This window comes from Cynocephalus volans, chromosome 10, assembly GCF_027409185.1.
Source record: "Cynocephalus volans isolate mCynVol1 chromosome 10, mCynVol1.pri, whole genome shotgun sequence".
In the NCBI taxonomy this organism is placed as follows: Eukaryota; Metazoa; Chordata; class Mammalia; order Dermoptera; family Cynocephalidae; genus Cynocephalus; species Cynocephalus volans.
In genome coordinates this window covers 60,860,356-60,932,444 of record NC_084469.1, presented here as the reverse complement: position 1 = coordinate 60,932,444, position 72,089 = coordinate 60,860,356, and the positions used below count along the sequence as shown (strand labels likewise).

Sequence of the window (72,089 nt, the reverse complement as noted above, 5' to 3'; positions counted from 1 at the left end):
GAAGAAATGGGGACCAGATTCCTTAAGGGAGGATAGGAGAATTTAGGACAACAAAGGCAAATGCCCAGATATTCTTAAAAAGGGCTTTCTAAAAGGAGAGAGGAACCATCACCTCACCTGAGCCATGGTTTTGAGATTTGCAAGAGATGACCAGTCTTTCCTTTGAGCTCCTCTTTAGAAAAGGGGTAGTTCCTAAGAAGGCAAAGCCAAGACAAAAAAGAAAAAACAAAAAAGCTTCATGAGACCACACATGCTTTAAAGCTCTCTTATGACTTACAACTCAATTAAAATAGCCTCCATTTTCCTCATATTGGTCTTTGTTCACTCTGGATATCCCACATAATAGAGGAGGCAATGAACTAGACAAATCCTGTTTTGTCCCCAAAGCCAGAGATAGAGGTTCTTAGGGCAGCAGGATGGATTTTGGGCAAGCTCCTCTCCCCTCAAACACCACCTTTTCTCTCCTAATCAGCCTATTGTTATTAACTACTTCCAAGCTGCTCTACATTAAGATTGTAATATTTATACTATCACCAGCAATATATGAGAATACCTGTCACCTCATACCCTCAAGAATACTACTGATACAAACTTTCTTTAAAAAATAGGGTCAGAAAGCACCTGCAGGTCTTGAACACAAGCACTGGGTTTAGATGATAAGAAGTCTGACCTGAGGAAGTAACCACTTGAGCTAAAGTCAACTCAGATAAAAACTAACTTTTTTATGGCTGCCTATCTAATAAGTGTAAACTGTGGTTCTAAGTTTTTAGATTTCTTATTATGAGTGAAGATAAGCTTCTTTTCATAAGTCTAAAAAAAACTTAAGTTTCTCGTCTGTGAACAGTCTCGTAACTCATTTCATTTTTCTATTAGGTTATTTTTATCTTCTGGATTGGTATTAGATCTTTTTCAAAGGAAGGTAATTACTCCTTTATCTGTGGTATGTTACAAATAACTTTGTATAGTTTCTCATTTATCTTTTTGTTTTTCCCTTGCAAAAATACAATTTAAAAAATTATTTGGCCATCTAATCTAGTACCACCAGGTTATTCAATAATCTGTATTTCCTCCACTCATCAAACTTGCCATCTTTATCATATCCTTTATATATCTGAGTAGATCTATGCTTTATATTTAGTTCCACTGATCTGTTTAACTAATTGAAAGGATATTACAGTTATTTTTAGTATCTACTATGGCTAACTCCCCCCTGATTGTTTTTCTTTTTCAGAATTTCTGGTTTGTTTGTTTTCTAAGAACTTTAGAAAGTTCAAAAATTTTACTGAAATTTTAATGGAACTGCATGAAATGTTAGGGAGCTTTGACATTTTATTATGTTGTGTCTTCCTGTCCTTTTACTGGTCTTAATTTTTAAAAATGCTTTTTTTTAACACCCCATACAATTAATAGTCGCTTCCTTTGTATCTCATATTTTTGATGACCATTGTAAATTAAATATGTTTTTCCATAGAATTTTCTGATACACACATATACAAAAACCTATTGATTTGTTAATGTTTTTTCCAGGAACCCTCTTGATTTTCTAGCCGTTGTCAGTATTCTTTTTTTTTTTCCCCCTTAACAGTACAACCACCTATAAAGAAATACTGTTCATTTTTAACAGGATGGTAATTTCAAAATCTTTCTGCCTTAGCTGATGTCCCAAAGATGGTGAGTGGAACAAAACTCTAAGTCCCTCATTCTAAAAAAGGGTCTTGTAAAGCTGCTGACTGTGAAGTTCTACTACCATTAATTTAACTCCCACCTCAAGAGCCGGGAGAGGGGAATGTCTCTTTAAAAGAGTAAATTATTTTTAGAACATTGTTTTCCAGGAAGAAGAAAAGTGGATGCTTCTTGGTTCCTCATAACAAACAAGGAGCCCTTCAGACCCTGATGCCACTAGGAACCAAAGCAGCGAGAGAATTCTTGGCAAAAATGTACATGTTAACAGGAGTGGGGAGGGCAAAGTAACTGGGGTTGCTAACTCTCACCTGAGTGCCAGATGAGAATCCCATCGAAGGAGGCTGCCTGGGTTGGCTTGGATCCTATCCAAGAGGACTGACGGGACAAACGGCAAGACCCACAAGAGTGGGTGGACCACTGCATGCCCATAGGAATCACTGAGGAGGCAGCTGGAGAAAATGCTATTCCAATGAGAAGGGAAGTGTATTTGGAGGTTCCCCGGCAGCAGATTCTCTCAGAAGGTAAGAGAGGACTTACACTAAGTTATACTGGTACCACTCACGTTAGCCTCTTCTTGTCCCTGACTTCTGTACTCTTTCCCAGCTCCCATTCCATTCCAGCTGGAGACTACCTATAGGGAATGAAGAGAAGACAAAATAGAGGTTGGGGAATTAGAGAAGAAACCAATTACATACCCTTTCACACTGCAGGCTTCCACTAGGATGGAGAAAGTTTTTGCTTTTAAAACTAGTTTGAAAAGTTTGATTTCTACAGTGAACATTTTATTTAGCCAAATAAATTTAATAAGACTGATCTTGTGTTTAAATGTTCAACAGATTTTTTTTATCCTAAGAGTGTCTGAAGAAATTATTGAACCTCCTGGGAATTCATCCAGCAGAAGGAAAAATAAATTCACCCAAATAGAAATTTGAGAATTGCAGTTATGAGACAAAGTTTTTGTGTGAATGCTCTCAATGGTGTTCCACTCATTTCAATATTAGTCAATATGGGGTTTCCCAATATAAAATCGTATCACCTGAAAATTATTCTACCTCCTCCTCTCCATTTAAAAAATCCCTACATATTTTACTTGTCTAATTGCTACAGAGTCAAATTCTACAGGCATATAAAATGGCCAATATTCAGAGAATCTAAATACGTATCTAACTAGTCAGCAACCAGTTAGTTGCTCAAGCACTCCATCTCAGTCACACAATGAGCCACAATAAAGTCATCATGGATTGTGCACACAAAATACTTCAAAAATTAGACATATTCAGAGTTGTATCACCCACTAGATACATAATCCCATGGGCTCCATGTCATGCACAATCTCACAGAGCTCATAACATACTTCTGCACAAAGTAACAAAATTTGACTCACAATCCTCTCACTGTCGCCTCTCCAAAGTCGCAGTCTCAAACACAAATCGACTCGCACCAAATTTAAAACTTAGACGCAGAGACCCTATCACTTTCATGGACAATCGGCTCCTCAACGTCACATGGAGTATACATTCGCCCCCTCCAACCCCCCCGCAACACACACAAGGACAGGCACAAAAAGCCACACAAACTGAGCGCATGTTGTATGCCAGGCTGCGCTCCGGGCGCTGGGGTTTCCTCGCGGGGACTAAAAACAGATAAAAAAAAATCCTGCCCTTGCCGAGCTCACACCCACCTTGGGCTCCCGATTCTCTTCTCGGGGCTCTCCGGCCCGCGCTCCCGGTTGCTTCCTTTGCCTAGTTTATCGCTCTTCTCCTCGCCTTCTCCGGGGCCCAGACTCTTCGCTTTCCTCCTCGGCCTTCTCGGTCCAGGTTTCCTTTTCCCTCCTTGCTTTCCCCAGTCCAGGTTCCCGCCTCCCTCCTCGACCCTCCCAACAAGTCTCACCATCACCCGCCTCCTCCTCGTCCGGAGTACCCACCAGCCTCACCGTCGCTCGCGGGCCAGCAGTCTGCGCCTGCGTACTCTCGCGCGGACTATACCTCCCAGGTGTCTTCGCGGCGCTCTCCTTGGTGCCACCGGCTACGCACGCCTTCCCGACATCCGGGGTTTTCCGGCCTCGGACTACATTCCCCACAGGATCCCGGGTCGTTTTCGGACTTTGATGTCTGGTTCCCTTTCCAAGCCCTCATAGCTGTCTGGCTCCGAGTGGTGACCCGCCTGGGTGCGGGAGTCGCTCACAGAGAAGAAGCACAGAGCTCTCAGGGATCGGACAGAGCGTGCGGAGCCCGGAGCTCAGACCCGTGCATACTCGTGTACGTGTGTGAGTGTTTGTGGCCGTGACGAGGTGGGGTGTGTGTGTGTGTGTGTGCGGTGATGAGGCCGTGACAGGTGCGTGATTGTGCTCGTGTGTGTGTACCTGCGCGGATAAGGGACCTTTTGGGTGACTGTGGTTGGCTGTGATGTGCGGTGTGTGACATCATCCATCGTATGACAGAGCTGTGTGATGGAAGAGGCTTTTAATTCAGTGACTTTGACTGCAAATCGGGGTGGAACCTCATTTCCGCAGTTCTGGCTTTAATGTTGGAACTGAGGGTCTGTCGAAGATCTCCCAGAGACTATGTCTGTGTCTGTGAAGACTACAGTCGATGCCTATGTTAAACAGAGTCGCCTTGCAATGGAGCATGGCCTGAGTTGTCTTCCTTAGGGCACCCCCGCCCCAGTGCTCAGCCTGGTGTTTAACATAGAGCGGCCATCCGTGGAGTGAGTGCACGCCTAGGTGCGAGTTTTAGAATCGATTATTTCTTGGGATCTGTATCCCCGAGTTCCCTGCCGCTTCCTTTTTTTCTCCAGCTTTATAGCTATATGGACCCCAGCTGTAGAGAAATCGTTATTCATCAAAAGGAGAGTTAGATATTTGAGTGGTAAAGTAAAGATTGCAAATAGAAAAGCACAAGTTTGTTTTTGGAATGAGGCTTTTAGAGTTGAAGTGTCCCTCAGGCAGAGTCCTAGGAAGACAGATGGGAAGAGCATAGGAGTAGGATTCCTTCCTCAGAGGATCTCCCTTGGGCATTGAGGTCAAATTCCATGTTGCAGAACCACATCATTTCCAGAACTGTCTCTCCAGGAAACTGCTGGGAATTTAGAGAAAGTTTCAGTCCTGGATATCAGTGACCTTGGAAAGAGTCTCTTGGTCTTTCTTTTTTTTATCTTTAGCGGATATCACGAAGTTTTAGTAGTACTCTCATCTCCCTTTTACTTCCATCCAAGTATGTATGTGGTAGATGATGAGAGCTTGTGTGGTGGTGAAGAATTTTCTCCCAATTTAGTCAGTCTGGGCTCCAAGAAAGGTCTGGTGCCTCATGATTTCTTATCCCTCTTCTTTCCCCTTCCCCCTCCCTTGAAGTTCTCTAAGAGCCCTAAGGAAAGGGAAACAGCATATTTGAAAACTAAGGTCAGGGTCAGTTTTGTTGTTGTTTTCTTTTTCTTTTTTGTTCTGTTTTTGTTTTTCACATAAAGGAGTATTTGTTGTCCTCCTGAAATGCTAATCATCGATTAGGTTACTATTAGGTAGGGGCTTGTGGTGTGCTTTGACCAATAGAATGTTATGGAAGTGACTTTGTAGAACTTCCAGACAAAGACTTGGGAGGTCTTGCAGCTTTTGCCCTTCCTGCCCTAAGACCACCATGTACGGAAGGCTAGGAGCAGCTTGCTTGAAGACAAAAGATCACTTGGAGAGAGAGGTCTAGCTGACAGCAACAACTGGCAGATATCTCAGTGAGACCATTTTGGACCATCCACCCCACAAAAGCTGACTTGCTATCACATGAATGAGATCAGCAGAACCACTCAGGCAAGCCAAGCCTAAATTGTCACCCCCCAGAATAATGAGTAATTGTTTTTTGTTTTAAACCATAAACTTTTGAAGTGGTTACATAGTGACAGCTGTTTAACTTTCCAGACTTTTTTCTCTTCACTATATTGATATAATTGTATCCTTCAACTTGTTTTGTAAAGTGATTTCTCTACTGGTAGTATATCTTGAGAATATTCCATATCCTTAACTATTTTCTACAACTTTGTTATACTAACAGGAGATCTGAGCCCAGGAAAGTGAGAGGCAACTGATAAGAGAAATCCATTGTGTATAAAATCTCAGGATTCTAGATTTAGGATCTTTAAGGTGGTAATACTGAGTTACTACTCTGAAATGTCTATGAAGAAAGTTGTGCCTCTTCAGCCAGAAATCAAACCACTTCAACACTACACTCTGTGTATCATACACATATCATCTTTTATTATTTTTTCTGCTCTCAAAGAGATTTTTCTCCTTATAAAATTAGTAGGTTCTAAGTCAGAAATTTAGAGAATACAGAAAAGTCTTAAAGCTCACCTGGGAATAGCTTCTTTGAACATTTTATTACAATTCATATCACTTGTTTCTCTTTGAATAAGCACATACATATAGACATTTTTTTTCATTCAAAACAGGGTCACACTACAATACTGTTTGAAATATACCTTTTTTGCCTAACAAAGTATAGTGAACAAATTTTCTTGTCATCAAATTATGAACTGAGTCATAATTTTTTTTTCTTTTTTAAAGATGACCAGTAAGGCGATCTCAACCCTTGGCTTGATGTTGTCAGCACCACGCTCAGCCAGTGAACAAACCGGCCATCCCTATATAGGATCCGAACCCGTGGCCTTGGTGTTATCAGCACCGCACTCTATCGAGTGAGCCATGGGCCGGTCTTGAGTCATAATTTTTTAATGGCTACATTGTTTTATTTGGATATACAAGTTTTTTTCCAAACCTTTTCCCATTATATAAAATGTTTTACTGCATATGCCTCTTTGTGCACATATGTAGTTATATCTTTTGGATATAGCCTCAGATATTTTGTTAAGAATGAGGCTTTCATAGTTAAAACCTGCTTATACATCTTATTCAATTACCCTGCTTAAATTTGCACCAATATATAACATTATAAGAATGTCTATTCTACTAATATAGGGTATCTTCAGTCTTCTAAATCTACCAATACAATGGAAGTTTTGTATGTGTGTTTGTTTAAATGAATAACCCATGCACAGGTTTCAATCAGTGTAATAAAATCTGGGCTTCAGAAGCAAAAATCAGAATTGAAAGAGAACTGGTTTTGTAGTTAGAGAAATGTGGTTTCAAAACAAATATTTGCCACTTATTCTGAACATGGGATTTCTTTTTCTTTGTTTTTAGGAAGACTTTTGTATAATATAGAGCACAAATCTTAAAATCATAACTCAATGATTTTTTTTATAAACCTATGTGACCACCATTAGATAAAGACATAGAGACTTTTCAGCATTCCATAAGGCTCCTTCATGTCTCTTCCCAATCAATACACCTCAAAGTTAATCACTATTTTGATTTCTATCACAATAGATTAGTATTATCTGGTTTTGAACTTTGTATAAATGGAATCATACAGTATATACACTTGTGTCTGGCCTCCTTTGCTGACCATTATATCTATGTTATATATATCTACATATACAAGAATGCGTGTGTGTCTATATGTATAAAATATATATATAAAAAACATTATACTCTAGTACTCTGTAATTTAACATGTTGTGTTATATTGTATGAATATACCATGATTTATTTATCCATTACCCTGTTGATTTGAGGTTTAGCTTGTTTCCAGTTTGGGGCTATTATGAGTAAAGCTGCTATGAACATTCTTGTACCAGTCTTTGGTGTACATATGAAATCAGTTCTGTTTATGTTAACTACCCCAAAATAGTATGTTTAGCGTTAATAGATATTGAAAATAGCTTTGAACGTGACTGTTGCATTTTACACTCCCACCTGCAATGTATGAGAATTCTAGTTGCTCCACATCATTGGTAACATTACTGTCAATCTTTTAAATTCTAGTGGGTGTGAACTAATACACTGTAGATTTAATTTGCATGTCTTTTATGACTAATGATCCTGCAAACATCATTCCTATGAACAATGGAATAATTCCATTACCCACATACCTGCGAATAAACATAACTGAAATGAGAAGTTTTTACAATAAAAAGTTCATACCTTACCATACAATCTAGCATTTGTAGTCTTGGCTATTTATCCTGGAGAAATGAAAACTTGTTTACACAAACACCTGTACATGAAGCAACTTTATTTGTAATAACCAAAAACCAGAAACAAGCCACATGTCTTCAACAGGTGAATGGTTATACAAACTAGGGTACATCTGTACCTCGGAAAAATACTTAGCAAGAAAAAGGACTGAACCATTGAAACACACAAAAACTTGGATGGCTCTCAAGGGAATTATGCTGAGTGGGAAAAAAGCCAATCTCTTAAAGTTATAAGCTGTATGATTCCATTCATATAACATTCTTGAAATGACAAAACTATAGAGATGAACAGATTAGAGGCTGACAGGGATTGGGAAGTGGAGGGGAGGTGGCTGTGGCTATAAGAGGGTAGCACAAGGGATGTGTCTGTGATGGAACTAATGTTTTAAATCATGATGGTAGTGGTGGTGGTCACATTACTACAGATGTGATAAAATTGCATAGAACTAAATATATACAGATACACAAATGGGTGCATGTAAAACAGGTAAAATACAATGTTTTATATATATACTTTTATATATATACATACACACATGCACAGAATAAGTTCTGTGGATTATATCAGGGTCAATGTCCTGATATTAAATTATATATTGCAATATACCATGATATTGTATTACAATTATACAAGGTGTTACCTCTGGGGGAAACTGGGTGGTGAAGGTTACATGGGATCTCTCTGTATTATTTCTTATAATTTCATGTAAATCTACAATGATCTCAAAATAAGAAGTTAAAATATAAGCACATAGCTGGGACAAGCAGTTTGCCATTTGGAAAAAAATAAAATTAGATCCATACCTCACATCATACACAAGAATAAACTCCAAATGCAAAAGGGATTTAAATGTAAAAAGTGAAACCACGTAAGACTTAGAAGAAAGCATTGGTGAATTCCTCTTTAACCTCAGTGTAGGAAAGGGCTTTCCATCTATGTCTCTGAAAACAGATGCAATAAAAGAAAATATTGAAAAATCAGAAATATTGAAAGACTTGATGACATTAAAAAAAACCCACCATAAAATCAAAAGACAACTTACAAATTAGGAGGAAATATTTTTCAAGATACACCACAGATAAAGGGTGAATATTCCTATATTAGTTTGTCAGGGCTGCCATACCAAAATACCATGGACTGTGTGGCTTAACAGAAATTAATTTTCTCACAGTTCTGGAGGCTGAAAGTCTAAGATCGAGATGTTGGCAGGATTGGTTTCTCCTACAACCTCTTCTCCTTGGCCTGTAGATGGTCACTTTCTCTCTGTGTCCTTACGTGGTCTTTTCTGTGTGCATATGCATCCTTCATATGTCTCTCTCTGTATGTCCTAATTTCCCTTTTCTTATAAGGATACCAGTTATATTGGATTAGGGCCTACCCTAACAGCCACATTTTAACTTAATTATCTCTTTAAAGGCCCTATCTGCAAATACAGTCACTAGTGTATTTAGTGACTGCAAATTTAGTGACTGCAAATACTAAAGTACTGGAGGGTTAGGGCTTCAACATATGAATTTTGTAGGAACAAATCAGTCCATTAGAAAACCTCATGGAAAAAATGGGTAAAAGAAATGAACAGACAATTCACAAAAAATATGTAAAAGTGACCCTTAAATGTGTGAAAAGAGAAATGCAAATTAAAATGATACAAAGACAATTTTTTAACCTGTCAGAATGGCAAAAATTAAAAAGTATAACAACATATTCTGTTGGTGAAAAAGGGGATAGTGGGCTGAATGGTGACCCTGCAAAAAAGATATGTCCACATCCTAATCTCCAAAACTGTGAATGTTACTTTATTTGGAAAAAAAGGTCTTCACAGATGAAATTAAGTATCATGAGATAAGGAGTTTGTCCTGGATTGTCTGAATGGGCCCTAAATTCAATGTCAAGTGTCCTTAAAAGAGTGAGGCACAGGGAGATCTGACAGACAGAAGAGGAGGTGGCAGCAATGTGACCATGGAGGTAAAAATTGGAGTGATGGGGCCACAAGTCAAGGAATGCCTATGGCCACCAAAGGAAGAGGCAAAGAATGAAATCTCCCCTAGAGTCTCCAGGGGGAGTCTGGCCCTGCTGACACCTTGATTTTGGAATTCTGGCCTCTAGAATGTGAAACAATAAATTTCTATTGTTTTAAGCCACTAAATTTGTGGTAATTTGTTACAGCAGCTACTGGAACAAATAGACAAGAGATTAGGCAAGTCTCATATATTGCTGGTGGGAATACAAACTGGTGCAGCCCTCATAGCAGGGGATTTGGCAACATAAAAAACTACCTCCGAGTTTATGTTTTGACCCAGCTATTTCACTTTTAGGAATTTACCCTGAAGATACATCTCCAACTATTAAAAAATACTGCCATTAGAATGGATGATGTAGATCACTATCTGTTGACACAGAAAAATGTTCACCAGCGTTAGATGTAGGTTTCAGAACAGGAACATTGAGCTGATTCTATTCCTGAAAGGTAAATCTATGTATAGAAGAAGGGTAAAAGGGATTTATAATGAAATGCTTATAGCAGGCAATTGTTATTTTAGGCTTCTGTGTTTTATGAATTTTAATGCTCAGTATATATCTCTTTTATAAACACAAATTCTTTAAGGCTAATCCCTCCCTCTTTGAAACCAGAGGGAATTATAGAAGGAGCTATGGACACAGCGACACATGGGGTTAATGGTGAGGTATTTTGGGGAACTCAGGCTGAAGGGACCTCAGTTCTTGCCAGTGGCTGCTGAAGAGAAAGCTTCTCAAACAATATATGAAGTTATTATAAAAAAATATATGATGTTTTGACTTCCTATTAGATAAGCATTTATTTGTTTACCTGCAATGGTCTCCCTCTTCTTGGAGCCCCCTACCTCACTATTCTCTCTACCACTGAGGGCAGTCTCCTTTCCTCCAATGAGGAAATCACATCTGACTTAAGCCTGCTATGTTGATGTCAGTCAGGAGAGAGTAATAGAAGGACCAGAGGAAGATAAGGTCCTTAGGTGTCAAGAAAATGAAGCCTCAACAATAAAAATAAAGTTGTTTCCTTCCAATTAGAAAAATGCCAGACCAGTTTTTCGAAAGCTTTCCAGGGATTCACAATGAAGGAAAATATTCCCAGCAGGCAGATTACAAATAACGAAGGAAAATATTCTTAACTGGCAAGACCAGGCTCTGACATCACTTCCTTGTAGTTACATCCCTCTGAGCAGGATTCAGCCACTCACTTACCACCTGGGAGAACTGGATGGTCATCTCTGGAAGTGGTAGTTCTATAAATGACAAAAACATTACAGCTCTACACGGTTTAGACCCACATGTCCCTGAAGGAAATGGGAGGCTGGCTAGACATGACAGCTGGGCAGCATATAGCTTTCTGAGTCTAGCAGGGGTATACTAGTTTTAGTTAATTCCAGAATTTCCTTACAATGAGACTTAAATGGTCATTAAAAAGTAAGTTGTGGAATAGCAGAAAAATATGGAAAAATCCAAAATATACTGACAGTGGCCAAAGCAGGTAATTACACAATATGTACAATGATATCATTTATCAAAATGTACATATATACATACAGATATATGTATTTACATTACATACAGATAGAATGTCAGACATCAGCAATAGAAAGAAAAATATCTAGAGGTATATCTTTAAATGTTAACATTCAAGTATACTTTTATAAACTTACATAAATTTAAACTCAAGTATACTTGCATATGTGCTGCTGAAGCAAGCACAACTTAACTATGCTTGTTAAGCATACTCCCTAATTTTTTACAAGAATCATCTATTGATTTTAGAATATGTTTTAAGGTGTTTTATTAAATGGAAGTTTTTCAAAAAATAGGTGACAGAAAGCTCACTGTTATAGCCTTTAGGTCAGATTTACAGCTCAGCATATTTTAAACACTGCAATGATTTCTCTTATATTCACTTCCAACAAACTATTAGTGTCCTAATATGCCCATGGATATTTATACAACTAGAAAAGAAGGGCTAAGAGGCTCAAACCTTACCTAGAACATGCTGCTTGTTTTATATGCCTTCTTGACAGGATTTATTTTACTTCTGAAATATTAGTCATAATGCCCTGCAACCAGTGAGAGAATGCCCCATTAATTTCCTTTTAGACTCAACATCAGGAAAATCAAAACTGCAGGGCATAAACACAACTAGGGGAGATTCATTCACACCCAGATTTCCTGTGAATTCATGATAATTTGGACATTCGTCATAGTTGGAATTCTTTATTATGAACTCCCATGGATTATCAGCTATACTTTTCCAGAAGTGTTGCTCATGTTCTGCCTTTGACCTACTTTTATTTCCCTATTGAATTGTAAGCAACATAAAGGTAGCAAGTATATCTTATCAATCTGTGTTTCATCTAAGTACTATGTACAAGTTCTTGTATATTGCAAGGCATGCCAGTGTCTTCCCCAGCAATCCCACTTCTAGTACAGTTTGTCTCTTAGGAAGTAATTATAAAAATTAACAAAAAAGTATTACAAGGATGCTCATTTAAGAATTCCTGATAATAATTAGTAAAGGTTTGGGAATAAAGCATGTATTTAATGATGTAATAGAACATTTATAATCGTAATGATTTTGGTACCAAATTTTTTTTTTTAATTTTATTTTGTCGATATACATTGTGGCTGATTATTGCTCCCCATCACCAAAACCTCCCTCCCTTCTCCCTCCCCCCTCCCCCCAACAATGTCCTTTCTGTTTGCTTGTGGTATCAACTTCAAGTAATTGTGGTTGTTATATCTTCTCCCCCCACCCCCGGTTCCAAATTTTTAAGTAGCGATTACTCATTAGGAATGGGTTAGTGAAGCAGACAGAATACAGGTAAGAAGGTGTAGAGTTGGAAAATGGTAGAGACTAATAGTTAAAAACTGAGGGCTTTAGAGTTCAGATTCTGGTTCTATCTCTTAGGACCTCTGTGACATTTCACAAGTTATTTAAGTTCCTGGTGCCTCACTTGCCTCATCAGTTTACTGGGAATGGTACTGATACCTCCCTCATAGGGTTCTTATGAGGGTTAAATGGACTATAAATATAACATACTTAGGATAGTGTATAAGTCTGTATTCTCCAGAGAAATAGAACAAACAGGTTGAGTGTGTGTGTGTGTGTGTGTGTGTGTGTGTGTGTGTGTGTGTGTGTGTGTGTGTGTGTGTATGCGCGCGCGCAGAGAGAGAGAAGAGAAATATTTAGTTTAAGGGACTGGCTCATGATTGTGGAGGTTTAGTACATCCCAAAACTGCAGGACAGGCCAGCAGGCCAAAGAGCTAGGGAAGAGTTGCAGTTAAGTCCAGAAGCAGTCTGCTGACACAATTCTTTCTTGCTCAGGGGAGATTAGTCTTTGTTCCATTAAGGACTTTAACTGATTGGATGAGATCCACCCACATTAAAAAGGGTAATTTGCTTTATTCACAGTCTTCCAATTTAAATGTTAATCTCATCTAAAAAAAAAAAAAAAAAAAAAAAAAAAAACCACCTCCACAGACACATCCAGAATAATGTTTGACCAAATATCTGGGCATCATGGCCCAGCCAAGTTGACACATAAAATTAACCATCACAAGTCCACCCCTGTCAACTTGGCACCCATAAGCATCTCATAAAACCATACTTAATATATGAATAAAGATAGTCACAAGGTCATACTTCTGCTTAACATGATACAACTATCCCGGGTACAACCAAAAAATCACTAGCTCCTTCCCCAGAAGAGGATGCAAAGTGTGGGTGATGTTTACCCTTCTCCTTGATATCCCATAATTTAAAAACTATGATGTAAAATTAACAACACTTAAATACTATGATATAAAGTCAGTATATCTTATGTTACATGATAAAAAGTTAAGAGAGAATAAAATAAAGCTTTGCTATACACACACTTCATAACAAAATAAGGAAGAAATAATTACAGTTTTTGTTTCTGTGACTGGTCATATGGCTGTAGCTAGTATTTATAACTACCTTCTTCCACTACCCATTGCATGTTCCCTTTGCCCTCAGCAAGCACCTCAGCTGGTCATGATTCTTTACACAATGGTGTGACCCAAACCTTCATTCTTGAAGGGTTTGGATGGTAGTTTTGGCAGGAGCATTTTATGTAAGGAAGGCAAATCCATATCCAGAGTGTCTACTCCGGTAAGAAAAAGAATGCTGCCCCTTCCGTGATGGAAGCCATCCAAACCTGCAACCAGGGAATGGTGCCATATTGAGGACTCAAATGCTGTTCTCTGCTGCTGGCAGACTGGGCACTCAGCAGCAGCTGCAATCAGGTTGGCTTTGGTAAGTGGAAGTTCACGTTGCTAAGCCCATGCATAACCTTCATCACTGCCATCAAGACCACTTTGTTCGTAAGCCAACTGGGTGATGCAAGGGGGGCTGGGGAAGAAGTCTGACTGGTATCCACAGAATGGGTCATCCTATCTACCTGATTATTAAAATCCTCTTCTGAGGTTGGCCTTTGGTAAGCATTTGCATAGGACACAAATATCTATACATTTTTCACCAGTTCAGAGAGGTTTATACCTCTTCCCCAGACTTCTTTGTCACCAACTTTCAAATCATGTTCCTTCCAAGTTCCTGATCATCCAGCCAAACCATTTCATGACACAGTGCATGAATTGGTACATAATCACACATCTGGCCATTTCTCCTTCCAACCAAAATGGACAGTCAGGTGCACTGCTTGAAGTTCTGACCACTGGGAGGATTTCCCTTCATCCCTGTCCTGGGATGTCCCTGAAAGGGAATGTTGTGCTGCAGCTGTCCACTTTAGGGTGGTGTCTGCCTATTGTGCAGAACTATCTGTAAACCAGGCTTGAGTTTTCTCTGCCTCTGTCAACTGATCATAGAAAATCCATCAGACCATAGGTTTGGGCTAGGAGAGAGAAGGTCGTGGTAGGAAGGGGGACCATACCCATTTGGGCTACTTCTTCATGTAATTTACTTGTGCCTTCAGGGTCTGCTTAGGCCCAATCACATACTTGTAATATATATCTTCCACTCGATAATGGAGTGCTGCTTTGCATAACCAAGTTAACAGTTTGGTGGGTTAGATAACATCCAGATAATGATGAGCAGCTCAAGTCACATGGTAACTTGGTGGCTGCTATGGTCTGATTATTTGTCCTCTCCAAAGCTTATGTGGAAGCTTGCTCCCCAATGTTATTGGCAGTGTTGAGAGGTAGGGCCTTTGGGAAGTGATTGGATCATTACGGCTATGCCCTTATGAATGAATGAATCCATTCATGGATTAATGGGTTAATGGATGAGTGGGTTATCACAAGGCATAACTTTATAAGGAGAGCAAGTGAGCATATTAATGTGTACTCTTGCCCCCTCACCATGTGATGTTCTGCCCTGCCTTGGGACTCTGCTGCAGAGGGTTCCCACCAGGAAGAAGGCCCTCACCAGAAGTGCTCCTTCAACCTTGGACTTCTCAGCCTCCAAAACTGTAGAAAATAAATTTCTTTTCTTTATAAATTAGTTTCAGGTATTCTGTTTGAAGTGACAGAAAATGGAGTGGCCCATGGTTAAGTGCTCATTCTCTACTAAAGCCCAGTAGCAGGCCAAAAACTATTTCTCAAAAGGAAAGTAGTTATCTGAAGAGGATGGCAGCACTTTGTTCCCAAATCCTAAGGGCCTGCACTGTGATTTACCTATTGGGCCCTACTAAAGGCTCCGAATAGCATTCCTATCTGCCACTCACACTTAGGGCACCATTTGATGTGCTAGATAATATGGCCCAAGTGTCAGAGTAGCTTGTGCAGCAGCCTGGACCTATCACACCACTTTCTCTTGTTCTGTGCCCACTCAAAACCAGCAGCTTTTTGGGGTCACTTGGTAAATGGCCAGTGTAACACACTCAAATGAGAAATCTGTTGCCTCTAAAATTCAGAGGCCCATCAGGTGTTTATGCCTTTTTTTGGTTGTAGGAGGGGCCAGATGCAACAACTTATCCTTCACCTAAGGACTATCTCACCGTGTTTCACACCATTGGATCCCTAGAAATTTCATTAAGGTAGAAGAACCCTGAATTTTTCTCAGATTTATTTCCCACCCTCTGACATACAAATGTCCTTCCAATAAGTACAGAGTAATCGCTCCTTCTTGTCCACTGAGTCTAATCAGCATATTGTCATCAATATAATGGACTAATGTGATATCTTGTGTTAGGGAAAGACAATCAAGACCCCTGTGAACTAAATTGTGACATATGGCTGGAGAGCTGATATACCCCTGAGGAAGCACAGTGAAGGTGTATTACTGGACTTGCCAGTTGAAAGCAAACTGCTTCTGGTTGGCCTTATGGAACAGGTATGGAGAAAAAAAGCATTTGCCAGATCAACAGCCGCATACCAGGTACCAGAGGATGTGTTAATGTGCTCAAGCAACAAAACCACATCTGGTACAGCAACTGCAACTGGAGTCAACCCCTGGTTAAACTGTCATTTTTCAAGATCCAGGTAGTTACTCTGTAACAAAGGTTTTCTTTGAAATCTTCTTTCGTGGTCATTTCATATTCTTCATCACAATAAATTATTACTTCATATTTTAAAAATCATGTTTTAAATTTAAATTAGATTTTTAAAAATTTCCCTCCAAATTTTGAAGTAAAACTGATGCTTCTGGAAGTTTAACCAGACACTGCTTTAGGAGGGATCTTCAGCGTTCTCCTTACTTGCAAGTAATTAAAGTCTTTTCCTCCTAAAAAAAAAAAAAAAAAAAAAGGAAGCTTAACCATTATCCGTCAGAGGTAAGGAAAGTGAGGCTTAGGGTAGGTACCACCTCATACAAACAGCAGCAATATTTCCTCAGACCACACTTAGTGATGGGGTTACCTGTCTCCCAGCAAGGTTAAAAATCTTTACCATGGCGGCCGGCCCGTGGCTCACTTGGGAGGGTGTGGTGCTGATAACACCAAGGCCATGGGTTCGTATCCCATATAGGGATGGCCGGTTGCTCAATGGGTGAGCATGGTGCTGACAACACCAAGCCAAGGGTTAAGATCCCCTTACCGGTCATCTTAAAAAACAAACAAACAAACAAAAAAAGCTTTACCATGGATTTGTCCTTTCTGGCAGATAATATGTACTAGGGTCCAACCCTTCTCAGTCATCTGGTCTGTCACACACAATTAGACACACAAAGTCACTTCACACTGCCTCCGTGCACACATCTAAGGCTCAGGAGGAGCTCGCCCTGTCCGAGAGATCTGTGATTCATCCATCTCAGTCCCTCCTCCTCCCGACCAATTTCCTCTCTCTGGTGCCGAACTCACCTTGCAGACAAGCGCCATAGTCAAACCCCTACGCTAGTCACAGGTCAACCAAGCACAAACGGTCTCACACAAAATGTTACAAGGTCGCTATGCTCGCTGCCACGCTCCCTGCAAATACGCGCAATCACACGGTTTCAAACGCCTCTCACGCTTGTCACATCACATTACATCTCACAATCACTGCACAAGTGGCTGAGCTCGCCGCATGAATCCACGCGGAAGCATAGCACAGCCACTCTCTCAGCCACCGAAACCTTTTCGTACACAAATCTCCTCACGCACGACACCCCCACGTCTCCCTCTCCATCGGAGTCACCTTCGGATACGCGCACGTGCGAACTCACAACAAAACATATCTGCCACCACAACCCTCCGCACCAACCAACAACATTCTCTTAACCTACCGGATGAAGAGGCCACTTACAGGGGGTAGGGGCAGCCACTGCCCCAATTCCGAAATCCGTCTCCAGAAGAATCCGAGGTCCGGAATCCAGAAAAGAACCCCGGAAAGTTCTGGCATCATTCCAGCCCGGAGTGAAACTGCGCAGGAGCAGCCCGAGGCCTGGCGGAAGACTTTCCACGTTCAGCTCCCGTACGCTTTCCACCTCCGGACTACATCTCCCAGGGGACACTGCTGCCCAGAGCTACTTCCGGTAGGGGCGTCGGTTGAAGGGTCTGGCCGCAAGGCAGGTGAGGACGTCCAGGGATGGGCTGGGAAGACAGGGCTGGGCGTGTGGCCTCTCTTGTAATTCGAATCAGAACTTGGACCAGAACCCTTCTTTAGGATGCTGAAGGTGAGGAATGCTGGATCATTAGGGCAGTGGAAGACGGTTCTTGGTAGTTTTAGGCCACTGAGTATGGGAGGGGTGGGTTGTGTTGTGAGCGCGCGCGCGAGACGAGGGTTTATCTTTGGGCAAAAAGTGTGTGGTTGTTCGTTGTGATAGCAGCTGGGTGCATGATTGTGCTTTGTGACGGTGTGATTGTGGGCGTGACCATTTGTGTGAGTGGAGTTTGTATGTGACTGTGACCATGATTGTGGGTGGCTATTTGTGTAAGCCCAGTTTCTTAGATGAGGGAAAAGCACATTTATACAAACCGTTATACTTAGGCTCACAAAAATCAGGCAGTTAGGGATACCCTCGGGTCAGCTGAAGATTCCCGCACACAACACAAAGCCAAAGTCACACTGTCCACTCCACATTTATCATCTTCTTACAGACTCAGAAAAAGGCACATATATTGTATTGTTATGTACATATATGTTTTGATTTTTTTCAGATTAGCTCATGATACAGATTGTTTTGTAATTCTTTATTATAAGATATTTAGGTCTTTTTGTCTGTATTCAAGGACAAACTTAAGAAGATTTTCTAGGATGCTTCCATGTGTTATTCTTCTTTAACTCTTACAGAACTTCAAACTAAAGACTCAAGTATTTATCTTGCTCTGGAAATTGTTCTATTTATTTCTTTTCTTCCATCTGTGTTGTTTTAGCCTTTATGTTTGAAATTTCTGTTACATTCCTGTCTTTTGGATCTGTTTTCTTAGTTCCCAGATCTTTCTTCTCATAATCCCCATTTCCTTTTCTTTTTCCTCTTCATTCAGTGAGAATCTACTCAGGACAGTTCTGAGCAGCTTGGCTGGGTCCATTTAATCATAGTGTCAGGACACTGGTCTGTCCTAACTAAATCCCTTCTGCTCAAGAGCCCGGTCCCTGCTTTTTTGAGTTCATCCTGCTATAGCTGTGTTCCCTCATAGTTTTGAGTAAAGCTGGGATTTGTCCCAATTCCCTCTTCATTTATGCATGTATGTATGGGGCCTGAGAGTAGGAGACTTGAAGGGGGAAGAAAAATGACATTCTAAATTAGCATTTATGGAGCTCAGAGACAATCATCTGTCCTTTTTTTTTTTAACCCTCTCTCACGCAGCAACACCTTCTTTGGACTGAGTTTCTTCTAGAGTGGAAGCAAGAAGAGGATTAATACATTCAATTCTAAAATAAGCCATGGCCCATGTAAGTTGATATTTTCTTGTTCCTGACTGAAGTAGTTCTTTTTTTTCTATAGAGCATATGAATGAATATTTGCATTCTTTATCCTGACATTATTACCTGAGAATTATGCAGTAACTTACTAGTGAATGAGTAAGTGATGGTACCAGAAGTTTAGTGCCTTCCTTTGTGACTCCTCTCCTCTCCAACCAGTGTTCATATATTCATTGACTAAATTATTCCTCATATCCCATATGCTCAATCTTTTATAAGGAATAAGGAGAGAACAGAAATAGTATTCTTTTGAGGAAAATATTAGTGTTATCTTGTTAGAACTTTGGTTTGAGATGATTTAACAAGTATTTATTGAATTACTACTGTGTGACTGGCACTCTTCTAGGTACCTAGGAATAAATCAGTGGGGAAAAAAATCACATACACATAGATCTTCTCTTGTGGAGCTTAACTTGTAGTGATTGAGACAGAAAATAACTTATGTGAGGGGACTTCAAAAAGTTCATGAAAAGATTCATATTATCTTTCAATTTTATATATCCATGAACTTTTTGAAGTCTCTCCCAGTGTAAGACTTGAGACATATACACAGATACATATGGAGAAAGTGAGCAAGCAAGAGAGAATTAACAAAATAATTATATGATAAAACTAAAACCAAAGAGCAAATATGTGCATATGGGCTTTAATTCACCTATTAATAGAAAAAGACTTCAGATTGAATCACACAAAAACCCCCACCTCTCTGGTCTGTAAATCAGCCACCTATGTGATTCAGTGATTCAGAAAGTTTAACTAAATGATGACCAAATTGTACCAGGCAAATAGAAACTAAAAGAGTTAGACTGTATAAAATTTCAGGCCACATCACAGCATTAAACATGGCAAAAAAAGGACATTATGTAATTTTAAAGTATAAATTTTACAATGAAGATATAATAGTTATTAATACAACTTTCCTAAAGCAAAATTTAGAGCAGATAGAAAAAGAAATAGACACTTGCCAGTAGTAGAAGACATTAATTCACTCTCTCAGTCCAAGTCAGGCCAAGTGGACAAAATTAAAAGGACATAGAAGTACTAAATCCCATGTTCTACTCTACTGGATCGACCTTATTGCTATATATTAAATTCAGTATCCTGATAACAGTTAATATGCATTCTTTCAAGTGTCCATGGAACATTCAGTATATAATGACAAAATATTAGGCCGCAGTAAAGTTCAATAAGTAGAAATGAATGTTCTCTGAACACAGTGAAATACAACTAGAATTTAATATCAAAATCGGAAAAATAAAGCTACTGTTATCAACAGTTTATAAACTCTGTCTTAATAACTCCTGGGCCAAAGAAGAAACATAATCTACAAGTAAAAAATTTCTAGTAATTGATAACACTATATTGGAGCAAATGGAATTTAGTTAAATCAGGACCCTAAGGAAAAATAGTTTTAAATGTTTCTATCAAAAATATATGAGTTTAAAGTAAATGGAAATATGAAAGGAATTTACAAAGATAAGAAATTATATGTGTTGGAGATAGGAAGAAGTTATAACTAGTAAATAAGCTGGTTCTTTTATAAAAATCAATAAAATATATCAGAAAGCCTTATATAAGGGGAAAAAAGCATAAATACACAAAATAAAGAGTGAAAAGGGGAAAATCCACAGAAACAAAGGAAATTAAAAAGAATCTTGGAAAGCTCCTTTTTTTTTTGTAAAAAAATTTTGTTTATCCATATATACATCATTTGCAGTTGCTCTTCCTTCCTGAGATCTGAGTTTTCGTCTTGTATCATTCCTCCTTAGCCTAAAGATCTTGCCTTAACATTTCCTGTAGTTTGGGTCTTCTGGTGACAAGTTCTTTCAGCTTTCATTGCATGAAATGACTTTATTTCACCTTAATTTTTAGTGTCAGGGTAATGCTGGCTTTGTAAAATAAATCAGGAAATGTACCCTCCTCTATTTTCTGGAAAGGTTTTTTGTAGAATAGGTATTATTTCTTCTTTAATTATCTAATACAATTCACCAATGAAGGCATCTGAAGTAGGCAGAATAAAGTCCCACCCCCAAAAATGTCCACATGCTAATCTCTGGAGTCTGTGAATATGTTACCCTACAAGGCAAAAGAGACTTTGAAGAGGTGACTAAGTGAAGGACCTTGAGATGGGGAAGTTATCCTGAGATATCCAGGTCAGCCCAAAGGAATTACAGGGGAAGAAAGAGACAAGAGTCAACCTCAGAGGGAGATGTGAATATGGAAGATGCCTACTTCTGTCAGAGAGATGCCACGTTTTTACTTGCTTTGAAGATGGAGGTAGGTAGTAGCCATAAGCCAAGGAATGTGAGTGGCCTCCAGAAGCTGGAAAAGGCAAGGAAAAGGATTCTCCCTTAGAGCCTCTAGAAAGGAATGCAGCCATGCCAACACCTTGATTTAGCCTAGTAAAACCCATGTCAGACTTCTAACCTACAGAACTATAAGGGAGTAAATTTATGTTGTTTTAAGCTACTAAATAGAAAACTAGAACACCGTCTGAGTTGGGAATTTTCTTCATGGTAGGCAGGGCTTTTTATTTCTTTTTGGATCAGTTAAGGTAATTTGTATTTCAAGGAATTTGTTCATTTCACCATAGATGTCAGATATATTGGCATAAAGTTGTTCATAATATTCCCTTATTATCCTTTTAATGCCTGTCAGATCTGTAGTGATGGTCCCCTTTTTTAATTCCCAACATTGATAATTTGTATTTTCTTGACCAATGTACCTAACAGTTTATTAATTTTATTGATCTTTTCAAAGAATTACCTTTTGGTTTCATTGTTTTTTCTCTAGTCTGCCCTTATTGTTTCATTGATTACTGATATTCTTTATTCTTTCCTTTCTTCTGCATACTTTGGATTTAATTTTCTCTTTTTTTCTAGCTTACATTTCCCTTGTGATTTCTTTTACTTTTGAGTTATTTAAATGTGTTCTCTAACTTCTAAATATTTAGGTATTTCTTCACATATCTTTCTGGTAATTCATTTTTAATTTAATTCTGTTGTGGTCAGAGAAAATACTCTATGATTTCAATCCTTTTAAATGTATCAGGACTTGTCTTATGGCACCAAATGTGAACTATCTTGGTGAATACTCCATGTGCACTTGAAAAAAATGGGTATTATGCTTTTTCAGTGGGCGTTTATCAGTTAGGTCAAGTTGGTTGTAATGGTGATCACCTCTTTATCCTAAATAATTTGTGTGTGTGTGTGCTGACTTTGGTCTATCAATTACTGAGAGAAGAATGTTGAAACTTCCAACTAAATTTGTGGATTTTTGTCTGTTACAGTTCTGTCAATTTTTGCTAATTGTATTTTTAAGCTTTGTTAATAGGCGTGTGCATATTTAGCATTGCTGTATCCTCTTGATGAACCTCATTATCATTATGAAATGTTCCTTATCCTTGGTAATATTCTTTTTCTTGAACTCTGTTCTTTCTATTAATATTAATTTAGCTTTTTTTTTTTTTTTTTTTTTTTACTGGCATTTCATGACGTATCTTTTTTCCATTCTTTTATTTTAAACTATTTTAAGTATATCTCTTATAGCAGCATGCGGTTTGGATCTGCTTTTTTATCCACTCTGACAATCTCTGCCTTCATGTATTATACAAGGGGTTGGCAACCTACAGCATGCAGGCCAAGTCAAGCCCACAGCCTGTTTTTGTATGGCCCTTGAGCTAAGAATGGTTTTATATTTCTTAAGGGTTGTAAGTAAATAAGGAATGTGTGATAGACTGACCATTTTTAGAAAAAGTTTGCTGATGTCTAGATTGACCATTTAAATTTAATGTAATTATTGATATAGTTAGGCTTTAATCTAATCATATCATCTTGTTATCTGTTCTTTCTTCCTTTTTTTTTCTATTTTCTTGCCTTCTCTTGGATTAATCTTAGATTTTTTAGTATTTCATTTTATTTTCTCTATAGGATTATTTACTGTATCTCTTTGTTTCACTCTTTTAGGGGTTGTTTTAAGGTTTGCAGTATGTTTTTTAAAAAACTTATTACGATAATTTTATACCACTTGATATATAATGCAAAAATCTTACAACTGGATACTTTCATTTTCTCTTTCCATTTTTTTTATATTGTTATATATTTTATTTCTAAATTTGCTTAAACCAAATACTTTTTTAAAAACAATTGATTATCTTTTCAAGAAATTATTAAATGAAAACGATATCTTTTTTATTTACACATGTTTAATATTTCTAGCATTCTTTATTCCTCTGTGTAGCTTAAGATTTAACCTAGCATCAATTTTTTCCCACCTGAGGAACTTCCTTTAACATTTTTGTAGCATGTGTCTTCTGGTGACATATTCTCTCCGCTTTTGTTTGTCTCCCAAAAAAAAAAAAAGCAAACTATTTCACCTTCACTTTGATGGATTTTAGTTGGATATAGAATTATAGGTTGACAGCTTTCTTTTAGCATTTTGAATATGTTGTTTTGTTTTCTTACCTCCATTGTTATTAATGGAAATTAACCTTTGATTTTTCTTATTGTTCACCTCTGTGTAATACATCTTTTTTGTCTGGCCACTTTTAATTTTTTTCCCCCTGATCTTTGGTATTCAGCAGTTTGATTATAATGATCATATGTGTAGTTTTCTTTGTATTTATATTACTTGGGGTTCATTGAGCTTCTTGAATCTATGGGTTGCTATCTTTTTTAAAAATCAAATATGGAAAATGTTTTGGCCAATGTTTCTTTAGACTTTTTTTTTTGTCCTACTGTTTCTTTTTCTGAAGCTCCAATTACATGTATATTGGATTGTTCTTTTCACTTTTATTTTACCCCCAATCTTTTGTTTTCTCTGGGCTTCAGTGGATAATTCCTAATGACCTGTCCTCAAGCTTACTGATCCTTTCTTCTCTTCTGTTTAATCTGCTGTTGATCCCATCCAGCAAATTTTTACTTTCATGTAGTTCATTTCTCAGTTTGATGATTTGCCTTCGGTTCTTTTATGGAGTACCTAAATTTCTGAAATTCTCCATCTTATTACCTATTATACCTATCTTTACTCCTGTAGATTCTTTAATATGTTATCATAGTTTTCAGTCTTTGCTAATTTCAACACCTGGATTATTTGTGGGCATATTTCTATTAAGTGATTTTCTCCTGAGTACAGGTCACATTTTCTTCTTTTTTTATTTCTAGTAATTTTTTAATTGTATATGCAACATTGTATAGAACATGTTGTTGACTCTGGATTCTGTTAATCCCCTCTGAAGAGGAATCCCCTCTGTATCGGATAATTACATACAACAACACATAATGGAAAGGCACAATACTTAAAACATTACAATTAGATCAAGGGAGCAGAATAGAAAATCTAGACATATATCTACAAATGGGAATTTAACCTATGATAAAGGTGACATCTCAGATCAGTAGGCTAAAAATGGACTCAAAATCCAGAAAGAAACCAAAAAAAGGATTAATAAAATTGACTACATAAAAATAAAAAGCTTTTTCATGGCAAGAAATACTTGTAAGCCAAGTCAGAACACAAATGACAGGCTGGGAGAAAGTACTTACAAGTCATAAACAAGCAAAGAGCTTATTATATCTCTAATAAAGAGAACTTCTAGGGAACAGAAGCCCAGTAGGAAAAGAGTCAAAGGATATGAACAGACTGTTCACTTAAAAAGAAATATAAAGGGCCCTTATAAAAAGAAAAATACTCAACTCACGATTCATGTAATGTCAATTAAAACTCTACTGCCATGCAATTTTGCTCTTGTTAGATTGGTAAAAATAAAATGTTTTGACAAAATACCTTGCTGGTGAGGCAATGAGGAGAGCAAAATGGTCCAACTGGTTTGGAGGGCAATTTGACAGCATTTACCAAAATTACAAACGCATTTTCCATTTTGACCCAGCAATTCAACTCATGTTCTTACAAATATTCCTGTATAGTATATGAAACCATGTATTCACAGGAATATTCAATGCACCATTGTTTGTAATAGCAAAAAAACTGTAAACAAGTCTATAGGTCTAATTAAACTATGAAAAATTCAAAAAAATGGAATGACATGTATTACATAAAAATAAAGAAGCCACTGATATGGCAAGATCCTTTGAATTTAATAAGTGAAAAAATCAAGTACAGAACAACATATATATTATCTTACCTTTTGTATAAAAGTGTGAAAAATAATATATATGTATTTAGTTATGAAACTGCTTATCTGTGGGGGCAGGAGGTAGGAAACAAAATGGGAAGGATAACGTGGGAACAAGACATCTGAACTTAAATCCACTGTTCCTCTGGGTCCATTGCTGGTGCTTTGTTTTCTTTGTTGGTGTCATATTTCTCTGTTCTTTCTCTATTTTTGTGTCTTTACATTGATGCCTGGTCATTTGAGGATTCTGCTACCTCTTTTAGGCTTTATAGGTGTTCTTTAGTGGTGTTAAACCTTTACTGGTTAATATCAGGGCTTTGTCTCTGGTCTGTGGTTTTGGTTAATTCCAAAATTGGTGGAATTTCCTGTGGGGACCAGCCCTTGAGCTCTGTGGTTGCACTAAATTGCTGCTTTGCTGGTGATCCTCTGGGGAAGGCTTTTCGTGTGGCCTGGATATTAATTGTTGGCCTTTTAATCAGTTCTGGGTCTGGTGAGGTTAGATACACCTGGGCTGTGTAGAAATTCTGGCCCAGGACTGAGTCTTTCCAGCAAAGTGTGCCAATTGCAGTTCTGTCACCCTGACCAGTTTCCACTCTGTGGGTTTGTGCCAATAGGAAGGCAGATCAGCTGCTCACTGCGCACCCCGGTATTCTCTTGTGGGCCAGCCTCCCTCCCACACTCCAACACTTCCTGTGGGGTGGGCTGTGAGCAGGTCACTTGCAATGACTCACCAGCCTCTGGTGGTTCCTTTCTTTGGTTGGCAATGTCCACTTGCTCCTATGTGGTTCCATGGGAACCCTATCAGTGTTCTTGCTGGCCTGGGGGCTGGTGTGGTGTGCTCCAAGGCCCACTTCTTCACTGAAAACTCCAGGCAACTTCACACAAAGGGCTTGCCTGTGGCTTTTGCTGGCTCCTGTTCCATGTGCTACAACTACTTCCCACCTCTCACAGGGCTCACAGGGCTGGCCTTGAAGTGGCCAGGTCTTGAAACAGTTGGAGCTTTTCTTCTTCTACTTGCCACGGCTTCTGCCTTCAAGAACTCTGTGGGTCTCTCCTCTTCCTCTAAGCTCCTGCAGTCCCCGATTGGCAGTCTTTACTTTTTAATAGTTGTAAATTGGCCAATTGTGGGGGAGAGCGACACTGGGGACCATCTGTTCTACCATCCAATCCTATCACCTGGATGGTCTTACTGGGTGGAGAGACTTTTTCTGCTGGAGGCTTCAGGATTAGATGGAGATATGGTTGATGCTTGCATAGAAAGATTGAGGGTCTAGCCAGGAAGTAGATCATCACCAATTACAAACTCCAGTTTTAGACTGAAAAGGATGTATTAGACTTAGATCACATTTATGTGAACCTGGATCATCCTACGTCAGTATTCTTCAATGTAGGCACATAGTAAATGTACAGGGAGAGGTGGTGGATGATAACAGTTAAGATCTCTCAGGTGTAATTGCAGGAAATGGAATATACACCTTAAAAAAGACCTTAGAAATTTTGTCTACCCCAGAGATTCAAGTTCAAGAGAATGATTAAATCTCTTCTTTATAAGATCAAATGTTATGCCAATGATAAAAAAAAAATTACAGTTACTATTCTGTATAACAAGCCACCTTACAATTTAGTAGATCAAAATGACAACAATCATTACTTTGCTTACAAATCTGCAATCTGAGCAGGGCCCAGTAGAGGCAGGTCACCTCTGTTCCATGTGGTATTAGCTGACATGGCTTGACTGGTAGCTGGATGACCCACCTTCAAGATAGTTGCCTCACATGACTTGTAAGCTGTTGCTGGCCATTGTTTTGGGGACCTTGGTTTCTTTCCCTGTGAGATCTTCCATAGAATGCTTAGGCTTCCTAGGAACATGGTGGCTGAATTTCAAGAATGAGCATTCCAAGAAAGTAAAGTAGAAGTCAGACATTTTTATGATCTAGCCTTGGAAGTCATATAGTTACTTCTGCCATACTCTATGGATTGAGTAAATCGAAAATGTCCTCTCAGGTTCAAGAGAAGGAGGTACAGACCTCCACACCAATTGGGAGGGGGCATGTCAAGGTTACATTGAAGAGTAATGTAGGGTATGGGAGATACTTCTGTGTGCATCTTTGGAAAATACAGTCTGCACCAGATGTGTACTAAAGTATTCACTGAAAAGTAAAAATGCCTATGATGTTATAGTCATAATAGTGAAAAAATCTTCAAGTTCTTTACCTTAAGATGGAGATTTTTGAAAGACATTCTGGAAAGATTAAAAAGTTTTCAACTATTTAATGTAATTGGGAACCTCTACTTATTTTCTTAATTTCTAAATGACTGATTAACAGGAGTTTTTCCTCGTATGCAAGATAATATGTCTGCAGAAAATGATTTAAGAACATGTAGGCACTCTGCTTCAGTTGCACTAAATTCCTTTTTGACCTATGTCACAGGCTTAGCCTATACACTCACTATACTGTCTCATTCTTTTAGTACCTCTCTTTCATTTTTAAAAATGTTTTTTTTATGATTTTAAAGATTGATCTGTGATTTGTCATTTTAGGGTTTGGTGATGTTCAAAGACGTGGCTATAGATGTCTCTCAGGAGGAATGGGAATGCCTGAACCCTGCACAGAGGAATTTGTACAAAGATGTGATGTTGGAAAACTATAGCAACTTGGTTTCACTTGGTAAAGTTATCTAACAATTCAGAATGCTTGTAACAATTCAGAATCTAATTCTTGGAATTTCTGCTTTCTCCCCTGTGAATTTTAAAGATAGCTTTCAAATAACTAGATAGATTTTCCTCTTTGTATAGAAATGAGCACAGCTAGGTGAAGGTGCACTTTCATTTTCTCCATCCTCACATGTTCCTCTGGTTGTTTCTTATAATAAGTTTCTTGAATCAGAATTCTACAATGTGAAAGTATAACATTGTCAAAGAAAATAGGCGTTGTCTTTTGTTTCACTTCTACTATACTAAACCTGCCAGTGCCCTATCATAGATCCAAACTAAACATATGGGTCCCAGTAAAAGTAAAACTCTTTTACTTCCCCAATTAATATGATGGTAGGCTGGATCAAGAAAGGAAATTTACTATTTACAGCTCTTATGAACACTATTCCATTTCCTAAAACAAATGTACTGTCTTTTAAATGATTTGCATTTGATTTCTTACATTTAAGAACTTTATGTTTAACATTTTAAAAAATCTGAGAATAAATATCTCAGGAAGCTTCTTTTTTCTCATAGCAAAATAAAAAGAGAGACATCTATATAAATTTAAATAGTATTTTATCACCTATTTGTTTGCTTTGTTTCTTATGATCCTGAATTCAGCTGAATATGAGTATTTCATCCTTTTTCCTTTCTTTCCTCTGTAGACCTTATCAAGTACCATTTTGACCTGTGATTTATTTTTGTTTTAATCAACTCTGAATCACCGTATCTGGATACTTTCATATTCATCTCATCTCAGTTTCTTTTTTTATAACCAGGACTTTTGGTTTCCAAGCCAGATGTGATCTCCTCATTGGAGCAAGGGAAGGAGCCCTGGATGGTTGTGAGGGAAATGACTAGAAGATGGAGCCCAGGTGAGTAAGCAGTAATCAGGAAGCAGGAAGCTGCTGCTCGAAGTAGGCCAGCTGGTCAGATTGTTGGGTTGGCAAGTTTATTTTAGATAGAATAATTAAGCAAAACCTGATTTCAAAATTTATTATGTGGGATATGTACACAATGGAATACTACTCAGCCATGAAAAAGAATGAAATTCTGCCATTTGCAGCAACATGGACGAGCCTGGAGAAAATTATGTCAAGTGAAATAAGCCAGGCTCAGAAAGAGAAATAACACATGTCCTCACTCATCAGTGGGTGCTAAGAAAGAAAGAAAGAAAGAAAAAGAAAAGACCACAATAATATGTTGATCTTTCAGAAGGAGAGAACAAATCTGTGGTTACTAGAGGTGGGAGGGAGGGAAGGAGTGGGGGGTGGGGAGAGATTGAATAAGGGGCATAAAGAATAATTGCAATTTGTAATAATGAACGTGTTAATAATATTGATTTGATCAACACATATTGTACACAGGTGATGGTAGTCAATGTTGTACCCCCAAAATATGTATAATCAATCATGCTTCAATTAAATAAATAAATAAAAAATAAAAGACCGGCTTCTGTCTCTTAAAAAAACAAAAACAAAACAACAACAACAACAACAAAAACTTATTACAAAGCAACAGTAATCAAATAATGTGGTACTGGCATAATGACAGACATACGGACCAATGGACTAGACTAGAGGGCCCCAAAATAAACCCTCACCCAGAATAAATGGTGAAAATATGCCAAGACCATTCAATGGGAAAGGACAGTATCTTTAGCAATGGTGATGGAAAAACTGGATATCCGCATCCAAAGACATAAAGTTGGACTGTTATGTTATACCATATACAATAATGAACTCAAAAGGCATCAAAAACCTAAATATGAGAGCTAAAACTATAAAAATTCTGAGAAGAAAATATTGGGGAAGAGCTTCATGACATTGGATTTGGCAGTGACTTAATTGGATATTATACCAAAAGCACAAACAACAAAAGCAAAAATAGAGAAATGGGACTATATCAAACCTAAAAACTTCTGTTCATCTAAGGACATATTCAGCACAGTATTTATTAATTTTTAAAGAGATTCATACAAGTTGCTTTGCTAGGTGATGGGAATACGTTTTTAAAGTGTTACAAAGAAATGTTAATCTAGGAAGGGATCAAGAATATATGAATAGATGTTCTAATAGAATACTTACAAAAAAATCAGGATTGATAAATTGAGAAAGTGAAAAGAAAATAATATATCACTACATTGAGGACGTAAAGATGGGAGAGGGATGATTGGGAATGAAGGAGGCCAGCCAGGAAAGTTTGGGGTCCTGAAGACCAAGAGCAGATCTACTCTATAGGTCAGAGGTCTTTGATGATGCCCATTACTCATTATAGTGCTTCAGAACTCTCAGAGAATATGTTTGCGTTGTTTTAAGCCACCCAGTTTGTGGTACTTTGTTATGGCAGCCCTCTGAAACTAATAGAGGGGGAATATGGAAAATTGATTCATACTCTCCTAACTGTTTTAATTTAAAGTTGTCAGCCAGATGCCTGGCTAGGCCTTTCCTTTGGCATGGGTGCGGTGATTTTTTTAAAAAACTTTTTATTTTGAAATAATTGTAGATTCACAGAACATTACAAAGAAGTGTACGGTGAAGTCATGTGTACGCTTTCCTCTAGCCTCTCCAGTGTTAAAACCTTACACAACTATAGTACAATATTGTACCAAAGAATTGACATTGCTACAATCTATAGAACTTATTCAGATTTTACTAGTTATACGTGCACTCATTTATGTGCATGTGTATTTGTTTAACTCTATGCACTTTTATCATGTGTAGCATTGTGTCACCACCACAGTAATCAAAATACTCAACAGTACCATCACCACACCCATCACTTTTCCCTTTTTCCTAACCCCTGGCAACCACTCTTCTGTTCTCCATCAATATAATTAGATTATTTCATGAATGTTACATATATGGAATCCTGTAGTACATGTCCTTTTGAGATTGGCTTTTTTCTTTTATTTCATATACACACACATATGTATATACTAGTCATACACACGTGTATGTATGTATGTATATATGTATGTGTGTTTATGTTCCTTACATTACTGTACAAGTTTGTACATGAAAATAAGTCTTTATTTGTGTAGGATAAATGCTCAAGAATGTATTTTCTGGGTGGTATGGTAAGTTCATTTTTAGTTTTGAAAGGAACTGTCAAACTGTTTTCCACAATGGTTGTACCATTTTGCATTCCCACCAGCAATGTATGAGTGATCAATTTCTCTGAATCTCAGCCAGCATTTGGAGTTATAACTATTTTTCATTTTAGCCATTCTGATAGGTCGATAATTATATCTCATTGTGGTTTTAATTTGAGTTTCCTTAATTGAAAATGATGTTGAACATCTTTTCATGAGTTTATTTGCCATCTGAATATTCTCTTCAGTAAAATATCTGTTCATGTTTTCTGCTGTAATTTGAATAGTTTGTTACTGTAGAGTTTTCAAAGTTCTTTCTGTATTTTATTTTATTTTTTATTTCTTGATTGGTTTATTTTAAAAGATGACCAATAAGGGGATCTTAACCCTTGACTTGGCATTGTCTGCACCACACTCTCCCAAGTGAGCCAACCGGCCATCCCTATATAGGGTCCGAACCTATGGTCTTGGTGTTATCAGCACCACATTCTCCCAAGTGAGCCACAGGCCAGCCCTCTTTATGTATTTTAGATAGAAGGCCTTTGTTGGATATGTGACTTGCAAATATTTTCTCACAGTCTGATTTTTCTTTTCATCCTTTTAGCAGGGTCTTCTGCAGAGAAAAAGTTTTAAATTTTGATGAGGTCTAATTCATCAATTTTTTTTTCTTATGAATTGTGTTTTTGCTGTGTGTGTGCGTTTTTGGTATGAAGTCTAAGAACTCTGCCTAGTCCTACTTCATGAAGATTTTCTCCGATGTTATTTTCTAGATATTTTATAGTTTTACATTTTTCATTTAAGTCAGTCGTCCATTTTGAGTTCATTTTTATGGAAGATGTGAGATTTCGGTCAAGGTTCATTTTTTTTTTTTTGCCTGTGGATGTCCAGTTGCTCCAGTATCATTTACTTAAAAAGCTATCCCTCCTCCGTTGAATTGTTTTTTTTTTTTACCAACCAAAAATTAGTTGGGCATATTTGTGTGGCTCTGTTTCTGGATTCTTTGTTCTGTTTCATTGATCTTTGTGACTATCCTTCTTGTACTACCATACTTTCTTGATTACTACAGGTATATAGTAAGCCTTAACAGTAGAAAGTGTGATTCCTCCCACTGTGTTATTTTTCATAATTGTTTTGGCTATCCTTAGGACCTTTTTCTTTGCATATAAATGTTAGAATAAGCTTGTCTATGTCTATAAGAAAAACTTGCTGAGATTTTACATTAAGCCTATAATTGAAATAAGAGGGCATCTTTACTCTGATCAATCTTCCTGTTCACAAACACAGCATATCTACGTATTTTAAGTTTTGATTTCTTTTATTAGCATTTTATAATTTTTTATTGAAACAACTGATTATACATGTTCGTGGCATACAAAGTTTATGATTAATGCTCATGTACAATATGTGATAGTCAAATCAGGATAGAGCTTATTCATCCTTACAGTATGTAATCATTCTTTGTGTCCATTAACAAATTTCTTCAGAACCTCCCCCATTTCTAGTAACCACAGTTCTGTTCTCTCCTTCTGAAAGTTCGATGTATTATTGTGATTGTTGTTTGTTTCTTTCTATTTCTTTTCTTTTCTTTCTTTCTGTTTATTTATTTATTAGCTCCCACTTATGAGTGAGAACATGTGGTATTTCTCTTTCTGTGCCTGGCTTGTTTAACTTAACATAATTTTCTTCATGTTGGATAACATAAGCTTGTCCATGTTGCTGCAAATGGCAGAATCTCATTCTTTTTTATGGCTGAGTGGTATTCCGTTGTGTATATATACCACATTTTCCTTATCCAGTTATCCATCGATGGACATTTAGGTTGATTCCATAACTTGACTATTATAAATAGAGCTGTGATAAACATGGGAGTGCAGGAGGTATCCCTTTGACATGGTGATTTCCATTTCTTTGGGCATATACCAGATAGTGAGATTGCTGGATCTTATGGTAGTTCTATCTGTAGTTGTTGAGGAACCTCCGTACTCTAGAATGGCTGTACTAGTTGTTGAGGAACCTCTGTTCTCTAGAATGTCTGTACTAGTTTACAATCCCACTAACAGTGCAGAAGTGTTTCCTCTTTCTTTGCATCCCTGCCAGCATTTGCTATTGTCTGTCTTTTTGATAATAGCCAGTCTAACTGGGGTGGGATGATATCTCAAAGTGGCTTTGATTTGGATCTTGCTGATGCTTAGTGATGTTGAGCATTTTTCATATACCTGTTGGCCACTGTATGTCTTCCTTTGAGAAATGCCTGTTACAGCTCCTTTGCCCATTTTTTAATATGATGATGATGATGATGATGATTTACTGTTAAGTTGTTTGAATTCCTTGTATATTCTGGATTGTAATCCCTTGTTGGATTTATACTTTGCAGATATTTTCTCCCATTCTGAAGGTTATCTTTTTGCTCTGCTAGTTGTTTCTCTTGCTGTGAAGAAGCTTTTTAGTTTGATATAATCCCATTTGTTTAAATTTTCTTTTGTTCTCTGTGCTTTTGGGGGTCTTTTTCATAAAGTCTTTGCCTAGCTCTACATCCTGAACTGTTTTCCCTATATTTTCATAGTTTTATAGTTTTATAGTTTCAGGTCTTACATTAAAGTCTTTAATCCATTTTGAGTTGATTTTGCTATATGGTGAGAGGTACAGGTCTAGTTTCATTCTTCTACATATGAACATCCAGCACCATTTATTGAAGAGGTTGTCCTTTCCCCAATGTATGTTCTTGGTGTCTTTGTTGAGATTAGTTGGCTATAAGTATGTGGTTTGATTTCTGGGTTCTCCATTCTGTTCCACAGGTCTGTGTGTCTATTTTTATGCCGGTTTCATGCTGTTTACTATAGCTTTGTAGTATAATTTAAAGTCAGAAAGTGTAATGCCTCTGGCTTTATTTTTTTGCTCAGGATTGCTCTGGCTTTTTGGGGTCTTTTTGTTTTTCCATATGAATGTTAGGATTGTTTTTTCTATTTCTGTGAAGAAAGTCATTGGTAATTTAATGGAGATTGCATTGAATCTGGCTTTGGGTAGTATGGACATTTTCACAATGTTAATTCTCCCAGTTCATTAACTTGGAATGTCTTTCATCTTTTGTTGTCCTCTTTAATTTCTTTTAGTAGTGATTTGTAGTTCTCATTGAAGAGATCTTTCACCTCCTTGGTTAAATTGATTCCTAGGTATTTTATTTTTTTGGTAGTTATTGTAAATGGGCTTGTTTTCTTCATTTCTTTTTCTGCTAGTTGTTGGAGTATGAAAATGCTACTGATTTTTATATATTGATTTTCTAACCTGAAACATTACTGTATTTATTTATCAGCTCTAAGAGTTTTGTGGTAGAGTCTTTAGGGTTTTCTATATATAGGATCATGTCATCTGCAAAGATGGACAGTTTGACTTTGTCTTTTCCAATTTGGAAGCCTTTTATTTCATTCTCTTGCCTGGTTGCTCTGGCAAGTACTTCCAGTACTGTGTTAAATAAGAATGGTGAGAGTGGGCATCATTGTCTCACTCCTGTTCTTCCAGCTTTCTGAAAGCTTTTCCTCATTCAGGATGATATTGGTGATGGTTTGTCATATATGGCTTTTATCATGTTGAGATACTTTCCTTCTATACCAAATTTGTTGAGAGTCTTTATCATCAAGGGATATTGAATTTAGTCAAATGCCTATTCCACGTCTGTTGAGATGATCATGTGGTTTTTGTCCTGGATTTTGTTGATGGGGTGTATCACATTTATTGATTTGCATATTTTGAGTCATCCTTGCATCCCTGGATGAACTTACTTGATCATGGTGTATAATCTTTTTGATCTGTTGCTGTGTTTTATTTGCTAATATTTTGTTGAGGATTTTTATATCTATGTTCATCAAGGGTATTGACCTGTGTTTACTTTTTTTGTTGTATATTTGTCTGGTTTTGGTATCAGGGTGATGCTGGCCTTACAGAATGAGTTTGGGAGAATGGCTTCTGTTTCAAATTTTATGGATAGTTTGAAAAGAATTGATATTAATTCCTCTTTAAAGGTTTGGTAGAATACAGCAATGAAGCCATCTGGTCCTGGGATTTTCCTTGCTTAGAGACCGGTGATTACTGCTTCAATCTGTTGCTTTTTATTGATCTCTCCAGGTTTTCTATTTCTTATTGGTTCAGTCTTGGTAGTATGTATGTGTCCAAAATTTATCGATTTCCTTCAGATTTTCAAATTTGTTGATATATAGCTGTTCATAATAGTCCTTAATGATTCTTTGTATTTCTGTAGTATCAGTTCTTATGTCTCCTTTTTCATTTCTGACTTTTTTGGATCTAGTCTCTTATTTTTTTAGTAAGTCTGGCTAATGGTTTGTGTATTTTGTTTATCTTCTCAAAAAACCAACACCTTTGTTTTTTCTTATCTTTTGTGTCATATTTTTGGTCTCTGTTATTTCAGCTCTGATCTTTATTATTTCTTTTCATCTACTAATTTTGAGATTGGATTGTTCCTGTTTTTCTGATTTTTTGAGGTGTAATATTAGGTTGTTTATTTGGAGTCTTTCTATTCTTTTGATGTAAGCATTTATTACAATAAACTTCTCTTTTAGTATTGCTTTTGCAGTGTCCCATAGGTTTTGGTATCATGTATCTTTTTTATCATCAGTTTCAAAAATTTTTTAAATTTTCTGTTTAATTTCTTTTTTGACCTATAGGTATTCAGGACCATGTTGTTCAATTTCCACATATTTGTATGGTTTTCGGAGTTTTGCCTATTATTGATTTCCAGTTTTAATTCATTGTGGTCTGAAAAGACACTTGAAATGATTTCAGTTTTTAAAATTTGTTAAGACTTGATTTTTGTCCTAATATGTGGTCTATCTTGGAGAATGTTCCTTATGCTGATGAGAATATATGTTATGTACTTTTTGGACAAAATGTTCTGTTGATGTCTGCCAAGTCCATTTGGTCTAAAGTGTTGTTAAATCCTGTGTTTCTCTGTTGATTTGTTGCCTAGATCTATCTGTTCATTGTTGATAGAGAGGTGTTGAGGTCTCCAACTATTATTGTATTGGAGTTTATCTCTCTCTTTAGGTGTAATGGTGTTTGCTTTATATATCTGGGTACTCTGATATATGTTTCTATCTATGATGGTTATGTCTTCTTGGTGGACAGATCCCTTTTTTATTATATAATGCCCTTTTTTGTCTCTTTTAAACGTTTTTGGTTTAAAGTCTATTTTATCTGATATAAGAATGGCTACACCTACTCATTTTTGGTTCACAGTTGTGTGGTATATCTTTTTCCATCCTTTCAGTATTATTCTCTGTGAGTCTTTACAGGTGAGGTGGGTTTCTTGTAGGCAGCATATCATTGGGTCCAGTTTTTTAATCCATTCAGCTAGTCTATGTCTTTTGAGTGGGGAATCCAATCTGTTCACATTTAGGGTTATTGAGAGGTATTTTCTTACCCCTAGCATTTAATTGCTTTTGTATGGCTGTTTTGGGTATCTTTTCTTCCTTCCTTTCCCTTTTATTGTTTGTCCTCACTATTTATTGGTTTTTTTGAGGTGTTATGACATAGTCCTTTCTTTACTCATTTGCATATCTGCTCTACCAGTGGGATTTGTTCTTTCTCATGTAGTCATGGTGATGGTAATTGTTTTTTGGATTCCTGATGCTGGACTCCCTTGAGGATTTCTTGTATGGCTGGTTGTGTGGTGTTGCAGTCCTGCAGTTTTGTTTGTCTGGGAAATACACTATTTTCCTTAATTTCTGAAGGATACACTTTCTTAGTATAGCATTCTTGGCTGGCAGTTTTTTTCTTTTAGTACTTTGAATATATTGTCCCATTCTCTTCTGGCCTGTAGTGTTTCTACTGATAAGTCTGATGTTAGTTTGATGGGGACTCCCTTACAGGTGACTTGATGCTTTTCTCCTGTTGTTTTTAGGATTATGTTTGTCTTTACTTTTAGCAGTTTGACTATAGTGTATCTCAGAGAGGACCTTTTTGGACTGAATCTGTTTGGGGATTTGGAAGTTCATATTTCTACCAATTAAGTGGGAAGTTTTCTGCTATTATTTTGTTGAATAGGATTTCAATGCCCTTTCCTTTCTCCTTCCATCCAGAACACCCATGATTCGGATGTTTGTGTGCTTAAGGTTGTCTGATAGCTGTAATAGATTTTCCTCATTTTTAAAATACATTTTTCTCTTTTCTTTTTGTCTGCTTAGGTTATTTCAGAAAGCCTCTGTTTGATATCAGAAATTCTTCTGCTTGCTCTAGTCTGCTCCTTACACTCTCAATTGTAGTTTTTATTTTGTTGAATGAATCCTGCAGTTTCCAGAGTTCTGTTACATTATTTTTTATGATGTTTATCTGTTTGTAAGTTTGCTCTTTCATGTCCTGGATTGTATTTCTCATTTTGTTGTGTTGTCTATCTGAGTGTTCTTGTATTTAACTGAGTTTCCTTAAGAATGTTACTTGTAAGGGACTTCCGCTCAAGGTGGCGGAATAGACAGTCCCTAGCATCACACTCTCCCACAAATCAACCGATTTAAATTATAAAAACATAACATCAAGTGCATATGGAAGGGGGAGACGTCCCGTGGGGGAGGCAGAAGCTCCACGGAGACCACATGCCCTGTGGGAATGCCGTCGTGTGATCCGGCAGATAGGCTTCACTGCAGCAACCCGGCTTCATTCCCAACCCAGCCCAGTGAACACAGAGTGGGAAGACGTCCGGCAAGGGAGGCGGAGGCTCTGCAGAAACCACACATCCTGTGGGGCCGCCACTACGTGATCCAGCAGGTAGGCTTCACCACAGGCACCCAGCTCCATTCCCAGCCCAGCCTAGTATGCTCGGAGAAAGGAGACGTCCGGCAGGGGAGGTGGGAACTCCATGGGGACCACACTGCTGCTGCGCGATCCAGAAGCCCAGCCCAATGCGAACGGAGCACAGAGACGTCCAGAAAGGGAGATAGAAGCTCTGTAGAGTCCACACACCCTGTGGGGGGGCTGCCACCGCGCGACCTAGCAGCAGGTAGGCTTAACTGCCGCACCCGGCTCCATCCCAAGCCTGGCCTAGCGCGCACAGAGCAGGGAGACATCCTGCGGGGGAAGGGGAAGCTCCCCAGAGACCACACACTCTGCGGTGCCTCTGCTCATCCCAGCAGCCTGGGCCAGAGTGCACGGAACAGGGAGAAGTCCAGCATGGGAGGTGGAAGCTCAGCAGAGAACACACACCCTGCGGTACCACCCCATGATCCAGCAGCCCAGCAGAGTCCAAGCTGACCAGAGAGGTGGCTCCCTGGAGAGGCCCAAAACCCGAGGCAACCACACACGCAATGCACTAGTGGCCAAGTGAGCAGTCACTGAGGTAGCCATACCAAATTGGCAACCATAATAACATCTTAGTCAGTCAATAGTGTCAAACCTGTGGATTGTGAAACCAACTGCAACAATGAATAAACATAAAAAAAGAAGATACCAGAAATACGAAAAATCAAGAAAGTACACCACCAAAGGATAATAACTCTCAAGCTCTAGATCCTATAGAACAAGAAGCCCTTGAAATGACTGACAAGGAATTTCGAGTGGTAATTCTAAGGAAACTGAATGAGATACAAGAAAACTCAGCTAGACATCATGATGAAATGAGCAGAAGAATACAGGATCTGAAAGAGGAAATTACCAAGGAAATCAATGTCCTGAAAAAAAATGAAGCAGAACTTGCTGAACTGAAGAAGTTATTCAGTGAAATAAAAAACACAATGGAGAGTTTCACCAGCAGGCTTGCAGAAGTTGAAGAGAGAACCTCTGAACTTGAAGATGGGCTGTTTGAAATAACACAAGCAGACCAAAAAAAAAAAAAAAAAAAAGAAAAGAAAAGAAAAGAAAGAAAAGAAAAAGGAATCAAAGGCATTGAAGAAAATCTGAGAGAGATATCAGAAAACCTTAAGCACTCAAATATCCAAGTCATGGGTATTCCAGAAGGGGAGGAAAAAGGAGATTGCATTGAGAACATATTCAACAAAATAGTGGCAGAAAATTTCCCAGGTATAGGAAAAATCACAGATCTTCAGATCCAGGAAGCTCAACGATCTCCATACGTATTCAACCCAAAAAGATCTTCTCCAAGACATGTTGTAGTCAAATTGGCAAAACTCAGAGACAAAGAGAGAATCTTAAAAGCTGCAAGAGAGAAGCGTCAAATCACCTATAAGGGAGCCCTAATCAGGCTAACATCAGACTTTTCATCGCAAACCCTAAAAGCCAGAAAGGAATGGGATGATATATTCAAAATACTAAAAGACAGAGATTGTCAGCCGAGAATACTCTACCCTGCAAGGCTATCCTTCCGAAATGAAGGGCAGATAGTATATTTCTCAGATAAACAAAAACTGTGGGAGTTCACCAGCACATCACCACCCTTACAAGAAATCCTCAAGGGAGTACTGGGTTTGGTTCCTGAAAAATAACTACCACTGCAATAAAAACCCAAGAAAAATCAAAACCCACTAGTATAATAAAAATGGCATTCATGAAGAGAAAACAAACAAACAAAAAGGCTATCCACAACAGAAGGAACCAACAAACACAGAAAACAAACAGTAAATCTGAAAGCAAGGAACAAAAGACACTTAAGACAACCAAACAATAATCAATAAAATGCTAGGAATAAATCAACACCTTTCAATAACAACTCTTAATGTAAAAGGCTTAAATTCCCCAATCAAAAGACACAGACTGGCTGACTGGATTAAAAAGGAGGACCCAACTATATGCTGCCTTCAAGAGACCCACCTCACCCATAAAGACTCATATAGACTAAGAGTGAAAGGATGGAAAAAGATTTACCATGCAAACAGAAAAGAAAAACGAGCTGGAGTAGCTATTCTTATATGTGATAAAATAGACTTTAAACTAAAAACCGTAACAAGAGACAATGAGGGACACTACGTAATGGTAAAAGGACTGATCCAGCAAGAAGACATAAGAATCATGAATATGTATGCACCCAATGTTGGAGCAGCCAGATTTATAAAACAAACTCTATTAGACGTAAACAAAGAAATAGACACTAATACCATGATAGCAGGGGACCTGAACACCCCACTGTCAATATTGGACAGATCACCTAGGCAAAGAATCAGCAGAGAAACACAAGATCTAAACAATACTCTAGACCAATTGGACTTGGCAGATATCTACAGAACATTCCATCCAACAACCTCAGAATATTCATTCTTCTCATCAGCACATAGATCATTCTCCAGGATAGATCACATATTACGTCACAAATCAAGTCTCAAGAAATTCAAAAAAATTGCAATTATCCCATGTATTTTCTCAGACCACAATGGATTAAAACTAGAAATTAATAACAAACAAAACTCTGGAGACTATACAAACACATGGAAATTAAACAGCATTCTACTTACTGACATATGGGTCCAAAAAGAAATCAAGCAGGAAATCAAAAAATTGATTGAAACTAATGAAAATAATGATACATCATACCAAAACCTGTGGGATACTGCAAAAGTAGTATTAAGGGGGAAATTTATTGCATTAAATACTCACCTCAGAAGAATGGAAAGATGGCAAGTGAACAACCTAACACTTCACCTTAAAGAACTAGAAAAACAAGAACAATCCAAATCTAAAGTTAGCAGACAGAAAGAAATCATTAAGATCAGAGCAGAACTTAATGAAATTGAAACGCAAAAAACAATACAAAAGATCAATAAATCAAAAGGTTGGTTTTTTGAAAAGATAAATAAAATTGACAAACCTTTAGCATGGCTAACAAAAAAAAGAAGAGAGAAGATTCAAATAACAAAAGTTAGAAATGAAAAAGGTGATATTACAATTGATTCATCTGAAATACAAGGAATCATTTGAGACTACTATAAACAATTATATGTCAACAAGTTTGAAAATCTGGAGGAAATGGATGGATTTCTGGACACACACAAGCTCCCAAAACAGAGCCATGAAGACATAGAAAATCTGAACAGACCAATAACAATAAAGGAGATTGAAGCTGTTATCAGAAAGCTCCCAACAAAGAAAAGCCCATGACCAAATGGATTCACAGCAGAATTTTACCAAACATTCAAACAGGAATTGACACTGGTTCTTTACAAACTATTCCAAAACATTGAAACAGATGCAAATCTCCCAAACTCATTCTATGAAGCAAACATCACCCTGATACTAAAACCAGGTAAAGATATAACCAAAAAAGAAAACTACAGGCCAATATCCTTGATGAATATAAATGCAGTAATCCTCACTAGCAAATACTAGCAAACAGAATACAGCAACACATACGTAAAATTATCCACCACGATCAAGTGGGATTCATCCCAGGGATGCAAGGTTGGTTCAACATACACAAATCAGTAAATGTGATACACCATATTAATAAAGTCAAACACAAGGACCATATGATCATCTCTATAGATGCTGAAAAAGCATTTGATAAAATTCAACACTCATTCATGACAAAGACCCTCTATAAGTTAGGTATAGATGGAAGGTATCTCAACATAATTAAAGCCATATATGATAAACCCACTGCCAATATCATCCTGAATAGGGAAAAGCTGAAAGCTTTTCCTTTAAGAACAGGAACTAGACAAGGATGCCCACTCTCACCACTCCTATTCAACATAGTGTTGGAAGTACTAGCCAGAGCAATCAGAGAAGAGAAGGAAATAAAGGGCATCCATATTGGAAAAGATGAAGTCAAACTGTCCGTGTTTGCAGATGACATGATCCTATATATCGAACAGCCTAAAGCCTCTACAAAAAACCTCTTGGAGTTGATAAATGATTTCAGCACAGTAGCAGGATACAAAATCAACACACAAAAATCAGTACCATTTCTTTTCTCCAATAGTGAACATGCAGAACGAGAAATCAAGAAAGCCTGCCCATTTACAATAGCCACCAAAAAAGTAAAATACTTAGGAATAGAGTTAACCAAGGAGGTGAAAAATCTCTATAATGAGAACTACAAACCACTGCTGAGAGAAATTAGAGAGGATACAAGAAGATTGAAAGATATCCCATGCTCTTTGACTGGAAGGATCAACATAGTGAAAATGTCCATACTACCCAAAGTGATATGCAAATTCAATGCAATCCCCATCAAAATTCCAATGAGTGGAAAGAACTATCCAGACATTTATATGGAATAACAAAGACCATGCATAGCCAAAGCAACACTGTGCAAAAAAAATAAATAAAGCTGGAGGCATAACACTACCGGACTTTAAACTATACTACAAAGCTATAATAACCAAAACAGTATGGTACTGGCATAAAAACAGACACACTGATCAATGGAATAGAATAGAGAATCCAGAAGTCAACCCACACACCTACAGCCATTTGATCTTTGACAAAGGCACCAAGCTTATACACTGGGGAAGAGACTGCCACTTTAGCAAATGGTGCTGGGAGATCTGGATATCAATATGCAGGTGAATGAAACTAGACCCATACCTTTCACCATATACTAAAGTCAACTCAAAATGGATTAAAGAATTAAATATACACCCTGGAACAATAAAACTTCTTAAAGAAAACAGGAGAGAAACACTTCAGGAAATAGGACTGGACACAGACTTCATGGAAACGACCCCAAAAGCACGAGCAACCAAAGGAAAAATAAACAAGTGGGTTTATATCAAACTAAAGAGCTTCTGCACAGCAAAAGAAACAACAGAGTTAAAAGACAACCAACAGAGTGGGAGAAACTATTTGCAAAATATACATCTGACAGAAGATTAATATCCATAATATACAAGGAACTCAAGCAACTTTACAAGAAAAAAACAAGCAACCCAATTAAAAAATGGGCAAAAGAGCTAAGTAGGCATTTCTCTAAGGAAGATATACAAATGGCCAACAGACATATGAAAAATTGCTCAACATCACTCAGCATCCGGGAAATGCAAATCAAAACCACACTGAGATACCATCTAACCCCAGTGAGGATGGCTAAAATCCAAAAGACTCTGAACGATAAATGCTGGCGAGGTTGCGGAGAAAAAAGAACTCTCATACATTGTTGGTGGGACCGCAAAATGGTGCAGCCACTATGGAAAATGGTATGGAGGTTCCTCAAACAATTGCAGATAGATCTACCATATGACCCAGCTATCCCACTGCTGGGAATATACCCAGAGGAATGGAAATCATCAAGTCGAAGGTATACCTGTTCCCCAATGTTCATCGCAGCACTCTTTACAATAGCCAAGAGTTGGAACCAGCCCAAATGTCCATCATTGGATGAGTGGATATGGAAAATGTGGTATATCTACACAATGGAATACTACTCAGCTATAAAAACCAATGAAATAACTGCCATTTGCAACAACATGGATGGACCTTGAGATAATTATATTAAGTGAAACAAGTCAGGCACAGAAAGAGAAATACCACATGTTCTCACTTATTGGTGGGAGCTAAAAATAAATAAATAAATTCACACACACACACACACACACACACACACACACACACACAAAACCGGGGCGGGGAAGAAGACATAACAACTACAGTTCCTTGAAGTTGATACAACAAGCAAACAGAAAGGACATTGTTGGGTGGGAGGGAGGAGAGGAAGGAGGGAGGGAGGTTTCGGTAATGGGCCACAATAATCAACCATGTTGTATATCAACAAAATAAAATTTAAAAATAAATAAATAAATAAATAAATAAATAAATACAATAAAAAACAAAGCAAAACAAATAAACAAACAAACAAACAAACAAAAAGAATGTTGCCTGTAATTCCATTTCAGCCATTTCAAGGGTTTCCTGTTGCTTGGATCTGGTATTTGAGAATTACTGTATTCTTTGGTGGTTTCATATTTTCTTTTTCTTTTTCCCCATATTTCTAGCATCCCTATGTTGATGTCCTGTCAGTTGCTGCTTCTATTACTGTGGGGTGGCTGAGAAGAGACACTCCCTCCTGTACATTTATTTTAAATTGCCTGTTGGGTGTGGTATTTTAGTTTGGGTTCTGGATAGACTATGTAGTCTCAGTAGTTCCACGTAGACTCAGTTATCCCAGATAGACTTGGGCGTTCCAGGTAGACTGATATTTCCAGCAGTCACCAGCGGTGCAGCTGCAGCTGCAGGTAGCTGGAGCCACATGGCAAGAGGTGCCAGTGGGTGTGGGCAGTCAGGGCCTGTGGCATGTGGCTCCCATGGCTGGGTCCAGGGCCAATGGCAGTTCATAATCCTTTAAAAAATTTTTTTCTTTGGGACTTTCTTTTTGACTTATAGATTATTTTTTTAATTGTTAATAAAAATTATGTATATTTATGGTGTACAAAATGTTTTAATCTATAGTCATGAACTGCATAATAACATTTTGGTCAGTGACAGACCACATATACTAAGTGGTCCCATAAGATTATAATGACTATACCATATTTCTTAGGTGTTTAGTAGGCTATACCATCTAGGTTAGTGTTTTGGTACTCTGATGTTTGCACGATGACAAAAACACCTAACTGATGCATTTCTCAGAACATATGCCGTTTGTTAAGTAAGGCATGTGAGGCATGACTATATGTATACATTGTGAAATGATTAAATCAAACTAATCAAACTAATTAAAATATCCATTACCTTATGTACCATTTTTTATGGTGAGAACATTTAGTTTTCTTTCTTAGCAATTTTCAAGTATACAATACATTGTTTCAAGAGAATTTGTAATTGATTATCAAAGCCTTTTTATGAAGGCTGCTTTCAAATCTTTGTCAGATATTTCCAACATCTCATTTGTCTTTGTTGATTGTGTTTCTCCTTCAGATTTTAGTTTTCCTGATTTGGGTATGACAAGTTATTTTCAGTTGTATCCTGGACATTTCAGTTATTATGTCACAGGAGTCTTGATTCTATTTAATCTGTATTAGTGGGTAAACACCCTGTTAGGTTTTAGTGTATAGATCTGGCCTACTTTTGTAGGCTTTAGTTCCAATGGCAGCTAAGTTTTCAGAGCCCTTGCATTGCTATTCTGATGAGCTTCATACCCTGACAGTGCTGTCTGTAAGGACCGAAAGCTTCCTTGGGCTCCTGATGTAGTGGGGCCACCTTCTGGAGGATAGGGGAGATGAATATAGAAGCTGCTGGGCATGGGTTGCCTTATGCCACTGATTGGAGGGCAGGGAAATATGGGGCTCTGCTAATGTCACCCCTCTGTGTGGATTGGTCTGGCATCCAGTGCACTGGTTGTAAAGTGGGGGTTAGGCTAGCAAGAGACTTTCTCCTGCTGTTCCTGCTGGTGGATCAATTGCTAGTACTTTTTGCTGCTGCTGCAACTGGCCGATCAAACTGCTCCTGGGGCCCAGGTTGTGGGGGCTGGAAGATCCACTAGGTCTCTGTTGGGTTTCTCTGTTCCCAGTCATTTCACCAGAGAGAACACTGTTCTAGTTTTATGTTTTATTTTGTTGTTATCGTTATTTTGTTTGTGTGTGTGTGCATGTGCTGCATGTATGCCTATTAGTGGTTCTGGGTTGCAGGCCTCTTCAACCTGGAGAGATAAAAGAGGAGATAAAAGAAATCCAGGGAGGGCTGGCCCTGTGGCTCACTCGGGAGAGTGCGGCACTGGAAGCACCGAGGCCGCGGGTTTGGATCCTATATAGGGTTTGCTGGTGTGCTCACTGGCTGAGCGTGGTGCAGAGCACACCGTGCCGAGGGTTGCGATCCCCTTACTGGTCAAAAAAAAAAAGAAATCCAGGGAACTTACCATGTGTTAGTTCCTCAAGTCTAGAGGAGCTTAAGCAGTTTTCTTTATTACAGCTTTCAAAGTTCTTTTATTATTATCTGGTAGATAATTTTTAGTATCTTTAATTGTTTTTAGGGGGAGAAGCAGAGAAAAGTGAGTCTATACCATCTTTGTGAATGGGGTTTTAAATCATCTTTTCTAAGTGAACATTAGGAAAATGCATTTCTGTGATATTTGCTTTGATTTCTTTAAAGAAGAGGAAGATTATAAAGACAATGTGAGCACAGAGCACTTCATTTTTATGTCTCGCCTCCCCAACCAGTCTTTGGTAGCAGTTTTTATGTTAGTCTGTTCAATAATTGCCATTATCCAGTCTTTCCAAAGCAGCTTAGTGAAACAGCTGGTTTCCCCACTCCATCTACTGTTATAAACAAGCATGGGAACAAATATAGCTGACTTCTGGTAGGCATACAACTTGCTTGGTAGGACCAGCATGGAATGTGTGTAGCCCTGCAGTGGTACCAGTGAGCTTGCTGGGTTTTGTCATAATGTTTTCCAGGTAGCATGGAATGTTTCACTTAATCCGAGGAGTCTCTGCCTGCCTTGTGGCTTAGTTAAGAATGATATGTTACCAGTGCCACAAAAGCTACCTGTGTGCTTCTCCCTGATTTCAAGTAGGCAATTAGATGTATTAATGTGGATCTCAGGGGTAAGATAAAAGCTGGAGGTATATGCATCAAAGGACACAGTCAATAGAGTGAAAAGACAACCTATGGAATGGGAAAAAATATTTGTAAGTCATATGTCTGATAAAGGGTTAATATCAGAATATATAAAGAACTCCTACAACTCAACAACAAAAAAATAAACAATTAAAAAATGGACAAAGTAGTTGAATAGATATTTCTCCAAAGAAGATATGCAAATGGCCAATAAGCACATGAAAAGATGCTCAACATTATTAGCCATCAGGGAAATGCAAATTAAAACCATAATGAGATATTAACTCATTAGGATGGCTCACATTGTCTTTATGATCTTCCTTTTCTTTAAAGAAATCGAAGCAAATATCACAGAAAATGCATTTTCCTAACGTTCACTTTAAAAAGATGATTTAAAACCCCATTCACAATGATGGTGTAGACAGAAAATAACAAATGTTAGCAAGGATGTGGAGAAATTGGAACCTTTGTGCACTATTGGTGGGAATGTAAAATGGTGCAGCAACTATGGAAATCAGTACGGTAGTTCCGAAAAAAATTAAAAATAGAATTCTCATTTAATTCAGCAATTTCACTTTTGGGTATATACCCAAAAGATTTGAAAGCAAGCACTCAAACTGATGTTTGTACATCTGTGTTCATAGCAAAATTATCTCAATAGCCAAAAGGTGGAAATCAGTTAAGGTATTCATTGATAGACGAATAGATAAACAAAATATAGTATACACATACAATGGAATATTGTTCAGCCTTAAAAAGGAAGGAAATGCTGAGACATGCTACAGCTTTACAAGAATGAACCTTGAGGACATTATGCTAACTGACATAAGCCAGTTACAAAAAGACAAATACTGTTCGATTTTACTGATATGAGGTATTTAAAGTAGATTCATAGAAACAAAGTAAAATGGTGATTACCAGTAGATGGGGGTAGGAGGAAACAGAGAGACGTTAATAGGTATAGAGTTTCAGATTTGCAAGATGTCGAAGTCCTAGAGATTGGTTGCACAACAATATAAATATACTTAAACACTATTGAACTATATAAACTTAAAAATGGTTAAGATGGTATATTTTATGTTATATGTATTTTATCTCAATAAAAAAATTTTTTTTTAAAAGCTAGGGGTATGACTTGAGACTAGCAGTGTATGGCTGTTATTTAAGCCTAAGGAAAGAGTGTAGAATGAGACTATGGCTGACCGGAGACTGAGTTCTGCGATATTCTAACATTCAGAGGTCAGGAGTGGAAGTAAGAAGATAACCAGGAGAATACGGTATACAGGAAGCAAAGGGATTGATCAGGTATGTCAAGTGTTGGTGAAGAATCAAGTAAAGACTGGCATTTCAGCACTGATTTTGGTATGATTTTCTTGGTGATCTTAACTAGAAATATTTTAATAGAGTTGTAGGAGTTGAAATATTTATTGGAATGGGTTACAGAGAAAATGGGTAACATATATAGCCATTTGATTTAAGACAAAGGCAAGGAAAGAATGGTCTTTTCAATAAATGGTACTGAGTCAATTGGGTATCTGTCTGGAAATATAGGAATATTGATTTCTAACTCACACCAGAAAGTTGAATCTAGGTGGATTATACATCTATATATGAAAAGTAAAATAGTAAAAGTTCTAGAAGAGAAGATGAGTATATTTTTATGATCTTTAGATTGGGTGACCTTAAAATTAAGAACTTTTGTTCATTAAAATGTACTGTTAAGAGGGTGAAAGGGCCAGCTCCAGAATGGGAGAAGTTATTTGGAACACATACGTTGGATGTATCCAGAACATATAAAGAATTCCTCCAAATCAGTAAGAAAAAAACAACTCAGAAACTATCACCATGTTCAATTAACTGATGAATGGATAAACAAAATGTGGTATATCTGTACAATGGAATTTTATTCAGCCATAAAAAAGTGAATGCTACAGCATGGTTGAACCTAGAAAATATGTTGAGTGAAAACAGCCAGACACAAAAGGTTACATATTCTATGGTTTCATTTATATGAAATATCCAGAGTAGGCAAATTCATACAGGCATAAAACAGATTAGTGGTTGCCAGGACTGTGGGGGGAGGGGGGGGTGATGTGAAGTGACTGTGAGTATGAGGTTTCTTTTTGGAAGTAAAAAAATGTTCTGGAATTAGGTAGTGGCGATGGTTGCACAACATTGAGAATATACTAAAAGTTACTTGAATTGCACACTTTAACATGGTTAAAATGGTAAATTTTATGTTATATGAGTTTTATCTGAAAAAAATCCATAAAAGTAAACAAAAGGTCTGGATTGGCAATTTGTTGAAGATATTTAATTGGATAATAAACATGAAAAAGTACTCTGCCTCATTTGTCATTATGGAAATTGCAAATTATACCATGATGATATATCACAACACACCCGCCAGGGCGACTGAACATAAAAAGATTGACAATAACAAGTACTGGTGAGGATATAAGGAACTGTAACTCTCTTACAGTATGATGGACTTTTAAATTAGAGAATTGTTGGATAGTGTGAACTACGAGCTGAAGAAATGCACATCCTGTGATGCAGCAGTTTCACTTCTATGAACAGAAAGAAGTCCATATTTACACCAAAAGAAATGTACGAGAATGTTCATAGCAGTGCTAATCATAATAGCCAACAATTGGAAACAATGTGAATGTCCATCATTAGGAGTACAGAAAGATAAATTATGTTAGAATAGAATGTTATGTATAGTCATCAGTCTCAAATATTATTCTTGGCATGCCTTTATATTCTTAAAAATTATTGAGAACCCCAGGAACCCATGTATATGTATGTGGGTTATTATCTTTCAATATTTACTGTCTTAGCAATTAAGGCTAGGAAAAATGAAATATTTATTTAATTCATTTAAAAATAGTAAACTGTGGGGAGCAATAATCAGCCACAATGTATATCGACAAAATAAATATATATATATATATATATGGAAATAGAAAATATAAAAAATAAAAATAAAAATAGTAAACTGCATGTTAACATACATATTTTATGATAATTACTTTTCCAAAATAAAACAAAAATATTCAGTGAGAAATGTGGCAGTGTTTTACATTTTTGCAATTCCTTTAATGCCTGGTACCATTTTGTAACATCATGCATTAGTCATTTGGAAAATATTGCTTCGGTTAGGTATGTAGATCTCCCAGACTTTGACACATTATTTTATAAAATAACCAAAAAAAAAAAATTTGTTAATATATCATCATAGATCTCATTAGAAAAGTTTATAAGTATTGGGAAGCTCTCAGACTCAGTGTAGCTGACACAAGCTTTCCAAAAGTCTAATTTTTACCTGAAAGCTAGAATTGCATCATTGGCAAATACAGTCAGTTTTTTTTGAAATGATAGATTAATTTTTTAGTTTGCTAAAATGTTTGTCCAGTCTGAGTCACCATAGCTCATCATCTGTTGTTTCAAGTAAACACTGAATTCCATGAAAAAGAAAAATCGGATGCATGCTTTTCCTTGAAACAAACAATCTACTTTGGTATACAGCAGAAGCCTTTTTAGTCACATAGAATATTGTGTACTGAATGGCCAAGATTTAATAAAACTGGTAACATTTGCTGATCATCATGGGCATTTTAAAATGAATCTGGCACTTTTTCCCCATGAGTAATGACAGTGAAGAAAACACTATAAACACTATGAGTCATGACAGTGAAGAAAAATCTATGTATGGTTTGGTGCCACTGCTTTGGTTAATCTATGATTAATAATCTATTAACTATTAATCTAACAATTTTTTTTGCTTTTTGTACAAATACTAATAGATGTTTCAAAATAAGTCATGAGATTACAAAAAGTTATTTATTTTGAATATTTTAGCACCACACTGATGTTTTTACCAAGCATTTACATAAAAGAGAATCTTTAATGAATTATTGGCACTGATACTAGACAAATACAAACAAAACACCCAGTCCAGCTATGTAGACTAATTCATTTGTAAGATATAAGTATCATTCAGTCTTCTTGTTTGCAGCTTAATCTGTGATTTGAGTTATTGTCTCATTTGAAAATGGTACCTCCATTATTTCTTTAACTGACTTCTTATCCAGCAGGTATTTATAGGTACGACATATACAAGTCTCGCCACTATTGTGTGTACTTTTCCAGTCAGTGTTTTTCCTGTAAGATAATTCAGTGGCTTTTCATTTTTAGTTTTAATAGTTGTAACAAAATAATTTTGTCTTTTAAAGAGCTCATTATGTCTATTTAAAATATTTGATTTTTTTCTCTTTAAACTCTGAATGATTGGTCTCAAAATGACATTGCAACTTACCTAGCATTATAATACTATTTGAAAGAGTCCTGTTGGATAAGATATAATAAATTGTAAACATCTATAAAGCCAAGGGAAAGTAGCTTTTGTGATATATTTATTTCTTATTGCCAAGTTTGTTTGGAGTAGATTCCTTCCTTCCATGAAGCAGAGTCTTCTCTGGTATGTTAGTTTATCTTTTTAAGTATCTTTAGATGTAGACAGTACAACTGTGGATTGAGAAAGATAGTCAAATTCATAGAAGCAGAGAGTAGAATGGTGGTTGCCAGGGACTGGGGGAGGGGGAAATGGGGAGATGTTGGCCAGGGAAGGTTGAACGTTTCACTTATGCAAGATGAGTGAGTTCTGGAGATGTGACGTATTAGAGTGTGACTATAGTTGACAGTACTGTATAGTGTACTTGAAATTTGCTGAAATGGTAGATCTTAAGTGTTTTCACCACAAAAAAGAAAATGGTAACTACATGAGGTGATATGTTAATTAGCTTGATTGTGGTGATTATTTCACAATGTATGTGTATATCGGATTATCAGGTTGTACACTATAAATATGTGCTATTTTTAATTGTCAACTTTACCTCAATAAAGTGGAGCAAAAAGCCAGATAATGAGACATTTAACTATGAATATATAATTAATATTTATTGAACACATTAACGTCCCTAAAAAAATTGTTATAGTGTGAATACTTAAGATGAGATCTACCTTCTTAGTGGATTTTTAGGTGTATAATACAGTGTTATTAACTGTGGGCACAATGTTGTGCAGTGGATCTCTAGAATTTGCTCATCTTGTATAACTGATACTTTATAGTTGTTGAACTTTTGTATGATTTCTTAAAGTACTCTGCAAAAAAAGACTATGCATCCTTAAATATTAGAAAAATATATTTTCTTTTTTATTTTATAAAAAATATTCAAAAATTAGGTATTTCATTTTATTTTGTTTCTATGTAGATACATGGAAAATGTCAGGATTTCAAAATAATTTCTTGGACAATAATTAGGTTAGAGAGATAAAAGCAGGTATAAGTAAATATAGTTCTTAAGAGCACAGTAGAATTACTGAGAACAAAGTGAGTTAATCTCTGAAAGTGCATGTTTGTTTATGTGCTAAACCTACTACTTTAGAAACTTCTAGAACACACAAAAATATATAATCACGTACTCCATTACATTTCAGAACGTGATGTCATCACACATTTAGAAGTCTCTCAGAAACTCTCCTCTGCACTGGTGAAAGAATGAGTGAAAAAGGAAAATAATGCCTTGGTATTAGTAAAAAAAATAGCTTTGACTTCACAGACTTCCTGGAACAGTCTCAGGTATCCTCAGGGGTCTCTAGACCACTCTTTGAGGACTGCTGCTATACAGTAATGAAAATGAATAAGCTATTGCTAAACGTAATATTATGGATGGACCTCAAATTCAGTATTAGATGAAAGAAGCTAGAGAAAATAGTACATACTGTATGATTCCATTTATTTGAAGTTCAAAATCAGTGTGTGGTGTAAAACAAAACCGGTGTGTGGTGTAAGAAGGTAGGATAGTGCTTCCCCTTGGGGGATGGGTAATGACTGGGAAAGGGCTTGAGGAAAAGGCTTCTGGGTTTCTGGTAGTGTTTCTTGATTAAGTGGTTGTTTCACAGGTATGTTCACTTAGTAAAAAAGTCTTCTGTAAGGAAGTGATGTATAAAAGTGTGTGTGTGTGTGTGTGTGTGTGTGTGTGTGTGTAGTTATATGTGTACTGTTATATATGTATGTGAGTGTTATGGTTATTTCAAAATGTCTGCAAATTGTGTGATAGTCCTGTCAAAAAATGGAGTCTAACTTTCCTCCTTTGAAAATGGGACAACCCTTAGTGGCTTGCTTCTAATAGAATTTGGCAGAAATGATAATGTATCTCTATACATGCTTTTGGAGCCTTGGGTTGCCATGTAAAAGGGCATCTATTACTTTGAAGCAGCTATGCTGGACAGACCATATTGAGAGACCACATAAAGACAGAGACCTCTAGGAGTTGCAGCTGTTCTAGTTCCCAGCTTTTCATGTTTTCTCAGGCCAATACCAGACATGTGAGTGAGGAAGCTGTTGTGAAATGGCTTCAGCATGACCACTACCTGACTACCATTGGAGAAACTCTAAGTAAGGAATGCCTGACTGAGCCCAGTTAATCCTCAGGTCTGAAAGTTAATAATAATAAATGATTATTATTTGTCTTAGTTTTCTGTTGCTCATAACAGAATACCCGAAGTAGAGTGATTTATAAAGAAAAATTTATTTCTTACAATTTTGGAGGAGATGAGATGTCCAAAGTTGATGGAGTACATCTGATAAGGGCTTTCCTTCTGGAGGGGAACTCTGAAGAGCATATCCATGCGATATCTTCCTTTCCTTTTAAAGGCACCGGTCTACTCCCAGGATAACCCATTAATTCATTAACCCATTAATCTGTGAATGGATTAATCCATTTATGAGGGCCTAGTCCTCATGATCCAATCACCTCCTAAAGGAGGTGCCACATTGGACATTAAGTTTCAACATGAGCTTTGGAGGGGACAGACATTCAAACCATAGCTTTACTGTTTTAATCCACTAAATTGGAGTGGTTTGTTGTAGATAACCAAGTGTGTAATTTATGCATGTATGAGTTTATGTGCAAAATCCCTGCAATAGACATAGGAGTGAGACATGGAGACGTGCTTAGCAGTTACTGCAAATTTAAGGGCTTTAAATGATTATGATTCTCAAGAGTTTATCTTTGTTTTGTTTTTTTTTAATTAGTTAATTTTTAATTGAAACATAATTGATGGTACATATCTGTGAGGTTCAGCATTGAACATCAATACCTGGGTGTAATATGGGGATAATTACTATACTTATCATTACACAATGTAATCATTTTTTGTGGCTCTTTACCAATGTCTTACTAACCCTCCTCTCTCTCCCCCTTCCTTGTGTCTGGTGGCTCAGTTCTGTTCTCTCCTTTTGACAATTCAATGATTATCATATGTTTCTTTCTTTCTTTCTTTTTTTAAAAATCTCCCACTTATGAGTGAGGTTGTGGTATTGCTCTTTCTGTGCTTGCCTATTTCATTTAACAAAATTTTCCATAAGTTCTTCCATGTTGCTGCGAATGGCAGAATTTCATTCCTTTTTATGGCAGAGTGGTATTCCATCGTGTAAATATACCACATTTTCTTTATCCAGTTTTGTGTTGATGGACATTTAGGTTGGTTCCAACTCTTAGCTATTGTAAATAGAGCTCAGACATGAGAGTGCAGGTGTCCCTTTGACATGATGATTTCCATCCTTTTGGGTATACACGCAGCAGTGAGATGGCAGTTCTATCTGTAGTTGTTTGAGGAACCTCCATATGGTTTTCCGTAATGGCTGTACTAATTTACAGTCCCAGCAACAGTGTTTCCATCCTTAAGTGAAAAGCTTTGAGCTTTTCCCCATTCAGGATGATATTGCTCTTGGGTTTGTTGTATATGGCTTTTATTGTATCAAATTACTTTCCTTCTATACTTAATTTTCTGAGAGTCTTCATCATGGAGGAATGCCGAATTTTGTCAAATGCTTTTTTTGCATCTGTTGAAGTAATCATGTGTTTTTTGTCCTGGATTTTGTTGATGTGGTGTTTGACTTGCATATATTTAACCGTCCTTGCATCCCTGGGATGATGAATCCCACCTGATCATGGTGTATAATTTTTTTGAGGTGCTGCTGTATTCTGGTAATATTTTGTTGAGGATTTTTGCATCTATGTTCATCAGAGATATTTGCCTGTAGTTTTCTTTTTTTGTTGTATATATGTCTGGTTTTGGTATCAGGGTGATGCTGGCCTCATTGAATGAGTTTGGGTGAACGGCCTTTGTTTCAATTTTTTGAAATAGTTTGAAGATAGCTGATATTAATTCCTCTGTAAAGGTTTGGTAGAATTCAGCAGAAAAGCCATCCAGTACTGGGCTTTTCTTTGTTGGGAGACTGCAAATTACTGTTTCAATCTCGTTGCTTGTAATTGGTCTGTTCAGGTTTTCTATTTCTTCTTGGTTCAGTCTTGGTAGTTTGTATATGTATAGAAATACACATATATGTATATTCTATATATGTATAGAAATCTATCCATTTCCTCCAGGTTTTCAAATTTCTAGGCTTATAGTTTTTTTTTATAATAGTCTATAATTACTCTTTTTATTTCTGTGGTATTGGTTGTGATGTCTCCTTTTTCATTTCTGATTTTTATTTGAGTCTTCTAATTTTTCTTTTTAGTTAGCTAAGCTAATGGTTTCTCTATTTTGTTTATCTTCTTGAAAAACCAACTTTTTATTTTGTTGATATTCCGTATCATTTTTTGGTTCTCTATTTCATAATTTAGTTCTGCTCCAATCATTTGTTTTCATCTACTCATTTTTGAATTGGATATTCTTTCTAGTTCTTTGAGGTGTAGCATTAGGTTGTTTACTTGCAATCTTTTTATTGTTTTGATATAAGCTTTTATTGTGATAAACTACCCTCTTAGAACTGCCTTTGAAGCATCCCACAGGTTTTGGTATGATGTATCGTGGTTTTCATTAGTTTCAAGAAAATTTTTGACTTCCTGTTTAATTTCTTCTTGGACCTTATAGGTCATTCAGGAGCATGTTGTTTAATTTCCATGTATCTATAGTTTCCAGAATTTCACTTGCTATTGATTTCTAGTTTTAATCCAGTGTGGTTTGAAAACATACTTGAAATACAGTTTTTAAAAATTTGTTAAGACTTGATTTGTGACCTAACGTGGTCTATACTGGAGAATGTTCCATGTGCTGATAAGAAGAATGTATATTCTGTGGTTGTTGGATGAAATGTTCTGTAGATATCTGCCAGGTCCAATTGGTCTACAGTGTTGTTCAATCCTGTGTTTCTCTGTTGATTTATTGCCAATGCTGAGAGAGGGGTGTTCAGGCCCCCTATTATTATTGTACTGCAGTCTATCTCCTTTTCTAAGCCTAATAGTATATGCTTTGTATATCTGGGTGCTCTGGTCTTCTTTGTCTCTTTTTATAGGTTTTAGTTTAAAGTCTATTTTATCCAATATAAGAATACCTTCGTCTGCTTGTTTTTGGTTTGCATTTGTGTGGTATATCTTTTTCCATCCCTTCACTCTTAGTCTGTGTGTGTCTTTATAGGTGAGGTGAGTCTCCTGAAGGCAGAATACAGTTGGGTCTAGCTTTTTAATCCAGTCAGTAAGTCTGTGTATTTTGAGTGGGAAGTTCAACCCATTTACATTTAGGGTTGTTATCGAAAGTTATTGTCTTATTCCTGGCATTTTATTGATTTTTGTTTGGATGTTTTAAATATCTTTTGTTTGTTTCTTCTCCTGTTATTGTTTGTCTTTGATGTTTGGTTTTTTAAAAAGTTTTATACTGATGTTTCCAAATCATTTATTTAATGCAGCTATTAAATGAGTTTGCATAAACACATTTAAAATTTAAATTTCTATATGGTATGTAAAAGACTCACTTTCATCTGTTCATTTAAATGAATCAAACTACATTCTGAACTAGGTATGATGTATCATTTTCTTTTACATAAATTTTATCCTGATTTTCCAGACTTTTTGTTGCAATTCTGGTCTTTAGTGTACTATTATATATGCATTTAAAATCAGAATTTCAGACAAATGGATGAGAATTTCATTTTCAGAGGCTTTACATCAGTATATTAAACTAAATTCTGAATTATAAATGATGTATCGTTGTTTACATAACCAAAACCAAACATACAGCAAAAAAAGAAAACTACAGTCCAATATCTTTCATTAACATAGACACAAAAGTCCTCAACAAAATATTAGCAATCAGAATACAGCAACACATCAAAAGTTAAACACCATGAACAGGTGGGATTCATCCCAGGGATGCAAGGATGGTCAAGCATATGCAAGTCAATAAATGTGATACATCAACAAAATCCATGACAAAAACCATATGATTATCTCAATAGATGCAGAAAAAGCATTTGACAAAATTTGACATCATTTTATGATAGACTCTTAGCAAATTAGGTATAGAAGGAAAGTATCTCAACACATTAAAAGCCATATATGACAAGCCCACTGCTAAAATCATCCTGAATGGGAAAAAGCTGAAAGCTTTTCCCTTAAGGACAGGAATAAGACCAGGATGCTCACTCTCAACATTCCTATTTAACGTAGTATTGAAAGTACTAGTGTTGGTTTTTTGAGGTAGTAAGATTTAGTTTCTTTCTCTTTTTCATTGGCATTTTTGTTTTGCCAGTGGGTTTGTTCTTTTTTGTGTATTTGTGGTAGTGATTATCATTTTTTGGATTCCAGATGCAGGACTCCCTTGAGGAATTCTTGCAGAACTGGTGGTGAACTCACACAGTTTTGTTTATCTGGAGAATACACTATTTCTCCCTCGTTTCTGAAGGATAACCTTGTCTGGATATGGTATTCTTGACTGGCAGTTTTTTACTTGTAGTATTTGTTTTCTCCCTCACCCTCTTTTAGTATTTTTAATATATCATCCGATTTTCTTCTGACCTATAGAGTTTCTATTGACAAGTCTGCTGTTAATCTGATTGGGGCTCCCTTATAGGTGACTTGATGCTTTTCTCCTGCTGCTTTTAGGATTCTCTCTTTGTCTTTGAGCATTGCCTGTTTGACCGTGTGTCTTGAAGAGGATATTTTTGGATTGAATCTGATCTGTCTGGGGATCTTGAACCTCTTGGATCTGAAGATCCATGTCTCTCCCTATTCCTGGAAATTTTTCCATTGTTATTCTATTGAATACGTTTTCAATGCCTTTTCCTTTCTCCTCCCTTTCTGGAACACCCATGATTTGGTTGCTTGTGTGTTTCAAGTTGTCTGATAGCTCTCTTAGATTTTCTTCATTATTTAAATTATTTTCTCTCTTTTTTTTTTTTTTTTGTCTGCCTGGATTATTTCTTTTTTTAAAAGAATTTATTTATTTATTTATTTTTATTTTGTCAATATTCATTGTGGTTGATTATTGTTTCCCCATCACCAAAACCTCCCTCCCTCCCCCTCCCCCCTCCCCCCAACAATGTCCTTTCTGTTTGCTTGTCGTATCAACTTCAAGTAATTATGGTTGTTATATCTTCTCCCCCCCCCGGTTTTTTTTTTTTGTGTGTGTGTGTGTGTGTGTGTGTGTGTGTGAATTATGTATTAAGTTTTAGCTCCCACCAATAAGTGAGAACATGTGGTTTTTCTCTTTCTGTGCCTGACTTGTTTCACTTAATATAATTCTCTCAAGGTCCATCCATGTTGTTGCAAATGGCAGTATTTCATTCGTTTTTATAGCTGAGTAGTATTCCATTGTGTAGATATACCACATTTTCCGTATCCACCTATCTGATGATGGACATTTGGGCTGGTTCTAACTCTTGGCTATTGTAAAGAGTGCTGCAATGAACATTGGGGAACAGGTATACCTTTGACTTGATGATTTCCATTCCTCTGGGTATATTCCCAGCAGTGGGATAGCTGGGTCTTATGGTAGATCTATCTGCAAATGTTTGAGGAACCTCCATACCATTTTCCATACTGGCTGCACCATTTTGCAGTCCCACCAACAATGTATGAGAGTTTCTTTTCCTTCGTAACCTCGCCAGCATTTATCTTTCAGAGTCTTGGATTTTGGCCATCCTAACGGGTTAGATGGTATCTCAGTGTGGTTTTGATTTGCATTTCCCGGATGCTGAGTGATGTTGAGCATTTTTTGCATATGTCTGTTGGCCATTTGTATATCTTCCTTAGAGAAATGCCTACTTAGCTCTTTTGCCCATTTTTTAATTGGGTTGCTTGTTTTTTTCTTGTAAAGTTGTTTGAGTTCCTTATATATTCTGGATATTAATCCTTTGTCAGATATATATTTTGCAAATATTTTCTCCCACTCTGTTGGTTGTCTTTTAACTGTGTAAATTGTTTCTTTTGCTGTGCAGAAGCTTTTTAGTTTGATATAATTCCATTTGTTTATTTTTCCTTTGGTCGCCCGTGCTTTTGGGGTAGTATTCATGAAGTCTGTGTCCAATCCTATTTCCTGAAGTGTTTTTCCTATGTTTTCTTTAAGAAGTTTTATTGTATCAGGGTGTATATTTAAATCCTTAATCCATTTTGAGTTGATTTTAGTATATGGTGAGAGGTATGGATCTAGTTTCATTCTCCTGCATATTGATATCCAGTTATCCCAGCACCATTTGCTGAAGAGGCAGTCCCTTCCCCAGTGAATAGGCTTGGTGCCTTCGTCAAAGATCAGATGGCAATAAGTGTGTGGGTTGATTTCTGGATTCTCTATTCTATTCCATTGATCAGTGTGTCTGTTTTTATGCCAGTACCATACTGTTTTGGTTATTATAGCTTTGTAGTATAGCTTAAAGTCAGGTAGTGTTATGCCTCCAGCTTTATTTTTTTTGCTCAGCATTGCTTTGGCTATGTGTGGTCTTTTATTATTCCATATAAATGTCTGGATAGTTCTTTCCATTTCTGAGAAAAATGTCTTTGGAATTTTGATGGGGATTGCATTGAATTTGTATATCACTTTGGGTAGTATGGACATTTTCACTATGTTGATCCTTCCAATCAAAGAGCATGGGATATCTTTCCATCTTCTTGTATACTCTCTAATTTCTCTCAGCAGTGGTTTGTAGTTCTCATTATAGAGATTTTCACCTCCTTGGTTAACTCAATTCCTAAGTATTTTATTTTTTTGGTGGCTATTGTAAATGGGCAGGCTTTCTTGATTTCTCCTTCTGCATGTTCACTATTGGAGAAAAGAAATGCTACTGATTTTTGTGTGTTGATTTTGTATCCTGCTACTGTGCTGAAATCATTTATCAATTCCAACAGTTTTTTTTGTAGAGGTTTTAGGCTCTTTGATATATAGGATCATGTCATCTGCAAACAGGGACAGTTTGACTTCATCTTTTCCAATCTGGATGCCCTTTATTTCCTTCTCTTCTCTGATTGCTCTGGCTAGTACTTCCAACACTATGTTGAATAGGAGTGGTGAGAGTGGGCATCCTTGTCTAGTTCCTGTTCTTAAAGGAAAAGCTTTCAGCTTTTCCCCATTCAGGATGATATTGGCAGTGGGTTTATCATATATGGCTTTAATGATGTTGAGATACTTTCCCTCTATAGCTAACTTATAGAGGGTCTTTGTCATGACTGAGTACTGAACTTTATCAAATGCTTTTTCAGCATCTATAGAGATGATCATATGGTCCTTGTGTTTGACTTTATTAATATGGTGTATCACATTTATTGATTTGCGTATGTTGAACCAACCTTGCATGCCTGGGATGAATCCCACTTGATCGTGGTGAACAATTTTACGTATGTGTTGCTGTATTCTGTTTGCTAGTATTTTAGTGAGGATTTTTGCATCTATATTCATCAAGGATATTGGCCTGTAGTTTTCTTTTTTGCTTATATCTTTACCTGGTTTTAGTATCAGGGTGACGTTTGCTTCATAGAATGAGTTTGGGAGATTTGCGTCTGTTTCAATCTTTTGGAATAGTTTGTAAAGAATTGGTGTCAATTCCTCTTTGAATGTTTGGTCAAATTCTGCTATGAATACATCTGGCCCTGGGCTTTTCTTTGTTGGGAGCCTTCTGATAACAGCTTCAATCTCCTTTATTGTTATTGGTCTGTTCAAATTTTCTACGTCTTCATGGTTCAGTTTTGGGAGCTTGTGTGTGTCCAGAAATTTATCCATTTCCTCCAGATTTTCAAATTTGTTGGTGTATAGTTGTTTATAGTAGTCTCGAATGATTCCTTGTATTTCAGATGAATCAGTTGTAATATCACCTTTTTCATTTCTAACTTTTGTTATTTGAGTCTTCTCTCTTCTTTTTTTAGTTAGCCATGCTAATGGTTTGTCAATTTTATTTATCTTTTCAAAAAAACAACTTTTTGATTCATTGATCTTTTGTATTGTTTTTTTGGTTTCAGTTTCATTCAGTTCTGCTCTGATCTTAATGATTTCTTTCCGTCTGCTAACTTTAGGTTTGGATTGTTCTTGTTTTCCTAGTTCTTTAAGGTGAAGTGTTAGGTTGTTCACTTGCCATCTTTCCATTCTTCTGAGGTGAGCATTTAGTGCAATAAATTTCCCCCTTAATACTGCTTTTGCAGTATCCCACAGGTTTTGGTATGATGTATCATTATTTTCATTAGTTTCAATTAATTTTTTGATTTCCTGCTTCATTTCTTCTTGGACCCATATGTCAGTAAGTAGAATGCTATTTAATTTCCATGTGTTTGTATACTTTCCACAGTTTCCTTTGTTATTAATTTCTAGTTTTAATCCATTGTGGTCTGAGAAAATACATGGGATAATTGCAATTTTTTTGAATTTCTTGAGACTTGATTTGTGACCTAATATGTGATCTATCCTGGAGAATGATCCATGTGCTGATGAGAAGACTGAATATTCTGAGGTTGTTGGATGGAATGTTCTGTAGATATCTGCCAAGTCCAATTGGTCTAGAGTATTGTTTAGATCTTGTGTTTCTCTACTGATTCTTTGCCTAGATGATCTGTCTAATATTGACAGTGGGGTGTTCAGGTCCCCTGCTATTACGGTATTAGTGTCTGTTTCCTTCTTTAGGTCTAATAGAGTTTGTTTTATAAATCTGGCTGCTCCAACATTGGGTGCGTACATATTTATGATTGTTATGTCTTCTTGATGGAACAGTCCTTTTATCATTAAGTAGTGTCCCTCATTGTCTCTTTTTATGGTTTTTAGTTTAAAGTCTATTTTGTCAGATATAAGAATAGCTACTCCAGCTCGTTTTTCTTTTCTGTTTGCATGGTAAATCTTTTTCCTTCCTTTCACTCTTAGTCTATGTGAATCTTTATGGATGAGGTTGGTCTCTTGAAGGCAGCATATAGTTGGGTCCTCCTTTTTGATCCAGTCAGCCAGTCTGTGTCTTTTGATTGGGGAATTTAAGCCTTTTACATTAAGAGTTGTTATTGAAAGGTGTTTATTCCTAGCATTTTATTGGTTGTTTGGTTGTCTCAGGTGTCTTTTGTTCCTTGCTTTCTGATTTACTGTTTGGTTTCTGTGTTTGTTGGTTCCTTAGGTTGTAGATAGCAGTTTTGTTTGTTTTCTCTTCATGAATGCCATTTTTATTATACTAGTGGGTATTGATTTTTCTTGGGCTTTTATTGCAGTGGTAGTTATTTTTCAGGAACCAAACTCAGTACTCCCTTGAGGATTTCTTGTAAGGGTGGTCGTGTGGTAGTGAACTCCCGCAGTTTTTGTTTGTTTGAGAAATATACTATTTGCCCTTCATTTCGGAAGGATAGGCTTGCAGGGTAGAGTATTGTTGGCTGGCAATCTTTGTCTTTTAGTATTTTGAAAATATCATCCCATTCCTTTCTAGCTTTTAGGGTTTGTGATGAAAAGTCTGATGTTAGCCTGATTGGGGCTTCCTTATAGGTGATTTGACTCTTCTCTCTTCCAGCTTTTAAGATTCTCTCTTTGTCTCTGAGTTTTGCCAATTTGACTATAACATGTCTTGGAGAAAGCCTTTTTGGGTTGAATATGTTTGGAGATTGTTGAGCTTCCTGGATCTGAAGATCTGTGATTTTTCCTATACCTGGGAAGTTTTCTGTCACTATTTTGTTGAATATGTTTTCAATGCAATCCCCGTTTTCCTCCCCTTCTGGAATACCCATGAGTCGGATATTTGAGTGCTTAAAGTTGTCTGATATCTCTCTCAGATTTTCTTCAATGTCTTTGATTCTTTTTTCTTTATTTTGTTCTGCTTGTGTTATTTCAAACAGCCCATCTTCAAGTTCAGAGGTTCTCTCTTCAGCTTCGACAAGCCTGCTGGTTAAACTCTCCGTTGCGTTTTTTATTTCACTGAATAACTTCTTCAGTCTGGCAAGTTCTGCTACATTTTTTTTCAGGACATTGATTTCCTTGTACATTTCCTCTTTCAGGTCCTGTATATTTTTCCTCGTTTCAGGATGATGTCTAGCTGAGTTTTCTTGTATCTCATTCAGTTTCCTTAGAATTATCACTCGAAATTCCTTGTCAGTCATTTCAAGGGCTTCTTGTTCTATAGGATCTAGAGTTTGAGATTTATTAACTTTTGGTGGTGTACTTTCTTGATTTTTTGTATTTCTGGTATCTTTTTTTGATGTTTATTCATTGTGGCAGGGGGTTTCACAGTCCACCAGTTTGCGACTATTGACTAACTAAGATGTTGCTGTGATTGCCAATTTGGTATGGCTACCTCCATGACTGCTCAGTTGGCCTCTAGTGCCTTGTGTGTGTGGTTGCCTCGGGTCTTGGGCCTCTCTGGGGAGCCACCTCTCTGGTCAGCTTGGACTCTGCTGGGCTGCTGGATCACGTACCACAGGGTGTGTGATCTCTGCTGAGCTTTCACTTCCCATGCACGTCTTCTCCCTGTTCTGTGTGCTCTGGCCTGGGCTGTTGGATCGTGCAGTGGTGACCCCACAGGGTGTGTGGTTTCTGTCCAGTCTCTGCCTCCCTGGCCGGACGTCTCCCCACTCTGTGCACACTGGGCTGGGCTGGGACGTGTCTTCTGCAACCCTCGTCTGTCAGCTGGGCCTTCAAGACCCTGCTCCGGACCACCTAGGTTTCTGCTAGGCACAGATGACTGGTCGCTCTGGGTGCCTTTGTAGCAGTGTGTAGATCTTTCTCGGGACTTATCACCTCCCTCCTGGTATCGCGGTTATTTGTGTACTTGTCTTATCTCCCACACCAGAGCATGAGCTCCTCGGGGGAGGAGCCCACAGCACACGGTTCACCTTTTTATCCCCCCGGCACGGACCGAGTCTGGTGCCCACCTGCAGTCAGCTCTCCGGCAGGTTCAAGCGGACTTGGAAAGTCTCTTAACACACTATTCCTAACCAGAAATTGGTTCGGCATTTTTCCGAACTGGTGGCCACAGAGATGGTATCTGCCTCCCAGTAACAGGAAGTTTACCGGGGGCCGGATTCCAGGGTGTGGTGGAGTGACAGTCAGCCCCGCCCGTACTTCCTTGCCCTCCCGACGCTGGCTGGGGACGCCCCACGCGACCAGCCCCGCCAGAGAACCATGGAGGGAGTGGGAGGGGAGGCCAGCCCACAGGCCCTGGGAAGCCCCGTGCCAGGGCAAGCAAGTGGGAAGGCTCAGTGAGTAGCTGAGCCAGGCGAGGAGGACAGGCTTGGCCGAGCCGGGCCAGAGCTGCCACACCTGAGAGAATGGAGGCAGTCCCGGGGCGGTGAGTGGCCCGGTGATGCAGGCGGAAGCCAGGTGGGTGTCAGCCCCCCGGGCAGGGCCGGGTCTGCGGTCACTCACAGGGTTGTGCCAGGTTGGGCGCTTACTCTCTGCCTCTGGTTTGTCACCTTCCCCGTTCTTGGTTCCCACTGCCTTGGGCTGCTCGCTTGGTCCTGTGGCGCGGCTCGGGTGCTCCCAGGAATCTTCTTTTATGCTGGCCTGAAACCTCGAATCATGAATAGGGCAGCTGGCCGCCTTCAGCGCGGCCCCGGCCTCCGGGATCCTGTCTGCATCCACAGCAGCCCTGGCACCGTGTCCCCTGTTTCGAGACTCGCTTTTGCAGCTAAGAAACAGTTCTTTTCCTGCTCCATACTTCAAAGCTGTCGCCTGTAAATGGGGCAGCCTCTCCTGCCGAGGGCAAAGTGGCGGTCAGCCCCCAGGACCGGCCACCAGCAGCGGTCCTCCCTTAAGAGATGGCAAGAGGAAGGTCCACAAGTTTCCCAGCTGCCTAAGGTGCAGTGGCCACCTTTACCACCTCAGCTACTCCGCGCCAACCGCCACAGCCACTGCCATCTTGAAACCTTTGCTCCTGCCTGGATTATTTCAAAAAGACTATCTTTGATATCAGAAATTCTTTCTTCTGCTTGTTGAAACCTGCTGCTTAAGCTTTTAGTTGTGTTTTTTATTTCATTGAATTAATCCTTCAGTTACAGGAGTTGTGCTACATTCTGTTTTAAAGTATTAATCTCTTTGTAAATGTCCTCCTGCATATACTGGATATTTTTTCTCATTTCATTGTTTTGTCTAACTGAGTCTTATAGTATCTTATTGAATTTTCTTGAGATTGTTGTTCAGAATTCCTTTTCAGTCATTTCAAGGGTTTCCTGTTCTATTGGGTCTAGTTCTTGAGAGTTACTGTATTCCTTTGGTCGTGTCATATTTTGTTGGTTTTTTGTTTTTCTGTTATCTCTGTGTTGATGTCTGCTCATCTGGTAGAGCAATTGCTGCTTCTGTTACTATGGAATGGGCTTTGAGGAGAGAGACTCCCCCCTCTTTTTTTTAAAAAGATGACTGGTAAGGGGATCTTAGCCCTTGACTGGGTGTTGTCAGCTCTCCCAAGTGAGCCATGGGCTAGCCCTAGAGACTTCCTCTTTTTTTAGTCTCCACTGGTGACTCTCCTTGTGTCAATGCAGTCAGGTGGGCAGCAGGTCACCTGTCTGGTGGCTGTGGCTGCTACTGTGGCAGTGAGCCACTCGCAGTGGCAGTGGCTGTGGTGGACCACCTGATTGGAAGTGGTGTTTTCAGCATGTTCCTGCCTTCTGCTGGGTGGTGGGTGATGCCCTTGGCTCCAATCTACGAAATCACGCATGCTGCTGCCTTCTATCTAGCAGAGAGTGCTGCCCACAGCTCCTGGCTAGAACCCCAGGTGTGCTCCTGCTTTCTGCCAGGTTGTGAGGGCTGCCCACAGCTCCTGCCTTGGACCCTGGACATGCTTCTGCCTTCCACTGGGTGGTGGGGACTGCCCACAGCTCCTGCCTGGGGCCCTCCAACAGTTTATCTTTGTATTCTTTCTTTTTATTCTCATCTTATTTCCATTTCTTTAATCATTTAATTCATTTATTCAGCATTTAATTATTGAATACTTATTATATTCTAAAGGTTGTTTGTACAGTCAATATGCCTAGCAGTTTATTATTGGTATTTAAGGGAAGGACTTAATTAGATAATATTATCTGGAATACAATTTTGAGGAAGTGACTTTTAATCTGAGACTTGGATAAAGATGAAGCCAGCCATACTAAAAAATCTAGTAGAAAGAATTCTTGGCAGAAAGAACAGCCTGTAAAAAGTTAAGACAGGAAAGGCTTTGGCATATCCTAATTGCTGAAAGAAGGTTAGTGTGGCTACAGAATAATGAGTAAAAACGAAATGGACTAAAATGGCCTTATATTCTCATGGTAAGGAGTTGAATTTTTAAAATTTCTGTTCAATGGGAAGCTGTAATTGTGTGGGTATAGGTTAGGCTATGTGTGACAGAAACCCAAATATATAGAAGTTTAATTTTCTCTTGCATTAATGTTCTAGTGGGAAGGGTATCTCTGCTCTACAATATCATCATGTGTTACCTCTCCCCCAGGGTGACAGAGACGCAGAGGATTACTCAAAAGCACATTTCTTCTGAGCAGTGAGAAGCTCCAAAGGGGTTGATTTCCATGAACCCTCAAGAGAGAGGCATTTCTTGGAAAATTAACACTGAACTGGGGTCTTCTCTCAGTATTTATTCTCCAGGCCAGAAAGTTACAGAAAAGAAGCATAGGTGGTTACAAAAGAACAGTAAGATAATTGTCCTGGCAACAATGATTAGGTTTGGCTGCACCAAGGACATCTGCCTTTAGAGCCAGCAATTTTGTTGTATTTCAATTCTTTATCTAGAACAGAGACTTTAGCCTGGGGAAAGTTTCCAGTTTTTTGCAAGCTTAACATTTCTATGTGTAATTTTTAAAAGTTAGGCTATACCTGAAACTACAGGGCCTTGGAAACTAGGCCCTGTGAAATACATTTGCTTTATCATGTTAGTATACTCCACAGTCATGTGACTGACATGACACCAAATCCACATTGCCATCAACTTTGTTGAAGAAGAGGGTGAATAAGTGATATAGGTCTTGGGCCACCTGGCTCTTAAGGAATGTTCTCAGAAGCTACTACATAATACATTTGTATTTCTTTAGGCAGAAGCCTGTTACATGGAGTGCCTAGCTGCAAAGGAGCTTGGTGAATGCAGTGTTTATATTGGGCAGCTTTTTTCTCAACTAAAAACCTTGGGTTCAATTAATATAAAAAAAGGGAAGAATAGATATTTGGGGACAACTAGCAGTCTTCCACATAAGCCTTTGGCCTGTGGAGAGTGTTAAACATACAGACTCTTGTGGATTCTGATTCAGTTGATCTAGAATGTTTCCTGAACATCCATAATTGCAGCAAACTCCCAAGGTGATTCAGAGACAGATCAAAATTTCAGCACTATTAAATTTACTTATTTCCCTGATTAACTCCCTCACTTTTTCTCAAAAGCTCTCATTTCTCTATTTTCCTTAGCCTTTTTTCATTCAATTACATGACTATTTAAAAGCTCTTCAAGCCATTTATTGTGTGAATTATTTTCCGTTATCTCTCATTTCTATCATAGACATTTTATTTCTCTTGTAACTCAAAACCAGGAATTAAAATATATTTCTTATCTTTCAGACTTGGCATCCAGGGATGAGCCCAAGAAGTTATCTTCAAAAAGGGACATTTATGAAACAGAATCATCCCAATGGGTTTTCATGGAACAATTTAAAAGCCATAGTCCTGAGGGATCCATTTTCAGAGATATTTGGGAATGTAAATGTCATTTTGAGAGACAACAGGGATGGCAGGAGGGCTATTTCAAGAACTTTATGATCAACCATGAAAATTTGCCCATTCTTTGCCAATATACTTTACTCAGTCAAGAATTTTATAATAGAGAGAACATCTCTGAATGTAAAAAATGTAGGAAAAACTTGAGTTACCATTTATTCTTTAATCACCACAAAAACACCCATTCTAAAGAAGAACTTTCTGAATGTAAGGAGTGTCCAGAAATTAATATACCATTCCTTATTAGCCAACAGAGAATTCAAAGTGGTGACAAATGCAATGAATGTAAGGAATGTTGGAAGGCCTTTATTCATTGCTCACAACTTAAACATCTTAGAATTCAAAATGAAGGAAAACGCTATGAATGCAAAGAGTGTGGGAAGGCCTTTAATTATGGCTCAGAACTTACTCTACATCAGAGAATTCACACTGGTGAGAAACCCTATGAATGTAAGGAATGTGGGAAGGCCTTTAGACAGCGATCACAACTTACTCAACATCAGAGACTTCATACTGGTGAAAAACCCTATGAATGTAAGCAATGTGGGAAAGCTTTTATTCGTGGCTTTCAACTTACTGAACACCTGCGACTTCACACTGGTGAGAAACCCTATAAATGTGAAAAATGTGGAAAGACATTTAGGCATCGCTCACACCTTACCATACATCAGAGAATTCATACTGGTGAGAAACCTTATGAATGTAGGGAATGTGGAAAGGCCTTTAGCTATCACTCAAGCTTCTCTCACCATCAGAAAATGCATTCTGGGAGGAAACCTTATGAATGTAACGAATGTGGGAAGGCCTTTTGTGATGGCTTACAACTTACCCTACATAGTAGGATTCACACTGGTGAGAAACCCTATGAGTGTAAGGAATGTGGGAAGACTTTTAGACAGTGTTCACACCTCAAAAGACATCAGAGAATTCATACCGGTGAGAAACCTCATGAATGTATGATATGTGGTAAGGCCTTTAGACTTCATTCACACCTTACTCAACATCAGAGAATTCATACTGGTGAGAAACCATATGAATGTAAGGAATGTGGGAAGGCCTTTAGCTATCATTCCAGCTTCTCACATCATCAGAGAATTCATTCTGGAAAGAAACCTCATGAATGTGGGAAGGCCTTTAATCATGACTTACAACTTAATCTACATCACACACTTCATACTTTCCTCCCTCCCCATCCTAGTCTATCTTGAAGTTATTTTTGAAGATATACATTCTTTTTGTTTTCTTTAAAGGAAAAGTTTATAAAATACTGTGTTTCATTAATTCTTTTCATTTTTTCATTGATTTATTTCAGTAATCCTTAAAAATGTTTTTGTTCAAGTTGGAAAAAGGAAAAGTAATTAAAGGGTAAAATTTGCTTTGGTTTCAATGTTGTTTCTGAGTTGCTATTGTATTAACCACTATAGGAAATAAATTTTCTAGAATTATATGTGTTCACTGAAACCAGTGAAGTTTTGCAAAAATAAAATGAAAACAATCTCTTTCCCTACCACAAATCCCTGAGACAAACAATTTGTGTTTTGCTCCTTTATGCTCAAACCTGCACACATAAAAGGTTTGTTGCATGTGTGTGAAAGAGGTTTCACCCCCTGTAATGATACATTGCACAGTGACTTGCCCTTGTCATTTAGTAAATAATCATGAACATTTTTCTAGGTCAGTGCATAAAGATCTAATTCAGTCTTTTTAAAGTTTCAGAAGATTTCTAGTTGGGATATGTCAGGATTTTGACCCATTCCCTACCATAGACATTCAAGTTGTTTCTACTTCTTTTTCATCCAAACCTACCAAGGAAGAAATATTCTTACATGGTTATTTCTTTTGTTTCAACTGGGTAGGTTTCCAACAATAGGATTAAAGAATATCTGGAGCATGTGCATGTATGTGTGTGTTTGTGTGTTTTGATATTGCATTAATCTTTTTTTAAATGCTTTAAGTTTTTTGATTAGGTTATAAAAGTACATGTTACAAAACTCAAAAATTACCAAAAAAAGTATAGTGAAAATGAAATCTTCCTTGATATCTAGTCCTGTAACCACTTACTTTCCCTCCATAGGTGCAGCCACTGCTTCAATTTGTTTTGTATTCTTCCAGGAATAGTCTGGGTAACAAACAAAATTCCCTGAACAAAAGTGAATTAATCATAATCCTTGATTTATGACACATTCTCATCATTGATCCACACTTGGCCCACTTTCATTTATTTTTTAATATATTCCAGGAATTTTAAAACATTGTGCCAGCTATCAGCAACAAATCCTTTATTGCCTGCTCTGCAATACTGGAACAGGGCTCTGTAAATGTTCCTTCTTTGCTAGCTGACATGATGTTAAGCTTTGTCAGTAGAGTGCTGGAGGGAACCGCTTCCTGGATTTTTTTCATTCTTGTCAGGCTCCTGTGTGCATGCAGCTTGGTCAGCATCTGGCTCCTGTAGTGTGCAACATCCAGCAGCACAACTTTCCAGCAACTTACATTCCACCATTCACTGAAACATGATTATTCCTTTTCAAGAAGACATGGATCCTGCCTCTTTGGGGAGGGGGCTATTTCGAGTTTTGTACTTCAGCTCATACTTTACTTCCCTGGGATCAACCATGCTACCAGTTTCCTTTGTATTCCACGTAAAAATTTTAAGTCCTTTGGACAAAACAAACAAACAAACAAAAAAAACAACCACTACCTTCATTAACATTGTATTACAGAATAGATTTATTTATATTTATACTTTAGATTTTTTTTTAACTTCCTGAATCCAAGAGTTCACATCTTTCCTTAGTTCTAGAAAATTATTGGCTGTTACCACTTAAAATCTTCTTCTCCCTCATTCTGTGCCCATTTCTCCCCACTCTCTCTTTGTATCCTCTTGATCGTGTGTTGTCTTCCCAAAAGTCTTTTGGTTATTTGTCCAGCTGTACTGCCAGGAACAGATGTCCTTTTGTGTACATTTTACAAGTTTACACAATTTGCATTTTGTGATACAATCCAAAATTTGTTTCATTAAGTCAATATGTTCTTGTGATTTAGTCATTTGGTGATTGCCAGGGGTTAAGGAGGGAATGGGTGTGGCTATAAAAGGGCAACATGAGAAATCTTTGTGATGGAAATGTTCAGGATCTTGACTCTTTCATTGTCGATACTGTGCTTATGATGTATAATTTTGCAAGATATTATCATTGGGAAAAACTGGGTAAAGGGTGCATGGGATCTTTCTGTATTTATTGCAACTGCATATACTCTAAAATGAGCTCAAAATAAAAAGCTGAATTTTCAAAAGTGTAGAGAAGCTCCCATTTCAGACAAATATGTGGATTTTAGTTATCAATCAATCTATTGTTAGATAGAACAAAGGACTTTATTATGCTTCCCAAAGTGATTCTGAATTACTAGTGATTAGGTTGTCTTTTATTAAGAGAAATAAGATTTATTCATAGGCAGTTTAAATCATGTCTTTCATATGGGTTTTAATGATCCTAGATGAACTTTGCTGATATCAGAGGTAATTCATACTACAATGTAAATTCAAAATAACTTGGGAAAAACATTTTCCGGCTCTTTACACTACCAAAAGTGGCCCAACAGTTGCAGCAACACTTGTCTGCTGCCAGCTTTCATGTACCCATACTCATTACCCAGATTTTTCTATTTAATACTAATATCTACACTAAAAGAACAGGATGCCCCAGAAAGTTGTTGATTACTGTCTCATGGCAAGAAAAAAAAAATCAGGATGATGAGGAACATTGTGTTGTGGCATGGAAAAAAATACGCTCAAGGTCATTCCTGTTTCTAACATGCACATTGGAGCCAACTTGAAAGGTCATCATCCATTGGCCATATTTTGGCAATTTTCACATCCATCAAATAATATTATAGTTTACTGAAACAAGTTGAGTATGTGTTCGTAATCATATGCAGAAGAAAAATAAAAGTTTATAAAAGGTAGTTGTAATCAAAGAGTGAATGAATATAGAGTGTTTGTTTTATTTTTAATTTCCACAAGAAGGGTTAGGTTAATGTATAGTTATCTAATTTTTGCCATTAATATTTTGTCTGTTTAAGAACAGATAGATAATTATTTTAATGTATGTAAGCCACGAAGCATAAACAGAAAAGTCTAAATTAGTCAAGTAGTTCTTTTGGGGGGCAGGGCAGAAAAAGATGGCCGACTGGAAGGACCCACCACTCATTTCTCCTACAAAGACAGAGAATACGTTGAATATGCAGCTACACTTGAATGAAAATAACTAAAGGAGAGAGCTGGAACACATCAAAGGTGTAGCAGAGATGCTGATGAGTGCAGAAATTCAGGATAGCCCCACGGGGAATGGAAGAAAATTCCTGGCCTCCACTACCCCCATCCCCCAGCCAGGAGGATCAAGGATCCAGAGAAATTTTTACCTGCAGAAGAGAGGTGAGTGAATGTGGCACCACCACCCAAACCACAGGGGAATTGAACTGCCCATGTGGGCTGTGTGCCTGGTGTGGAGAGTTGCTGAGATCCCATGCAACTGCATTAATTGATGAGGGAGTTCATGCTGAGCTGCCCCCACACCTGGGTCCAAGGTGGCTGCAGTGGCTACATTTTTGACATCTGACCCAACAGCTGAGTGCATTT

At 37.6% G+C, this 72,089-nt stretch overlaps 2 protein-coding genes across 4 annotated transcripts in view; one reads left to right on the top strand and one right to left on the bottom strand.

Moving 5' to 3' along the window:
• Window positions 1–3,535, bottom strand: part of ZNF567 (zinc finger protein 567) — a 24,211-nt gene extending 20,676 nt beyond the window's left edge. Inside the window, exons 1-3 of one of the 3 annotated variants that reach the window (XM_063109082.1) lie at window positions 3,365–3,535; window positions 2,221–2,314; window positions 118–192 (exon numbers count right to left, since the gene is read on the bottom strand). In XM_063109082.1, the coding sequence (XP_062965152.1) occupies window positions 118–126 (9 nt within the window). In that variant the 5' untranslated portion in view covers window positions 127–192; window positions 2,221–2,314; window positions 3,365–3,535. Of the gene's footprint in view, window positions 1–117; window positions 193–1,991; window positions 2,190–2,220; window positions 2,315–3,364 lie in introns of those variants that run through there. The other 2 variants (XM_063109083.1, XM_063109084.1) reach the window with 2 other exon arrangements.
• A 14,199-nt stretch (window positions 3,536–17,734) lies between these two features.
• ZNF461 (zinc finger protein 461) lies at window positions 17,735–68,699 on the top strand. The gene is made up of 5 exons (XM_063109090.1): window positions 17,735–17,858; window positions 18,993–19,078; window positions 27,784–27,910; window positions 28,719–28,814; window positions 67,301–68,699. The coding sequence occupies exons 2-5, from the start codon at window positions 19,070–19,072 to the stop codon at window positions 68,662–68,664; spliced, it is 1,596 nt and encodes a 531-aa protein (XP_062965160.1). The 5' UTR covers window positions 17,735–17,858; window positions 18,993–19,069; the 3' UTR covers window positions 68,665–68,699.
• Window positions 68,700–72,089: the final 3,390 nt, after the last annotated feature.

Bases quoted from the DNA above. Each gene is read 5' to 3' on its own strand.
- ZNF461 (XM_063109090.1), top strand. The intron at 27,911-28,718 runs GTAAAGTTATCT...TTTTATAACCAG, and splicing joins TAGCAACTTGGTTTCACTTG to GACTTTTGGTTTCCAAGCCA. The intron at 28,815-67,300 runs GTGAGTAAGCAG...CTTATCTTTCAG, and splicing joins GACTAGAAGATGGAGCCCAG to ACTTGGCATCCAGGGATGAG.